The sequence below is a fragment of the Glandiceps talaboti genome, chromosome 3 (assembly GCF_964340395.1).
Source record: "Glandiceps talaboti chromosome 3, keGlaTala1.1, whole genome shotgun sequence".
Lineage (NCBI taxonomy): Eukaryota > Metazoa > Hemichordata > Enteropneusta > Spengelidae > Glandiceps > Glandiceps talaboti.
In genome coordinates this window covers 14,656,819-14,716,415 of record NC_135551.1, presented here as the reverse complement: position 1 = coordinate 14,716,415, position 59,597 = coordinate 14,656,819, and the positions used below count along the sequence as shown (strand labels likewise).

The 59,597-nt window shown below is 36.0% G+C and overlaps 2 protein-coding genes across 5 annotated transcripts; both read left to right on the top strand.

The window, feature by feature from the left end:
- Positions 1–6,388: 6,388 nt before the first annotated feature.
- Positions 6,389–33,435, top strand: LOC144454037 (cubilin-like). 4 transcript variants are annotated; one of them, XM_078145445.1, is made up of 18 exons: positions 6,389–6,526; positions 7,421–7,460; positions 12,949–13,386; positions 14,609–14,962; positions 16,674–16,997; positions 18,525–18,863; positions 19,609–19,959; positions 20,840–21,178; positions 22,273–22,611; positions 23,685–24,038; positions 25,302–25,652; positions 26,907–27,257; positions 27,888–28,238; positions 28,890–29,240; positions 30,859–31,188; positions 32,294–32,359; positions 32,714–32,872; positions 33,278–33,435. In XM_078145445.1, the coding sequence occupies exons 1-18, from the start codon at positions 6,434–6,436 to the stop codon at positions 33,358–33,360; spliced, it is 5,013 nt and encodes a 1,670-aa protein (XP_078001571.1). In that variant the 5' UTR covers positions 6,389–6,433; the 3' UTR covers positions 33,361–33,435. The 4 variants fall into 4 exon arrangements, with proteins under 4 accessions (XP_078001571.1, XP_078001570.1, XP_078001573.1 ...); XM_078145444.1 differs by having other exon boundaries at positions 30,856–31,188; XM_078145447.1 differs by lacking the exon at positions 26,907–27,257 and having other exon boundaries at positions 30,856–31,188.
- A 4,994-nt stretch (positions 33,436–38,429) lies between these two features.
- LOC144432846 (protein sax-3-like) lies at positions 38,430–49,550 on the top strand. The gene is made up of 12 exons (XM_078121141.1): positions 38,430–38,558; positions 40,047–40,077; positions 42,947–43,153; positions 43,699–43,815; positions 44,047–44,331; positions 44,978–45,262; positions 46,283–46,489; positions 46,941–47,057; positions 47,280–47,564; positions 48,522–48,587; positions 48,943–49,101; positions 49,399–49,550. Exons 1-12 carry the CDS (start codon positions 38,466–38,468, stop codon positions 49,482–49,484), a joined length of 1,938 nt encoding a protein of 645 aa, XP_077977267.1. The 5' UTR covers positions 38,430–38,465; the 3' UTR covers positions 49,485–49,550.
- Positions 49,551–59,597: the final 10,047 nt, after the last annotated feature.

The following is a 59,597-nucleotide window of genomic DNA, read 5'->3' as shown; positions in this document are numbered from 1 at the left end:
CCTTCTTGAAAAATCAACATGAAACAACATATGCGCATGCCAAGCAAGTTCTTGTTTGTAACTCAATACGTTGTACGTAGAAACCTAAAACGTGACTTGTGTAACCATAGACAGTGGAGGGCCCCTCCACTGTCTATGGTGTAACAAATATGTTATTGTACGGGCTTTAACACATAGGTTACACGTTTATTAATCTCTCGCAATGTATTGACTCACAAACAAGAACCTGGCATATGTTGTTTCATATTGAATTTTCAAGAAGGAATCCGGCCATGATAAAATTGTTTTATAAATTAAAAATCCAAAATAAATACCCCAATCCAATTATTTGTGTTTACGAGTATACGAACGCAATTATGTCGACAATGTTGTATAAATTCCATTTACAGTATGAAAAGATCTGGGTTCTCTAGAAGCGGTGGGGATTTTTTTAAATGACTAAATTTACTAGTACTTTGGCAAGAGAATTTAAACGACAAAAGAATTAAATTTTCATTATTTTACCTTTTTGAATGTAAAAAATATGTTACGGATCTGCAGCGTTTACTGTGGATGTTTGGGTTATAAGAAACTCGCAGTTGTATTAGGAGTAAATTCAGGATCCAACACTGGAGTTTGGATAAATTTACTTTATCGTTAATTCCTCACAGAGTTCGATTCAGTTAAGACTTAACTCGATGACGTGAGTCACCAAGTCTGAGAGGTCATTGCTATGACGACACTCCATTCATCATGGAGCATTAGGTTGGAAATAAGCAAATGTTTCGACAAATATCTTATTTGGACACAGAAACGAAACATTGATGGTGGTGGGATGCAAAGGCAGCCGGTGACGACTATTGATTTTTTTACTTCACAAAATTTGAAGGAGAACCACTGATGATCAGAGTAACCCCCTCCCCCGTCACCCACCTGAAACTCAAAGCTTTGCCACATTTCACATCATCATCATGTCAACTGTGTATGTATCTCATCTATTATAACTACACCAATATATCAGTGACGTCAATGAGTCATTCTGATGGGTGAGGCAGCAACAAAAAAGCAATAGCAACGAGAATGAATACGTTTAAATATACATTAACTTTATATAATATCTTTGAATGTACCCTTTGTATGACCTCCGACCACGTCCAGAGCAACTACAAATAGCAATAACACGGAAACTGCTTCCATCTTTAGCACAATTTATTCCACACATCACTCTATTTTTCGCAAATTTTAGTTTGTGTTACCAGTCTGCTCTCTCTCTCTCTCTCTCTCTCTCTCTCTCTCTCTCTCTCTCTCTCTCTCTCTCTCTCTCTCTCTCTCTCTCTCTCTCTCTCCAAATATAAATACATATCTTTCAATCTAAATCTCTCCAAATGTTAGACGCATACTATCTTCCCCATTCTGCTTTAAAATGTTGACGAACAAACGAACTGTTTGACATTTAATAAATCTATTCGTCAGTTGTGACCTGCGGCGTATTTAATTATAACTCATTTGACGTCATTATGTACTAAATGTCATTACACGAAGCCATATCAACGGTCGTTAAAGAACACACAGACTGCATTCAGTAAGAACTCTGGTTTATGACTGTGATGTATAGTGATGTATAGTAAGATATTATGATTATGATTTAATATCATGAAATGTTAACTTTAATATGATCCCACGTGTGTGAGATAAAATCTCACTCAAAACGGCAAAACAAAATGTTATATGTTGGAAATAATGATTACATATCATAAGAGAAAACAGATTCTAGCCTTCTTTGAAATACGTGTATAATAATATTGACACGGTAGTAACACCTGCATATTTGGCGGCACCATATATTATTCCATGTCGGGTGCTATTGCTGGCAGAAAGATAGCGTAATGTTCACATTGTATAATACTGAGCTAGACGATTACGATAGGGGCACATTATATCATATAAACCTTTCACTTTGTTTTCAAGCGTTTTCAGGTAGGACTTAGAGAAGCAGAGTGTTACAACTACGTCATTCAATCTGAAATCATGTCTGAATTCGAGCCAGATTGTACAGTCACTGTGATTTCTAGACTGACAGATCAGCCGTTGTGGGCGCCGTCTATTCTGCCTTCCCCCAAACATTTATGGCAGGCTGATAAGTCTATCGATTTATTACGTGGAAATTATGACATTTGTGACAAAGGCTGGGCTGAGTTGAGGTGAGCGGAGCTGAGCTGAGCGGAGTGGAGTGGAGTGGAGTGGAGTAGATCTAGAGTAGAGTAGTGTGGAGCTGAGCCGAGCCGAGCTGTGTTGGAATTAAATCAAAACGAAACGAAACGAAATGCATTGAGATTTATTCCACCAGAAAAAGACATAAGACTATGAAAGCAGCAGGAAAAGTAATTCTGGCGGGAATCATTAAAATAATTCCCTAGGTCCTTAGTACTAAGCAACGTCCATGGACCCGACAAATTAAGACAATTTGGGATGCGAGTTACACAATAGAAACAAAATACATCCTAATACGGTGGTAAAATTATATACGTGTATGGAAGTTCTCTGTACCAAACAGCAAAAAATATAAATTAACTTTGATAAAAACGCATACATGGACAAATAAAATTACAGAGGTAAGTTGAAGGAAACAAGTATTACGTTGAATGTTTACATTTTTACTGGTTGCGGTTGGCATGTCTGTTTATTACAGCTGGTAGTAAATTTTGACCTTCACAAATGTACTTAGTTTTTGAAATGATGTCAGGGGCCTGGTTACTTTTCATATCTTGCCCTACTGGGTGGGCCTGAAATGTTTCAACGGTCTCGAACAAGATTTATAGATGAAATATCATCGTTTAATATAATATTCCGCAAATATGACACTTCCAGTTGAAAGCATATATGAAGTGTGTGTGAGTGGGGGTGGGGGAGTGTGAATTGGGGTTAGATGAAGCCCCTCTTGATCATGAAGAAGTGGAAGTACTTTCCAACTTTGCATTCACGATTGATTGGTCACCTAATGAACGAGCTTTTGGCGTTTGGCATCTGGGTTACAGGTATGTATTTAGTGGAAACTATTGTTCAAATTATAAAAAAAAATGTAGTGCAAATGTTTGATGTACCCAACAAAGAAGGAAATTGCAGGTCTTTCACGAGCCATGTATTCGAAGAACTAATTGAATACTAATGTACCAACCTTTGGCGGCAGTGTGATATTTCAACATCTCGAACAATATATCATATTTTTCATACTTCCATACTTTGCCATACTATACCCCTTTCTTTGCAACCTGTTTTTTTTTAATTGTGAAGCTGTGGAATCAAAGACTTAAATCCTAATACACTCTTTTGTATTTCACAGAAGTCGTGTGAGAATGATCCTTTGGTCATGGTGTTAGTATTGTCTTGAAATATGTCGATGTTTCTCCAGAATCACAAAAAGTAACATTGATTAGAATTACAAGAATTTGTTGTTGTTGTTGTTGTTGTTGTTGTTGCTGTTGTTGTTGTTGTTGCTGCTGTTGCTGTGAACTCATATGAAATAGAGTATTCATCGAATCAATGATACTACCAGTCTTTGACTACGGTGACGTAGTCTGGTCAAATTGTAATTCTACTTTATTATGTAAACTTGAACGTCTTTTAAACAGGGCGGGCAAAACTATTATTAGGTGTCCAATCAGAACGTTATCAACTAAAGTTAGGCAGACATTAGGATGGCCTTCTCTCGTTGAGAGACAGCAATTCCATTTAAGTACGATGGCCTACAATTGTTACCACAGCAATGTCCCCACATATCTACTTAACTGTTTTACCCCTCTTTCAGCCGTCCATAGTCATAACACAAGGCTTAGCAAAGCAAATGGTGTTTTCATTGCTCCAGCAAAAAATAACTATGCCCTACGAAAGTTCACTCACAGGGGTGGAAATACCTGGAACTCCCTACCAGACAACTTGAAAACAGCTGAAAACACTAGTATATTTAAAAGGCTATACAAAACCCACTACTTGGACGCTCAGCCCAAGTAGCCAGGTGCTAAAACGTCACCTGGTTTTTCAGCCAGGTACAAGAAGAGATATCACCAATTGTCTTAGTGTCAGCTGTTTCTGTCCCCTTGTTCAGTCATGTAACTTTGTATTCATTGCATCCGTTTGCGAATTCTTTGTCACTGCTGTTGTGTGTTAGTTCACAATTCGCTCATCGAGTATTTTTTTTCTCACATTAATTTATTGTGCAGTGTTTTGCTTTCGTTCTGTCTGAGCATGTGTGTATGATTTTTTTTTTGTCCAGTGTGAGGGCCTCAACGGAAAGAAGTGTTTCACTTACTTTTGTACTGTAATACTTACTTGAGCTACCCTGAATAAATATATTTTATTATTATTATTATTATCTGAATGACTGAATTTCTGTTTACTAAGTTTCTTAAGCTCTGTTTTGCCTGTGTGTGTATGTATGTATGTACGTACGTGTACGTACGTACGTGTGTGTGTGTGTGTTTGTTTGTTTGTTTGTTTGTTTGTTTGTTTCCGCGTGTGTGGTCAAAGTTCAAGATGTTTGATACGCAAAGTCAAAGACAACCAATATAACTGTTGGTTGTCTTAGGCAATGTGTATGTTAGCTAATCAATGGGCTACAAACATTTCCACAATTGCATGCATTTCTAGTTTGCGTCCATCAAAAATTCACGACCCATACATAATTCATGCAACAAGTACAGCAACATCACCAAGTCAAATGAAAGAACAAGAAATATGGAAAACTAACACTAATTCTGAATACTTGGGCGTGTTAGTATTGATATAGCAATAAAACAGCTCCTTATCTATAATTAAGAGAAATTGCAAGCATAACAGAAAACAAACGAATCCAATTTCCTTCTTTCAAATTAACATTTTAACATCATGCTTTTTACTCACATGATGACCCTAATTATTGTCCTCGCCCAAGCAATGTATATTTGCATAAAAATCATTATTTAGCTGTTTTTTTTTTTAATTTGTACACTGGAATGCCTTATTTTCTAAATTTTAAGTTTCTCAAAGACGTAAAATTTCTTATTATTATTTAAGGGAGTTGATCATGATGCGGACGTTTAAACGATGGCTATCATTGATCAATGGTTAAGTTGACAATGGCACATGTAAGCATTCAGCTTGCGTTATAATTTACAAAGACAACTGGAAATCAAGACTGGGATTTCATATAGACGTTACTTGGAATGATACATTGTCTGTTGCAAGGACTGTCCATTGAACGTGTATTTTAGGCCTAATCTATGCAAACTGCTATCGTGACGACACTGACGTTTCTGTCACTTTTTGGTAGTTTGCACTATTGTTATCCTAACTAGAGCAAGAACTTAACATGCCAAATGGCCACACGTTCTATCTATCGGTTTCATACATTTTCTTGATTTGTTTATTTCTAGAAACTCTGGTTTTGTCGTAACAAATACAAAGAGTGTCAGGGCAAAGAGATTGTGCAGGAAATCCATGAAAATGCCGAATGTGTGTTAATTAAGTGCAATAGGGTTTCTGTACAAGGTTTCAAAATTGAACAATTATGTTACAGAGGGGATGTGCTATTTGTATCATTCTCAAATCATGCTTACGTTGGTAACAGTACACAAGTGCACTAAAGGAGGATATCAGTCTGACTGTCTTTTCCTACTCTGGATACCAACGTGGTATCGATTCATCTCTAACACCGTCTGGTCAACTGGCGCAATCAAGAACCAAAGTTTGTTAATGCAAATGAGTAAACCCCAACTATTAATAATGTCAATAGCGTATAAGTAGGGTCGTGGGTTGACAAATGTACCGTATTTGGAGTGAAGGATATCACTAGACTAGTTTTTTCTTATAAAAAGGATCAAACGTGTTAAACCTTCCATGAGTTTTTAATCCATATCACAACTTGCCGCTTTGATGCAAAAATAATTAGTGATGATGTACAGTAGATGTACATTAATTTATTGTATTCAATGACGATGGAACCTAATCAAAATTTTATAATTAATTTAATCTATTGCCAATATTTCCGCTATAACGATGGACATTATTGTTGACCAATAATTGCCACAGTCGTTTCATAATAGGCTCTGGCCTCTTAACGGAACTGAATTCCCACCTACAGTGGAAATTAATGCCTGGAGTAGGAAATTTAGGCAGATTTTAGTAAATAGAACATCTCGTTACGTGCAATATGAATAACAAGGTTATTTGCACAAGTGATTATGAGTTTAAAGGAAAAATAATTAAACAGTTCTCAAATACCAAATTAAATTAATTTCAATGAAAATTACCGCTTACTCGATGTAAGATGAATTTTAATGCAGGAAATAATTGAGTCAATAATTGATAATCTAGTATTCGACAACAATTGCCTAAATTATATTTGGGTGTTGAACATTTGAACACAGCTTCCATACATACATAGACTTGAGGTGCAATCGGTCAGACTAGAGCGGGAAATATGGGTACTAGCGAAAATGGTTTGGTGACGAAAACCCTTCTCGTCGCTTGGCTTTTTGGTTGCATTTGTATAATCACTGCGTATAACGTAAAGGTAGGTTCGGGTTTGATTTTATTTCATCGTCAGTGGAAAGAAAATTTCAGACTGATTGTGTCTTTTCAACATTTTTTTTCTGTTTATCAAGAGAAACCTCTTTCGTTCCAAGCGTGAACATTCATTGAACTGTGTTTTATATAAATCAACTGTAACAATGTATTATCATTTATTGTAAATTAGAATAGTGGCATATTTTTGAAGAACATGCTTTGTTTCTTGGTACCTCAATCCATATCAAAATCACTACTCAAAGTTTGCTCTTTTGACTCGAAAAGAACTTTACTCTAACAACATCAAAACATTGGCATCCGTGTGGCTGTGACTAGCTGCATTACGTTTAAATGCTTTATTTCATTTACACAAAATGTAGCAAGAAATTACAATCTTGCTATCTTAAACTGTACAATGTACACTTTATTTATTGGTTTCTGTAAGGTTTTATCAAACAGAGATAGTGAACAGTAACATTAAACGGGTAGTAGATAGAGAAATAGTCCAGGTTAGGGAGGGGAGGGAGGTACAATAGGCAAACTGGGATATCGTGTCTTTCACAAGTCGTGAGTAATTTTGTTACGAAACATGGGTCCATTTTCCGTCTTAAGTAATTGATCGATGCCATAATCCATACAGCGCTAGCCAAATCCGATCCATATGTATACCTATAATATTAAAACTGTTCAGATAACGGAAGGGTGTATCATGGGTAAAAATAAGACGGAATTCTTTATCATTGTATGATACATGTTCGTGAATATGTTAATGAGTTATAACGAAACTTGTGTATATTAGAAAATAGAACAGCTAGGCAACACAGTTGCAATAGTGAAGAAAATATGGTTTTTAATGTCCATAACAGCGCATCCAAATCTATTAACGTTTTCCATTTTCCAGGACGAGAATTTGAGAGATGCGAAATCGGGTCTCGGAAAACGTAAGTAAAAGTGACATTTGAAAGCTGACTAAATGTGTGTCTGTATGTAAAGTTGAAATAAATGTCAAATAACTTTGGACTAAGGGGCGACGTCAAAAGATCGATGTTTACAAAAAAACTTAATTGCTTTAGTTTGGGGGTGGGGGGGGGGGGGTTGGCCAAAATAATTTCTCAACCGTCAAAAACGATTTAACGCCATACTTGGCAAATTTAGTACGATTTCAAGGCTGCTTTTACCTAAAACACTGCGTACAGTCGGTCCGATTTATCAGCGGTACGCGGTTCAGCTTTCAAATTTGCTGCAAACTAGGTATTTGGGAACGAGGTGGGTATCCAGAGTGTGCGTACGCACATTTCATCAGTTGGCGTCGTCGAGACACAAAGGGTTCGTACAATTTTCTGGTCCATATATTTTCTCCTCACACAATTTATGAATGCCCTTCGAACGACTTTCAGAAACTAACAAACAAGATTTGGGAGTTAAATATCAAAAACAACAGGGCAAATCCCGGGCCAGTGTACAGGAAAGCGCAACGAAGTTGTGGCATCCCAAATACAAAAATGACCGACGGTCATTAGCCGAGTTCATGTCCCAGGACTCGGAGGTCGAGTCGAAACAATCTATTTTGAAATACGTTAAAACATATGTTTGAAAGTTAACGAAGTCACAGTGGGTACGTGATCAGAGCCGATCGTTCAATCGTAGTGGTAAATTTTAAAGGACCTTCACGATAATTGATTTCAATAGACTATGTGGAGAGGACGTTGCCAAAAATCCACCTACGCGAAGGTTCTAAGTTAGGCCATAAGTTATAACGTGAAACTAATACGAATGTAAATCCGGAAATTACCGATGAGATGTCATGTTTGATGTGACCTCTCAACTTGGACTAAATTGTCGCAGATAGCGTGGTATTGCGAATGTTTATTTCTATACTCGCAACAAGTTGATCGTTCGACTGATGTTGATTAAATCCTTCGTGAAAATCAAAAGTTCGATCGCCTGAAATAATTACTCAGCAATAGTTTAGCAATTTCAAACAGATCTATAGATGTTTGTAGATGATAGTTGGAACATGCATGTGAAAGCCGTGGCCGCCGCGTCAACGTGTTCATCACTGTCGTGATGCGAGGTCACAGTCAAAATCAACGGAAACGTGCGAATATATACGAATATACGACTCGACAGAAACAACTTGAAGGCTAAAAAGCATGAGAGCTGGTAAATACAATTTCTAGTTGAAACTATGTTTTTGCAGAGACAGTTAAATGTTTTACAGTTTGAATTGCAATGTTACTACATATAGTTCTTTACTCCAGTGAAAATGGTTACTTCATCCGATCTAATCTTTGGAATGGCCTTAAATGGGAAGTGGTATCCTGCTGTTTGCAAAACATCTTGTCAAGTTGTATGAATCAAATCTATCTGTACAATCAATTTAGTCGAACTAGTTAACAAAGGCGATCCGGCCCTGTATTTTTCAGGTAAACAAAAATCATCCGATCAAAGTGTTGCTGATGAGCCTACACCCAGTCACGGAATGTCTCCCATTTCAAAAAAGAATGAGCCTACACCCAGTCACGAAATGTCTCCCATTTCAAAAAAGAAATTGAAACCAGACATACCAGTATTAGTAATCAATGTGACTTGACGTGTAAATTCAGTGTTGTTGTGTTCTGTTGGCTTTCAATAAAAGTATTTTTCTGAGTTAAAATGGTTTTCTATTTTATTTATAATTCAGTATTATATTGGTACGTTGTTTGAAAGTTGAAGTATACAGTAGGAGTCTGAAACGATTTTCAATTTTAGGTCAGTTAAGTTAGATGGGGGGGTGGGGGGGTCTGGGACCTAACTTAAGCAATTAAGTTAGATATATTATATTGAACTTTTGATGTTGCCCCTAAGTCTGTGTTTGTTACTCAATAATTTGCATAACTAACTAAAAAATGTTTATTATTGTACGTACAGGTGATTTGTAAACAAAATGTAATAATCACTTCTATCACATGTAAGCAAAATTAATTCAACCATTTGTGTATGGTGACATTTGAAAAAAAATAGACCTGTTGTCCTTCTAGGGGCCATATACAACGCCTTGTATTTTAAACGTGCAAGTGGTGGTGGGGCTGTGGGGTTGTACGCGCTACCTTTATTATTTGGGGGACGGTTGTTACCTGATCGTACCCCGGATTTACCAGTCGATTGAGTGAAATTCTCCATTGTCATTGATGGTGTGTAGTCCTTATCATATCACTCAAAATCTTTACAATTAAACTGTCATTTCAGCTATACTAAATACAAAACAGTAACAGCATGTGAGACGTCGTCTCATCATGCAATGCATCGTGGAACCGAAAACCATGGGTACGCGACAGACGCATGTACAGACTGGTTGTGACGTCATGATTCGTTGTGTCTACCCATTTTGATTACAAATCACTTCCCTCACATACGTCCAGATACATTTTTTTTACAAGTTTTCAGTTATATACATAGTCATAGTCTATCTTGGTCCATACCGACTCCCTAAGTAGGTGAATATAGGATAAAACCCAATTAATATCCATATAACCGCTTAGAATCTATGAATAATGAAGTGCAATTATGATCTTATTAATTTGGCATAATTACAAATACAAAACCTTACTAAAATCCCCAAACATGAACTCATTTCTCATCCATATGGTACGTGACTAACGACGTCCAAGTGAAATCCTAATCTATCCAGAGATGATGTTATTCGTTTTTTTGACGTATTTTCAAACCATAAGTATGTGTTTAAGAAATCAACATTTAAAATTACATGTGATTTTGGAACTTAGTGTTTAGGGTGCTGATATCGAAATTCGAACATTAGTTTTTTGAAATGCAATAAAAATCAAACCACAAACAACGTTTCACGTTTCAAAGTTTTACTTGAAAGTTAGGGGGCACCTTTTACTCGTACTATATACAGTTTCTTGGGGTTTTGCAGTTTGTTTACTAAAAATGATATCAGAGCTAAGATCAAAGGAAAGCAGATACCGTCGGAATATGAACATAACATAACATAACATAACATGGTGGACGTCCTAAATGTACAAATAAATTGTGAATTTGTAATCAATATTCGGAGCGGGACCTCGTTTCTGGCGCATATTGCATGACTAACTGACACCATCCATCCCTCCATCCATCCATCCATCCACTCATACTGTACAGTGACATTTGTTTTGAGCATTAGACAAGAATTGTTTTTAGGCGTTATCGTCGGCGTTATTTATTGTGATGTCATTCCGACGGTGTTGCGTGTATTAGTTTAAATATATTTGTGTTGTGACCTAAACGGGGATGGTGAGGGGCTGGTTGTGCAACTCTGTGTAAAATAAAATCAGGTGACTCTGCTGAGACTTCCAAATCCAAACGGTAATAAACCCAAACTCTTGACATTCCACACACCCAAAAACTTACGGAGTTCGAGACCCTTGATCTATGTAATGCTTGAGTTGAGACGGCAGTTCGTATGATGAAATAGCTAAGACCTGATCAAAACAATTGATTATTCTAAAAATGAAATAATAACAATTGTAAGCATAATTTTGAGAATGCAACGAATATTCTGAGCAAAAATTAAGCAAACTCTACCCCTGAACTTGGACATGTCTTTCAAAAAATATTCCAACCTAGAAAAGAATACCTTTTCTCATACCTAATGAGCACAAAAAACTTTTTCCAGCACATTTTGGCTGAATGGACCTAACGTTACGTTTGTGTTAAACTATATTAACGAACACAAGGTTGCCAATTGGCGTGTCGCTGGACTTCCGTGCGATCGACCCCTGTTAGTACTACACGGGCGAGCTTGGAACACATATGGTAATAGACTTGACACAGTGTAGCGAAAGATCAAATTAATAAGATCTAATAAGCTTAGCGTCATCATGGTTATACATTCTTTCCCCATGCATGCGTCTCAGCTCAGTTTTCGCTCAAATTTGAGGAGTGACTTTCATTTAATGATTCGTGATAAGCTGATGTTTTTATTTGTACACGTCATTCAAACGAGTTACGCCTACCTTGAGTGTAAAGTCTATTATAATACGTTCACCCATTGGTTGAATCTAAGTCATTAGCCATCTAATTAGTATTCGGTTTTTATCCTAACTCGAACACGTATCGGTTTAAAATCAGACAGGTCATGTGGCAGAAGAACGCCATTTCACAAGCATAGAACTTTTACAAGACGGAATACTTATGAAAAATATTATTAAACCAGTATTCTGAAATATTTTATTATACACGAGGTGTGATCATCTCGTACTCAAAGTGGGCAGTTTTCTATCAATTTGTTGTGCCATGTCATGTCATATGATCGACGGGATATTAACGAAGACATTGTCCGGTTCGCTTCCCTGTGATGTCTTTTTGGTTCGAGCCTAGTGACACAGATATTACAATGATGTAGCGATAAAAAGTGCCCCCTAAACAGCTCGTGATTTGATTTTCGATGTTCAAAAACCAGTATCAACATCCAAAAACCAACTTCGAAATTATATGTATTTCTAAATGTCGATTGCTTAAAAACATATTCATGTTTGAAATTACGTCAAAAAACGAATCATGTCATCTCTGGATAGATTAGGATTTCACTTGGACGTCGTTAGTCACGTACCATATGGCCACTTAAATGCTAACAGTTTCGGTTAATTCCACATTGATGTCTAGAATCAAATGTTTCAAATGTTTTTTACATAGCGTACCAAAGGTCAATATTGGATCTAAGCTTCTATGCAATGGTACTGTCACAGATGACATATTCATAATTTTAGTAAATTCAATATTTTAAGTACATCGCATGTCCAATTTTGACTGAAGGGTCAACAGACTCTCTCAAGGATATCGGATTCAGACCACAAGATTCCAAGCATACTCGAGAACATGTCATGAGACAACAGTCTGCATTTCATATATAACTAGGATTGATAGTGATCATTTATCAATGTTTTAAGAGTAGTCTTAAGGGCATGGTAACACCTCCTGCAGACTTTAATATGGTTTGCATTAATTATTTAGCCATACACATGCGTTATGAAAATTAAGACTATAAGGACAATAATAAAGATTATACCTGGAACTAGAGAAGTTGAGTCGGTACATGAGATGTGAGAGTGATTCGAGTGTAGTTGCTTGATCTGCCAGCTGATTGCGAAGAACTAAAAGTAACTGCCATAAGACTCGCATCTTTTGTTCAGAAACTTTGTATCAAATATGGTGGGTAGAGGTAGACCATACTGTTGTATCAGTAAAAGTTTATTCCTTCTAAAAGTTTATGAATATGTTAATTATAGATCATTTGTGCATAATTATGTTTTATGTTTATATAAATGTACATAATTATGTTTTTGATTTGCACACAGTCATGCAAAAATATAGGAAACTGTTCAATCGTCAGATCATGTGTTTTCGTTTATGCTTCCAAATTGCTTCCAAATCTTGCTATCTTGACAGGTTTTAGTGGACAGTGTGTTGACGACTCTTACATCGGTCTGAATGAGGATATAGTTCTGACGTTTCAATACAGCTATGACATCACTCGATGTACCACTATCATCGATAGTGGTCTTGGACAGACACTCGTGGTGGTATTTGAACATTTCTACACGGCAAGTGCATCTCAGTATTTCACCTTTGAACCCGCAATAGAAGCTCTTGGCGACACCGAGTCTAGTGACTCCGACTATTATTATGACTGGTATGGTTCTGGTTCTGGTTCCGGTTCCGGTTACAGTTCCGGTGATGGTTCCGGTGATGGCGACGGCGACAACACACAACGCTACTTTGGAAATTATGGATCTGATTACACACTTGTTTTTAAGACTGACTCTTTGGCTATTCATTACGTTAACGACGGTGCCATGGCTTCGCCTGATGTTGTCTTAAGAGTTTGTAAGTATCAAATTTTAAACGTAAAATATAAAGATGTATTTCTACACAGGAAAAAAAGTAAATTAAAAAAGTAATTAATTAAGTATACAAACGAAAAGAAATGCATACGACTAAGAATATCCACGTGAATTGAGTTGGTTATACAAACGACGAAATAATTGATATGATCAAACTGTCATTTTATCAGTTACATAGTAGACATTTAAACTGGTTTTATAGGTGCCGAAAGGTTGGCTCCTTATCACACTATCAAACAGACACATATTGATACAAAGTAACATTGGCATCTCTGATGTAAGTTCACGACATGCTCTTGTTTATGTCTGGTGAAAGTTAGTCATATATGTCATACCAATCTGTCTAACATCCACAGAGTCTGACATAAACAAACTGATAACAGCATCGCATGCATGTACATCTGAGGCGCCCGCTATTGTTTTTGTATCAATGTTTGTTAGTTTGATAGTGTGATAAGGAGAAGACCTCTCGGCACCTACAGCGCCATATTTAATTGTCCGCCACTGATAAAACAGCCTTCTGATCTAGTGCAAGGGTTTTACTATATATAGTTAATTGTAGTAGTAAGACTAAGTCGTTCGTTAAGTCCCTAATTCTATTTATGACGAAGACTTACTATCCCTACATCTATACTCGCATAGTTTCCGACAGATTCTAACATTTAAATCAATTCGATTCACTTCACTCTACCTAAATTCAAAGCATGGATGTATTAGGAGAGATACATCCATGAATAAAGTAAAAACCTTTCAAATCAAATCAATCTCATATTACTTCACTACACTCTACTTTATTTCATTGCATTTTAGTTTAATTTTAGTTCTATTTAAGTTGATTTAAATTAATTTGAATTGTTCTGTTTTTGCTTTATTTTTTATTCTATTCTATCCCATTCCATTCCATTCAATTCCAATCCATTTTATCAAATATTTCACTTTTGCAATTAAATTTACTTAATTTTAAATGAATAAAATTACTTATTTAAGGACACTTCACTTCACTTCGCTTAGTTTCAAATTAGTGCAAATCAATTCAATGCAATTCAATTCACTTATGATGTTCTTTCAATATCACATTAATATCTAACTCCTCTGTCATGTGGCCTCTTTAACTAGCTACACGTTTCTTTAATTCTTTATAATGTGCTAAATTGATATGCCTCCAATATCCTTAACTATTCTTTTGCCCAACTTTTGTCCAATAGATTCAGTGCAAGCGATTTCATGTGGTGTAGATGTCCCAGATCTTCTTCAAGCTGGTGATCGTGTGATTTTAGAGTCTCCTCACTATCCCCAGTATTATGAGGCCTCCCTACATTGCTCAACAAGAATTGTTGCCGACACAGGACTGTGGTTGCATTTGCAATTCCTAGACTTCGACCTTGAATGTTACTGTTGTGACAGTTTTACCATAGAAAATCCTACGAGTGGCAGTGGCGTCGGATACACCTGTGATACTCTACCGGAATCAAGCACTTTGGAATCAAACGTCGCAACCTTTAGATTTCAGAGTGATGGTGGGCTTGGCGGCAAGGGTTATCGTTTACTTGTGACTGTTGGTATGTATTTGTTAAAGTGTTATTATATTTCAATGCCACCAGCCAACGTGCAAGCCATTACAAAACCATTTAAAAATCATAGTTTACAGATTGTTCTTTATTACTTCATTATCACGACCCTATTCTTTTGTTGTTTGTCATTACGTTTTCATAGCAACTATGGGTCGGTCGGTCGGTCGATCTACTTAAAAAGGGTATACAAATTTGTTCTTCTTCATGTTTCTCCATCTTTCAGTTTACTACTCTCCATCTTTTTTTTTTATGGAATCCTGGTAACAAGCCCTTTCCCAGATATATTACAATTTGGCATGTTCTCAGCACGACTTTAAACGAAGTTTTGAATAACTTCCGTTTTGAAAAAAATAAATGCTCTGTTCGTGAACGAGCGGCATCGCCGCCATCATGACTGTAAATGACGTAGACAGTCAGGACACTTGCTTATTCTTGCTCCGTATAATATTGGAGGCAGATGAAAATGTATTTTTTCATTTGATGTCGGAGCTGAAAATTTGATTCGGCCGGGTAATGAGAAACAGAAGGAAATAGTGTCATCATTATATACAACAGTTGGTTATATGTAATACTGAATATACACAAAGGGCTCTTTTACTCTTTTCATTTTTATCTTTGCCGTGAACAGGTAAACTTCATTCATAAAATGCTCAATTTTGTCTGTATTTTGTATGCATGCTTCTGATACTAGAGTGGCTATAAAGGGTCTCTTTTGGATCTTGTTTTGTTCTAGATAAATCAGACATGTAGTAAATCTTGGTATCCAATCACAATCAGAATGACTTTTTCATGCCACAATGTGAATTAAACCTACGGGTCACATAAATAAAATCACAGAACAAAATGTAAAAATAAATAGTAACACAAATATACATGAGATAATAATATACAGTATGTATGGTCAACAAATTTACACAATGCATTCTAAAGAACACCCGTGAAAAGTTCGACAATCAGATGCGTGTATATTGACTGGAATATAAATTGTATCTTGTTCAGTCGTAATTGGCCTCTCAATTTTACGTGAGGGTCGTCGTCCCTACACGCCATATCCTACAAAATAGCGTTCAAATAAAACTGCATCTAGCAGTGACTAAAACTGTGTTTTTAAACACGTTTGATCAGCTGACAATCGTACTATCATATACCCTAAACAATATTGAATCACCCGTGGGTAAATGTCTTTCAGAAAGTGCAACTGTACAAAACTGAAATATTTCACTTTTCCGTGGGTACGATAAACAAATCAAATCAAGTGTTTATGTCTGAAACATAGAATCACTGCCACCCTCATGCAACCAAGCATTGCTGTTACAAATATTATCGACCACTATTTAACATGTACAGTGTCTAATTATTGGTATTTTAACAAGTTTGAGTTAATCTCTCCTTAAACCCCAAAAAATTGTGTGGTTCCGATTACGCTCAATTTTAGAATTGGTGGGGTAGGTAGATTTTTATTTTCATTTTGTCTGACCAAAAACTAATACTCCAGTTACAGCTAGTGCAGGCTTTTAAAATATTAAATGAAGAAATCCTGTTGAAAGACGCATTTCTTCTTTCAATCTGCGCATAAAATATCAAATTATACTAGTTATGGTACCGGTAAATTTTACAAAGATGTTCTTTTGCCCTTGTGGACAATATTTTACGAGTAATAGTTTTAAATGTAAATGTATTATTCTCTTTTATTTGAAAGTTGATATACCTTCAAATGTTGAGTATGTAGTGCTCGCACCCTGGGAAGAACGAATGATTACGTCACCAAATTATCCACAGACTTACGACAGCGACACTGAAGTCACTACAGTCGTAACGGTAGAGGGCGATGTTACTTTGCACTTTCAAGTCATCGTCTTTAATCTTGAATGTTGCTGTGATCACCTGATAATCAATGGCGAGTTCGTGACTTGCAGTGACATTCCCACTGAAGAAACAATACCAGATTCAAACCAGCTTGAAATCATCTTCACAAGTGATTCTAGTCTTACTCTCGGAGGTTTCAGCATGAGGGTCTGGACAGGTAGGTTAACAATAACCATATTTAAGTTTATTATATGTAGTGTCGCGTCGTACCTTTACATATCTATCCTCGACAAAAAAAAACTGACGTTCACCCTTGTTTAAATAATGACACTATTCTATTATATTGCAAAATGACATGGACGTGGTTGTTTCATCCTATTTACCTTCCATAAGGGAAGGTCGTCTTTGGGTCTGTGTCTGTGTCTGTGTCTGTGTCTGTGTCTGTGTCTGTCTGTGTGTATCATTTTGTGGTAAAAGAAATTCGGTACAAATGATCATAAAAGGAGTAATTAGTAATGGCTACAACATAAGGGTTTGGTAAACACTGTGAATATTAATGAGATATATGCATAAACAGTGATTTCCGTTAATTAGGCCGTTTTAATAGTGCATGCTTACGCTTTAACTTTCACTTCAGTTTTGTCAATACAATAGTGTTAACAGGACGCGTGTAATTTGCCCTATTGATGATTTGTTTCAATAATTCCACTGTATCTTAAAAATACACACTATAATTCGGTAGATACCACAATCATAACAAAAACGCACATGTTCTTTAAAGTCACATTTCTTAGGAATGTAAGCTTCAAATTTCATACAATTTGGTACTGTGTGATACATGACAAAAACTCGCAAGTGTTTGAATTTTATTTGTAATAAGTCGTTTTCATAACAATTACATATGTCATTCTTATATTAATTATACATTATCTCGACAGTACAAGCTTCAAATTTCATATAGTTTGGCACACACGGTGATAATAACGATGTGCATGTGTTATACATAAATTGTTGATAAAGCCAGTTTAATGATTAATTCGCACCATTAATGGTCGTTGGTAAAATTAATTTGCCAAGTATCCATGCGGTGACGTAATCACCAAGTAATTTGCAAAGTAAGGAGTGTATTTTCTATGATAGCTATATAGCTAGGAACCACAATTTAGAGACTTTGCCCTTACAGAAGGCATTCATTTTACACCTGATTTAAGTGTACAGTTTTGTTAATTCTAGCGTATTTTACGAGATATATAGTCGGTGTTTAATTTTAAAATAGCATATTATTTTTTTGTGTGCAATGATATCACGTTGGGTAATCAAAGTGGTATAATCCTACATTTGCTAAAGGTGGAATGTTTTAATACGCTCAAATGTACATTTTATTTCAGCGAAATTGGACCTGTTTTTTCTCGGTCCACAAAGGTTCATTACACTTTCATACCTTGATAAATTACCCTGTTCTCAGATCATACCGACGAATTGTTCTTGATTAGTTCCTCTTTATTTCTATAAAGTATTAAAACAAATATGTGATATTAAAACTTAACAAGTCGGTGATTACAATGTACTATGGGAATCACAATATGGTTTATGTTAATTTTTTTTACATTATTTATATCTACAGTTTACAAATGACACCCAGAGACAATAACGAATTACAATAATCCGTTTCCGTTTCCAACCTTAAGAATCTTACATGTTTGTACTCAATGACAATGCAATTGTTCTACACCTTTTTAAACAGAAGGGGACACTGATGAACCGACCGACGAGTGTATCCTGCTTGGCCTTGGTGATGAAACCACGATTACGTCACCGAACTATCCTTCTGAGTATGATAACAATGTTGACACTACCACCTGTGTGACCATAGAGGGCGGTGTTGAATTAAATCTATATTACCAAATCACTGACATTGAGATGGAATGTTGTTGTGACCACCTGTCAATCAACGGTTTTGCTGTCGAATGTAGTACAATGGCATATGTTGAAACTCAAGTATTTTCTAAAAACGTTACAGCAACATTTGTGAGTGACGGGTCTGTAACAAGTAAAGGATTCAGCATGCGAGTTTGGACAACAGGTAATTATGTATAAATATTTAATGCAAATTTTCACAATGAAATGGAGTACATACGCTATCCGTCAGTCCACTATTTGTTCGCAATGACGAATATATTGTCTTTTGAAATCTGTATCTGCACATGTGACGTCAGTTAAACTTTGGTAATGATTGATATTAGATCACTACATCAACTCAGTTATTGTGTAATTTGAGTTATATTGTTTTTATACATTACTTACGTTGTATATCAGTCTACCTCTAAGCACCAATGATTAATGATTTGTTGTGATGTGATGTGATGTGATTTGATTTGATTTGATATGATTTGATTTCATTTGTTGTTGTTGTTGTTGTTGTTGTTGTTGTTGTTGTTGTTTAGGTACAATAAAACCGATTTTCTGTTGCTTTCCGTCTTTCTTTCCCTGTCACCCGGCTGAATATTCACTCTCTTCATTGACTAAACGAAAGCACCGATATTTCCTCATGCTATCCAAATTCCCTTATCTAGATTAAAATAGCTCTGATCCCATTATTACAAAGGTGTCAGTTAAACTGACAATTTACCTTGCTTCTTAACTTATGGGAGATTATCAGATGGGCGGACGTACGGACGGACATACAGATAAACAGAGACAGATGGATAGATAAACAGACAGACAGACAGACAGACAGACAGACAGACAGACAGACAGACATATCTACATCGTATCGGAAGATAATACATTGGTTTCAAGACTGAATATTTGCCGTTTTTACCTTATAGCAACTACACCTACACCTGGTCCAACGGATACATGTGGTCAACGGATTGTACTTTCTCCCGGTGAAGAACAGACAATTACGTCACCAAACTATCCTGATGATTATGATTCCTATTCTGACATCACAACCTGTGTGGCCGTTGAGGGCGATTTTGACGGAAATCTTCTCTACCAAATCATTGACTTTTCTGTGGAATGTTGCTGTGATCATCTGTCAATTAATGGCAATCCTGTTGTATGTGGTGAAGTATCATATGAAGAAAATGAAGTACCAGCTAACGAAGTTACGGTATCCTTTACGAGTGATGGATCCTTTGCAGATACAGGATTCAGCATGCGAGTGTGGGCTGCAGGTAATAATGTATAACATAGGAGAGACGTTTTTATAAACACACTGAATAAAGACCGTAATTCGTCAGCAGTTGTAATTATGTTAACCATCGAAAGCCAACTCTGTAGATCATACACGTCAAATGACGTCATTGTCATTAAGGGAGAGTTTGGGGCATCAACAAATCAATTCATTTATTTTGTAGTTATTTTGTAGGCAAACAAATTTACAGTAATATAGCCCTCACTCATTTTTCCCTATATGAGGTATCTACTGGATTTAATTACATTGTATGTCCAACCATACCATATGCACCGGTTGATCCAGTTGACCTCACATTTACTTATTCGTTCAAGTTCAAATGTCAAAATAATGTATTACGTGAGTGTCGGACACAATCTTTCCTGTTCAATAGTGTTTTTAACACAGTATACTTTCCAAAGCCTTTGAAGTCCAGTATCGTATATTCTATTCAACCAATTAACTTACCTGATTGCATAATAATTCGGCTATATTTGCATACTCATAACTCCACTAGGCAAGAATTCTTTAGGCTCGCGATAGACGAGACTGCCAATACTAGGCAGTTTTTATATATACACCACCCGTCTCCACAGATACCTTTGTATTATGCTGATAGCCTAATTGTTATGCAATAAGGAAAGTAGACTGATCCTATGTTTCCTTTCGGGGAAACTCTTACTCTCTACCTATATATAGTTTTTTTCTGTTGTATGTGCAATTTGATTATTCCCTACACATGAAGTGAAAGAGCATCCTTTATCCGGCGTAAAAAAGAACTCACTTGGGTATTTCTAAGGATTCTTGTTCTTGTTCTATAGTTTGGTTGCAACGTTAACCCTAAAAAGTATTTGCCCTTTATCTGTATTTTTACTTTACAGCAACCACACCTACTTACAACTGTGATCTACGAATTGTGCTTTCCCCTGGTGAAGAGCAGACAATTACGTCCCCAAACTATCCTGATGATTATGATTCCTATTCTGATGTCACAACCTGTGTGGCCGTTGAGGGCGATTTTGAAGGAAATCTTCTCTACCAAATCATTAACTTTTCTGTGGAATGTTGCTGTGATCATCTGTCAATTAACGGCAATCCTGTGGTATGTGGTGAAGTATCATATGAAGAAAATGAAGTACCAGCTAAGGAATTTACGGTATCCTTTACGAGTGATGGATCCTTTGCAGATACAGGATTCAGCATGCGAGTGTGGGCTGCAGGTAATAATGTATAACATAGGAGAGACGTTTTTATAAACACACTGAGTAAAGACCGTAATTCGTCAGCAATTGTAATTATGTTAACTATCGAAAGCCAACTCTGTAGATCTTACACGTCAAATGACGTCATTGTCATTAAGGGAGAGTTTGGGGCATCAACAAATCAATTCATTTATTTTGTAGTTATTTTGTAGGCAAACAAATTTACAGTAATATAGCCCTCACTCATTTTTTCCCTATACGGGTATCTACTGGATTTAATTACATTGTATGTCCAACCATGCCATATGTACCGGTTGATCCAGTTGACCTCACATTTAATATTCATTCAAGTTCAAATGTCAAACTTATGTATTACCTGAATGTCGGACACAATCTTTCTTGTACAATAGTGTTTAAATACAGTATACCCCGGTAGTTTCTAAAGCCTTTGAAGTCCACTATCGTATATTCTATTCAAGCAATCAACTTCCCTGATTGCATAAGAATTATGCTATATTTGCATACTCAACTCCACTAGGCAAGAATTCTCTATTCTCGCGATAGACGCCGATAATAATACTAGCCAGTTTATATTAATATACCACCCATCTTCACCTTTGTATTATGTTGATAGCCTAATTTTTATGCAATAAGGTAGTCGATTGATTGCAATAGAACACGAGTTTCCCCAAAAAGGAAATGTTTTACTATAAGATCAATCTACTTACCTGATGCAGTAACCACCCTCCTCGCCACTCCTTGGGAACTACAATTAGTTTTAAGGATGGCCTGGCAAATAAAAACTGACTAAAATTAGTAGTATCGGCGAGAGGACCATTTCGTCTATCGCAAGACTAAAACATTCTTGCCTAGTTGAGCTGTGAGTATGCAAAATATAGCCTTATTTTTATGCAAACCGGGAGAGACGATAGATCTTTCGGAAAAATGCTCCCTCTTGGAGAATACTTTCTACGTATATTAGTTGTATATACAAATTGTTTGATCTCTATATATGGAGTGAAAGAGCTCCCATTATCCGACATAAAAAGAACTGGGGTATTTCTAAGATTCTTGTTCTTATTCTAAAATTTGGTTGTATTTGTACCTTACAGCAACTGCACCTACTTCTACCTGTGATCAACAGATTGTACTTTCCCCTGGCGAAGAGCAGACAGTAACATCACCAAACTATCCTGGTAATTATGATTCCTATTCTGACATCACAATCTGTGTGGCCGTTGAGGGTGGTGTTGCAGAAAATCTCTACTATCAAATCAATGACTTTGCAGTGGAATGTTGCTGTGATCATCTGTCAATCAACGGCAATGCTGTTGTATGTGGTGAAGTATCATATGGAGAAACTGAAGTACCGTCCAAAGAAATGACGGTGTCATTTTCAAGTGACGGATCTTTTACCGACAGTGGATTCAGTATGCGAGTTTGGGCAGCAGGTAATTAGGTGTAAATATTTGGTGCACACAAAACTGACTTTTAACAAACAAATGAAGTAAAGACGTTATCCACGAGTCCTCCATTCATAAGCAATGATACATATATTAACTATCGATTTCGGGCCAACTCTGCTGATCATACACGTGACGTCATTTACACCTGGGAAATATTTGGACATCAATTCATTTATATGGTACTTATTTTGTAGGCAAACCAACAATATAGTAATGATCACCTTGCTCTTTTTTCTCCCGCAGGGTTATCACTTTTACTGATTTACCTTGTATGTGCATCCCTTACCATCAACACATGTGCCAGCTAATCCAAGTGACCTCAAATTTTCTTATACATTAAATGTTAAATGTCAAAATCATGTATAGCCTAAATGTTAAGACTGCATTCTGTGCTCAAGTTTTATTAAACAAGTGTATTTTCTAATGCCGTTGAATCACAAAGTGTCCCACATACACACACGCGCACACACACATGCGCATGCACATACACACAATTGCTCGCACGCGCGCGCACGCACACACACACGCGCGCAAGAATGATATTTATGAAACGTATCGTAATATCTGCTGATTATCAGCGGTGTATCTGTCGTCTATTCAAATGAACTGTCAGAGCTACTGTAAACCGATATACTAGTAATCGCCTTTGAACGTAAATGCTGTACTAAGAAAATAATGAAATTAATAGAATAGATCTCGCTTTAATAATTATTCCACATTGTGAGGTCCACATATAGTGCACATCTTCATTGCAATTATTCGCGTGTTCGAAGAAAAACAAAAGATTGCGTTAAAACAGGTTCAAAAAATATAAATATCTTATTTAAAACAAATCACTTCAAGCGCTAACCCTGTGGGATTTGTACAGAGAGAGGCAGCTAGACACAAACAATAACCAGACAGAGCACAGAGGCACACTGACAAACAAACAAACAAACAAACAGACAGACAGACAGACAGACAGACAGACAGACAGACAGACAGACTTCAGATATGCCTCATCGTGACCTAATCATGTTAATTTGAAACATTCAACATTTCTCATTTTAAATTTGCAGGAACACCATCTACTTACATCTGCGACCAACGGATTGTGTTATCCCTGGGTGAGGAGCACACAATTACATCACCAAACTATCCTGATGATTACGATTCCTATTCTGATATCACAACCTGTGTGGCCTTAGAGGACGATGTTGAAGGGAATATCTTCTATCAAATCACTGACTTTGAGGTAGAATGTTGCTGTGATCATCTGTCAATCAACGGCAAAGAACTTGACTGTGATGAAATCACTTATGACCACATGTCTAGTGACGAAATTGAAGCACCTTCTAATGACCTTAGAGTTACCTTTACGAGTGATGCGTCCTATACCTATAAAGGGTTTAATCTAAGAGTTTGGGTACCAGGTAGGTAGGAAATATATAATTTACCTTTGTATTATGTATGTATGTATGTATGTATGTATGCATGCATGCATGCATGCATGTATGCATGTATGTATGCATGTATGTATGTATGTATGTATGTATGTATGTATGTATGTATGTATGTATGTATGTATGCATCCATGTATGTATGTATGTATGTATGTATGTATGTATGTATGTATGTATGTATGTGTGTGTGTATGTATGTATGTATGTATGTATGTATGTATGTATGTATGTATGTATGAATGTATGTATGTGTTTATGTATGTATGTATGTATGTATGTACGTACGTACGTGTATGTATGCATGTATGTATGTATGTATGTATGTATGTATGTATGTATGTATGTATTTATGTATGTACGTACGTGCGTATGTGTATGTATGTATGTATGTATGTATGTATGTACGTACGTACGTACGTACGTACGTATGTACGTACGTGTATGTATGCATGTTTGTATGTATGTATGTATGTATGTATGTATGTATGTATGTATGTATGTATGTATGTATGTATGTATGTATGTATGTATGTATGTACGTACGTACGTATGTACGTACGTACGTATGTATGTATGTATGTATGTATGTATGTATGCATGTATGTATGTATGTATGTATGTATGTATGTATGAATGCATGTGAATGTGAATGAATGTGCATGTGTGTAACTGATAACTATGATGAACACACTGTCCTTTTACCTGTTGAAATAAAATGACTCCTAAACAACCAACTATTATTTCTCAATTCTTCAGCAGGTTAGGAATTACTCCTCCTAAAGACTCCCCTACTTGCATTTTCACGCACTAAGTTCATTATTTGCAAAATGAGAAAGTCACCCATTTCGTATTTGATATATATTTGGACCATTTTTGGGGTTTTGGAGCAGTGGTAGGAGCAATCTGAAAAATACATATTCAAATCCAAAACTCCACCCCCCCTCCCCCCACCCTTGTTAGTTAATTAATTATGACAGGTCTCTAAGCACGAACGAACAGAATTTAAGAATATACAAATTTGCAACTCTTTTTTTTTTCTTCAACTCAACAGGAAACTTAGAAGTCATGACCTCTGTGTGTGTGTGTGTGTGTGTGTGTGTGTGTGTGTGTGTGTGTACTCATGTGTTTGTGTGTGTGTGTGGGTGTTCTGTGATGATGGAAATATATTTTTACATATAAACCTCTGAATTATTGTACAATGCACATTTTCTAAACTGTTGACTTTTTGTACAGTACATGTAACTACACCTGGTCCAATGAATACGTGTGATCAACGGATTGTACTTTCCTCTGGTGAAGAACAAACAATTACGTCACCAAACTATCCTGATAATTACGATTCCCCTTCTGACATCACAATCTGTGTGGCCGTTGAGGGCGATGTTGGAGGAAATCTCTACTACCAAATCATTGACTTTGCAGTGGAATGTTGCTGTGATTATCTGTCAATCAACGGCAATGTAATTGCTTGTGGTGAGACGCCAGATGGCGAAATTGAAGTACCTTCCAACGACCTTACTGTGATCTTTAAGAGTGACGGATCTGTTAGTTATAAAGGTTTCAACTTAAGGGTTTGGCAAGCAGGTAGGTAGGCAAGACAAAATACTTAAACAGCGAAGTAGTGAGATATCTGTGCGGATATCTGTAAAGTTTGCTACCGGATGATATTCAAACACCAAATAAATACAGGAGAATTCGTCTTACCTTGCAAATGCTATTAAATGATGTATCGATCAAGATCAATTACACTGACCACATAGTTTTGTGTAATATGGACACAATGCAGCTAATACACAAAGATTCCTTACACTTTAAAATAGTGTCGGCTTGGTGTTTCACTGTAACATGATATTTATCACACACACTCATGCAACTTCTAATGTAAAAGAAACTATTGCATAGGTGCCGTATACATACAGTGGGATGTAGAAGAAGTAAAGTTGAAATATATTAGTGCTGATTATCAGTTAGAGAATAAATAATTGCAGGCGCATTAAAATCATCAAGTCCGTGTGTAATGTTTCCATCAGAAGCATGTTTCTACTGCACTGTGAAAGAATAGCTGTACTTATCATTGTTCAATGATTGGGCAAAGGATCCTACTGTGTTTATAGTCTCTCTGTTGTTGTTGTTGTTGTTGTTTTTGTTGTTGTTGTTGTTGTTGTTGTTAGTCTACAGTTGAAATGTGTCTATCTTTGTGTCAAAAATGTAATGTCCCATGAGTGAAACATCAAACCTACAGCATTTTAGCTATACGTTTCTGCTCTGACATTTATTAATGATAACAAAACACAATACAGTGTAACGAAATACAGAAATGGCACTATGTAAGAGATATGCGTATGTTATTTTCATTGTGTTTATCTAAACATGAAATCTGGTGATCAGTCTCACTGAACATGATACAATGTGCATCGTTTAATTAGCTAGCATTCGCAAACTAAGATGAAATATCATTTAATTTGTTGTAGAATCACTACATTCGTTATAGCTGCATTAGCTGCAACTGGACCGTTTTTGAAAACATTTTATTGGGTAAAATAACTTACTAGTAATATTGTACAATGTGAACAACATTGCATCACCTTTGGCTTTAAACATATTTGTTATGGGACAGGTATCTAATCGCGAACGAAATAGAATTGAAGAATATACAAATTTGAAACTTTTTTTTCAAATCAACAGCGAACTTTGAAGTCGTGACCTCTGTGCGATTGTGTATGTACGCGCACGCGTGTGTGTGTGTTCTGTGATGACGGAAATATATGTTTACACATTATATAAACCGCTGGATTATTGTACAATGCACATTTTCTAAACTGTTGGCTTTTTGTACAGTACCCGTAACTACACCTGATCCAACGGATACGTGTGATCAACGGATTGTGCTTTCCCCTGGTGAAGTGCAAACAATTACGTCACCAAACTATCCTGATAATTACGATTCCTATTCTGATATCACAACCTGTGTGGCCGTTGAGGGCGATGTTGGAGGAAATCTCCACTACCAAATCATTGACTTTGCAGTGGAATGTTGCTGTGATTTTCTGTCAATTAACGGCAATGCCGTTGCATGTGGTGAGACTCCAGATGGCGAAATTGAAGTACCTTCCAATGAACTTACAGTGACCTTTACGAGTGACTCATCAGTTGTTGAAACTGGTTTCAACTTAAGGGTTTGGCGAGCAGGTAGGTAGGCAAAACAAAATACTAAAACAGTGAAGTAGTGATATATCTGTGCGGATATCTGTAAAGTGTGCTACCGGATGATATTCAAACACCAAATAAATACAGGAGAATTCGTCTTACCTTGCAAATGCTATTAAATGATGTATCAAGATCAATTACACTGACCACATAGTTTTGTGTAATATGGCGTTGTGTTTGATTTTGAAGTGTATAACACTACATAGTCACATTTACCATAAGAATTCATGTTGCTTTCTAACAACATTTGCTAAATTTTTATCGTGGTTATTGGAGCGGTGGTAGGAGCAATCTGAGACAATACATATTCAAATCGAAAACTCTCCTGCCCCCCCCCCCCCCTCCCTCGTTAGATAATTATTACAGGCCTCTCAGCGCGAACAAAATAGAATTGAAGAATATACAAATTTGCAACTTTTTTTTTTCAAATCAACAGCGAACTTTGAAGTCGTGACCTCTTTGTGCGATTGTGTGTACGCGCACGTGTGTGTGTGTGTGTGTGTGTGTGTGTGTGTTCGAATTCTGAGTGTGATGACGAAAATATATTTTTACATTCAAACCACTGAATTATTGTACAATACACATTTTCTAAACTGTTGACTTTTTGTACAGTACCCGTAACTACACCTGGTCCAACGGATACGTGTGATCAACGGATTGTGCTTTCCCCTGGTGAAGTGCAAACAATTACGTCACCAAACTTTCCTGATAATTACGATTCCTATTCTGATATCACAACCTGTGTGGCCGTTGAGGGCGATGTTGGAGGAAATCTCTACTACCAAATCGTGGACTTTGCAGTGGAATGTTGCTGTGATTATCTGTCAATCAACGGCGATGCAATTGTATGTGGTGAGACTCCAGATGGCGAAATTGAAGTACCTTCCAATGAACTTACAGTGACCTTTACGAGTGACTCATCAGTTGTTGAAACAGGTTTCAACTTAAGGGTTTGGCGAGCAGGTAGGTAGGCAAAACAAAATACTAAAACAGTGAAGTAGTGATATATCTGTGCGGATATCTGTAAAGTGTGCTATCGGGTGATATTCAAACACCAAATAAATACAGGAAAATTCGTCTTACCTTGCAAATGCTATTAAATGATGTATCAAGATCAGTTACACTGACCACATAGTTTTGTGTAATATGGCGTTGTGTTTGATTTTGAAGTGTATCACACTATACACAGTCACATTTACCATAAGAATTCATGTTGCTTTCTAACATCATTTGCTAAATTTTTATCATGGTTTTTGGAGCGGTGATAGGAGCAATCTGCCACAATATATATTCAAATCCAAAATTCTTCCCCAAAAGCCCACCCACCCCCTCCCCCTCCCTCGTTAGATAATTATGACAGGTCTCTCAGCGCGAACAAAATAGAATTGAAGAATATACAAATTTGCAACTCTTTTTTTTCAAATCAACAGCGAACTTTGAAGTCGTGACCTCTGTGCGATTGTATGTGTACGCGCACGTGTGTGTGTGTGTGTGTGTGTGTGTGTGTGTGTGTACGTTCGAATTCTGAGTGTGATGACCGAAATATATTTTTACATATAAACCACTGAATTATTGTACAATACACATTTTCTAAACTGTTGACTTTTTGTACAGTACACGTAACTACACCTGGTCCAACGGATACGTGTGATCAACGGATTGTGCTTTCCCCTGGTGAAGAGCAAACAATTACGTCACCAAACTATCCTGATAATTACGATTCCTATTCTGATATCACAACCTGTGTGGCCGTTGAGGGCGATGTTGGAGGAAATCTCTACTATCAAATCACCGATTTTGCAGTGGAATGTTGCTGTGATTATCTGTCAATCAACGGTGATGCCGTTGTATGTGATGAGACTCCAGATGGCGAAATTGAAGTACCTTCCAATGAACTTACAGTGACCTTTACGAGTGACTCATCAGTTGTTGAAACTGGATTCAGCTTAAGGGTTATGCTAGCAGGTAGGTAGGCAAGACAAAACACTTAAACAGTGAAGTAGTGATATATCTATGCGGATATCTGTAAAGTGTGCCACCAGATGATATTCAAACACCAAATAAATACAGGAGAATTCGTCTAACCTTGCAAATGCTATTAAATGATGTATCAAGATCAATTACACTGACCACATAGTTTTGTGTAAATATGGACACAATGCAGCTAATACAAAAAAGATTCCTTACACTTTAAAATGGTGTAGGCTTGGTGTTTCACTGTAACATGATATTTATTACACACACTAACACAACCTCTGATGCAAAAGAAACAATTGCATAGGTGCCGTGTACAGTGGGATGTAGAATAAGTAAAGTTGAAATATAGTAATGTTGATTATCAGTCCAGAGAATACACAATTGCAGGCATTAACATCATCAGGTCCATGTGTAATGTTTCAGAAGCCTGTTTCTACTGCACTGTGAAATAATAGCTGTACTTATCAGTGTTCAATGATTGGACAAAGGATCCTACGGTGTTTATTGTGTCTCTGTTATTGTTAGTCAAGAGTTGAACTATGTCTATCTTTGTGTCAAAAAACATGTCCCATGAGTGAAACACCAAACCTACATCATTTTAGCAATAACTATAGCCATGTCTGCTCTGTAAATGATAACAAAAAGCAATACGACGTAACGAAATACAGAACTGGCACTATGTAAGAGATATTCGAATTTTATTGTCATTGTGTCTGTCTAGACATGAAATCTGGTGACCAGTCTCACTGATCCTGATACATTGCATGGTTTAATAGCATTCGCAAGCTAATCAAGATGAAATATCATGTAATTTGGTGCACTAGCTGCAACTGGACCGTTTTTGAAAACATTTTGTTAAGTAAAATAACTTACTCGTAATATTGTACAATGTGAACAGCATTGCATCACCTTTGGCTAAACATATTTGTAAGCTGTATGATAAAGCAAATCAAATTCATCTTTGCCTCCACACCTATGACTCAGCGCTATCAACGGCTATCACGGTGTGGAGGCAAAGATCAATTTGACTTGATGATCATGTACAATGTCTAATTATTGGTATATAAGCAATTGTCAGTGAGTATATTGTGGTTGTCTAATCGCAAAATGATATTCCAGGTGCTAGTGCAGTTTTAACATGTTGACATATTTTAAAACCCGAACTTTCGCTCAAGATTTAAGCGTCCCACTACACTACCTACGCGGTACGGATAATATTGATCACTAATTATGAGGTACATTGTTTAAAAAAAATAAGTAATCGATTGTTAGTCAATATATCTTCGGTTATTTGATTATTAAAGAAACGCCCCACTTGCATCCAGCTAGTGCAAGTTTAATAATCTAGCTTGCCGTTCTTTTATTGTGCTGCGACTGCATGCACCAATTCATGTCTGTGAACAACGGATTGTGTTTTCCCTCGTCAAAAGCAGAAATTGCATTACCAAATAACAGAAAAATACTTTAACACGGCAATGTTATCACAGATAGTTCGGCAGTACTGATAATCCACATGAAGAATGGTATTGCAGTAAGATGGTATCAGTATAAGTGATGACTAACCACCATATATTGTTCTGCTCTTTTAATTATCCTTTTAAAGAAGCACCCGTTGCAAGTGGTACCTGTGGCCAGGACTACAAATTGGAGGATGGTGAATCTCTGATTATTGGCTCACCAAATTACCCAAGTGACTACACTCCCAACGTCGATTGTATTACAAAGGTTACGACCATGGCGGGAACGGTGATTTCCGTGCAATTTCTTGTTTACGACTTGGAATGTTGTTGTGACTTTGTCACAATAAATAAAGTCCAACAAGCATGTGAAGACTACTACCAGACTAAGACCGAATTATCGAGTAATCGACTTGAACTTTCATTCACCAGCGACTCAACGTATCAAATGAGTGGGTTTTTGCTACAAGTGTGGGCTGGTATGTAGGTCTATATCACCGAGTTACTATTTTCACAGATGCCACTTCACGAATATGTGTTTTCGTTTGCATCATTTGTCAAGTTCAGTGTTATGCTAAAATAAACTATTGGAGTTTGATAACGGTATATACAATTATTTTTAGTACAGCGCCTCCCTGCGGTCAGCACCCCCCCCCCCCACCCCCCTCACTCATCTTAGATCGGAAGGAGGTGCTGCACAGGTAGAGTATGGAATGCGGCAAATTGCCAAATGGGAAATATAACAATCTGTAGTTGTAACATGGGCTATTTTTATTTGATATCACACATATTAAAGCACATACTATTATTATGTTCTATCATTTTATCCTATATCTATTATGCATATATGTGTGTTTATATCTATTCACTCCAATCAAATCATATAGCTGTTATCTACCGTAGTATTTATTAGTATTGAAGTTTGACTTATTTGATTTGAATACATTACTATTTATGGATAGTCACCCACTATGCACATATTTGCATACTGTTATGATTTCTTTATGTGTTCAATTGCTGTCTAGTGTTATTTGTAGAAAAATGCTCAGTTTAACAAACTTTGCTTTCCAGTTCTGATCATTTATGATGTACATCTCCTGAGGTATTTCCAAAAATTGCGTAACGGCTATTTAACATGTTTTGTTTTTTGTACAAAATCAAACCGTAATTAACATTGTTCATAAATTGCCAATGCTTTCTTATTTTATTTCAAATACAAATGGTGCCAACATGAAATAATACATTTATCTGTGTGATGATTTTAATACAAAACCAAAATAAACCCTACTATTATGTGATCGGAGTTACTCCCTAAGGTACATGTAACGCCGAGATGTGCATGTACGGACTCTTCCATTTTAACACGCGGACAGCTACAGACAGACAGACAGACAGACAGACAGACAGACAGACAGACAGGCAGGCAGGCAGGCAGGCAGGCAGGCAGACAGACAGACAGACAGACAGACAGACTATATAACTGCAACAACACCCCCTCCCTCTTTCGGGAGGTAAAAATAACAAAGTAACTTGGAGAATGTGCATGTAACTCAAGTATGACAACAATATCTTTTGTATTTTCAGAGGCTACCGACGAAGTGACAATTGACCAAGCTCTAGCTAGTGCACTAGCACAGTTTGGTCTCACTGGTACGTATACTTGTAGGCATATATCAAACGACTTAAAGTGGCCATATGGATGAGGATTTGATATTTTTGGATGTTTCATGTGCAATTCCATATTAATTGTCATTTAGGAATGTACCACCGATGCAATTACAAGTTGTACAAATGTTTTATTTGAAAATCTGCAACCAAACGTTGACTAAACAACGGTACAACACAAGATTCTTATACAAAAAGAAAATAAAGAAGAAACCCATACCAACTTTACAGTACTTTCTATTTGGGATATTGTGTCAGATGGTTTGATACAGGTATAATTGAAATTCATCACTCAATCTCAAACAAATAAAAAAAAACCTATCTTTCTCTTCCCTTCAGTTTGTCAGGATCATGGCACCATTGGAATCCAGTGCTTGGAATCTCCAAATATGTGTGCTACGTCTGATATGATATGTAACGGTCGACAAGATTGTACTTGGTCCAGACCATTCAATTTCGGTGATGAAGATTCAGAACTTTGTGACGAAGAAGCTCCCAGTAAGTGATCTAGGTAGCAGTTGTCGTCACCGCACACAATTTGTCATATCCTTCTTCTGCGCACTGTGTCCATTAACATCTCCCATTCTTTTAACGAATACAGACATTCGCGTGCGCGCGCACACACACACGTTACAAAAAAAGAAACGATACTGTAACGAACACAAATAGAATATATTATCAATAGTAGGAAAAGGCAACTACACCAATCAATAAATTGGACGTTGAGGCACATTTCTGCACCATAATCCCCCCTCCCCATTTTAATTTATATTTCAATTCCCTGTTATGCTAACGTAACACAATATACCAACACTCAACACCCAGGTGTGTCTCTCTTGTGATTATGTTGCTCGCTTTTTGTCCGAACTTTGCTTAATACAAAAGAAACTTTATATCTTACAGACACCATTTCAAAGAGGTCAGATGATCATGGTGAAGAGGTAGTCTTGAAGGTGTTGACTTTCCTGCAGAATCATACAGAATAGCATGTACTCAAGAATACATTGTTGGTTAATGTTAAGACACTATTGTCATTAAATTAAATACAAAGCTTCCTTGCAACTGACGATTGTGCTTTGTCACTGTCACTTTTGTTATTTTGTGTGTATGTGCATGTGTCTGTGATTGTGTTGTATCTGTGTGTGTGTGTCTGTCAGTCTGTCTGTATGTATGTATGTATGTATGTATGTATGTATGTATGTATGTATGTATGTATGTATGTATGTATGTATGTATGTATGTATGAACTAGAAAGAAATGCATATAGAACTTATAAATCAGTCCGTATAAATAGCTGTTAAATCCGACGTTTCGAATAAATATTCTTTTTCAAAGGAAAAATCGGCGAGATACAGAAATGTTAGGTTAAAACCTGAACATTTCTGAATATAAGCAATATGTATGTATGTATGTATGTATGTATGTATGTATGTATGTATGTATCTATGTATGTATGTATGTATGTATGTATGTATGTATGTATGTATGTATGATAGATAGGTTTTTGAAAAACTTCAAAGCCCATTCTGCATGCATCCCAGTAGGTGTACTTTTCCTCAATGGTCACCCTTGAAAATATTCGTATAAAAGATAAGGAACATTTCCTTGCATATCAATCTATTATACATTTAAGGTATATATACATTGTTTGATTACCACGTGGCCACATGCTCCAGCAAGCCCAACAATACTACCAAATTGGAGAGACTATAGAGATTGAGTGACCGGCTTGGAATCTACAGGTTGCAGATTCGAGCCCCGACGCAGCCTGCCGTTTGTTTCTGAGTGGCTAAAGCCCTTGGGCAAGATTTGAACCACGACTGTCAACCCAGCTGTATAATTGGGGACCTGGTAGGATGTAGGTTGCAATGTGAAGGCTTTAATCCTAGGCACTTAAACGGCTGCAATGGATTGTATGCTCCCCGGGGAGTTGAGGAAGACTAAAGGGCCGTTGTGCCGTTCTGATCATGGGCATCATGGCACAATAAAGCTAAGATTGTGAAAATATAAAATAACAAAATGATAATAGAATTTAAAAACAAAACAAAAAAATTCACGTCTTTTCCTATTGTAGATGAAGATTTATGTGTAATGCATGTGATGCGTGGGTTCGAGAAATATATCGTGTCCAAATGAACGTTGGTGGCTCACTTCTGTAGCGAGAGTGTCGAATGATACATTGTTGCAATTGGCTAAGGGCGAGGACGCGCTCACTCATGCATGGGCATCATGGAACAATAAAGCTAAGATTATGGATATTTATAATCGAATAACAATAGTATTAAGACAAATACGCGTAAACAACGTATGTGCGTGAAATTGAAGTGGGCTGAGCGGACGATTGTGACTGTATATTTTTGCAATAAAGCTTACTGATGATGTGTATTTTCAGTGTTCACCTCCTTCCTGTGATGTAATAATCTTCAGATTCAACGAGAATATCAATACAAACACTTGAAACCCCAGAAAACCTAGTCTTTCTCACTGTAGAACCATGTCCCCGAACCACCGCCGTTACACGGTAGCTTCCTGGTTTACCTTACATCGACGTTGGTGGCGCACTTTTGGCGAGCGCGAGCAGACGATCGATCGATATTTTGTTGCGTTGCTAGGAAGGACGAGGAAGCGCTCTCATATTCATATGAAGTCTATAGTGTGCGGAGAAGGTGACATGAGCGAGCGCGTCCTCGCCCTTAGCAACCAATTGCAACAATGTATCATCCGACACTCGCTACAGAAGTGAGCCACCAACGTTCATTTTGACACGATATATATCTCGAACTCACATATCACATGTATTATTACATCAGAAATCTACCTCTACAATAGGAAAAACTGGGTTTTTTGTTTCGTTTTTTAATTCTATTTTCATTTTCTTATTTTATATATTCACAATCTTAGCTTTATTGTGCCATGATGCCCATGACTCATGTCACCTTCTCCGCACACTATAATATAGACAGGGTATGCAATACAAATTTACACATTTCAACGTTTACACATTCACGACCAAACATGACCTACAAAAATTTCACAATTCATCGACACTGTCTTACAAGTAAATATTCTATAACCAGAATGTCCATATTTTAACGATAACCCATGAAAATATAAAGGAAAAACTACGCCGATTTTCTGGATACCGATTAACGTAACATGGTACTCGCAGAGAGCCCCGCGTGTTGCTGTTTCGTCGCAAAACAGGCATTGCCGTAATGTACGATAGCTGTGTTCACATGTGTGTTTCGATCGATCTCGACTAGATGGTGTACGTCCTTGACCTTGTTGCGATCGGCTTTGTTTATCTTCAAGTTGCGGGTAAGGCCATGGAAGTATAACCCACGGTAACATTGCTTCATCAGTGGCTATATATTACAATGGTCACCGACTCACCATGCGTGATTAGATATGATCAGTTTACTTACAAGGTGATGTTTACAGTGATTTTTTTTACCTGTCTTGTTTCCAGGGTTTGATTACGTCTTGCCGACGCCTAACATGTTGTGGTAGTTGCAGTACATTAGTTTTGAAAATGTTGCTTTCAGTCTAGTCATTGCTTTTAGTTATTTTGTAACCCAGCTTATTTGTTTATGGTCAAGTTTTCCCGAATAATAGTTGTAACATTTGTTTATAAAAAACCGGCGGAACGTAGTGCCGGGACAGTGTCTTTATTATATGCAAGTAAAAGTTCATCGTGAATTTATTACAGGTTCCGGGGCCGTGTGTGAAGCAAGTAACTTTGCACGCTAGACTAAAGCTAAGCCTGTTCAGAAAATGTATCGACTGATATAAATTTACCAATTTAACTTTACACAGACACTTAAGGCCATTCTCATTTTCGCGCCTTTTTGCAAGTTTTCAGTCACGTAAAACACTTTGAAAATACTTGTTAGTATGTGTCAAAAGTATTAACTGTTGCATTTTTGGTGTGCAACAGTACATTCCATATATGAGGTTTATTTTCAGTGCTTCTTTTCTTTGTCATACAATAAACAGCTATAGACTAGTTAGTACTGTTTATCTTTTTATCTTTTTATTTTTATAAAATGCTATTTTCAGTCAATGTTAATTTTACACAAATGTTTATGACCCCCCACCCAAATAAAAAAATAAGAAAAGAAAAATAATAATAAATAAAAACAAATCACATTTGGTGTAAAAATATATAAAAAATAAATCAAGGTTTTCTTGCACCTTGAAAGTCTGAAGTTGTACTAGTGTGAGTGTCAATTAAGCAACATAATCATAGTTTAATCATAAATTGACAGTTTGATTTGCTGTATTTTATTTCATGAAAATAGATTGCGCCAAAATAACCAACTTCTGAGACAATTAAATCCCCATTTCAGCATTCTTCAGGAAACTAAATTTGTCCTGTACTCTTCTAAGGGTTTGGAACCCTGGTAACAAGAAGTAGCAAATCTGGTGAAACTGGCACAGTTTCCCATATACTATTTACAAGGATTGTGGTGGGATGGGGAACCCTGGTAAAATGAAAGGGGAACTCAGGTAGATTTTGCCTACTTACCGCCCTTAACAAAAAACACTGAAACAACACTCCCACAGCTCTGTCTCATTCCTTTTACCTGTGCCAAAGCCTCTACATGTAGGTTATGAAGTATGTAAATGTTACCATTTTTCTTACACATTTACCATATATCTAGCTAAAATACAAGGGCAAGGTTCTATTGGTAAATTATAAATGACTGAGCATGTACAATTGCAGGTCATTCATTGAAATAAATTGAAAATGATTATTTTTTTCTTGTTCTGTGCCTGAAAAAAGGGGGTGGGTGCTATTTCAATGTGTCCAAGGTCTGTCTGTGTAAAGCTATATATCAAACATGCAGTGGCCAATTTTATTCAAAACCTTGATGATTTCACACCCAACATTTGAGACTTTTTATTTACATACCAAAACCAGTCAAATGTCTCTTGTTGAGAAAAATGTGTTGATCACTTTTGCCATTATTTGTAATATGTGATGTAATTTTATTTGAATTGATGATGATATTCTTCAGTGTTAAAAATATTTAATTTAGTGTCATCACTGGCTGCATCAGAAAACTACATTGTGAAATCTTTGTAAATTATAAAGCTGTATGAACAAAAACTGATTGGTGCTGAGCTTCTTACATGCCAGAAAGGAAAAACATTTTTCTTTTGCTGCGTTTTGTTTGGGCGCCACCGGTCTTGCCAGTTTTTGTTTTAACTAAATGACACACAATTAGTCCAGTTTAGACTAATTACAATACGTCTTTAGTAGCATGGGTGTCGGTGTGGAAACCTCCAGTGGAGTGTACTAGTTAGTTATTTTGTGCATCCACGAAGTTGAAATAACTTATCGGCTGAGTGTTACACAGTATATGGACGCCAGCCAACGAAGTCTGTTACAGGCTGTTCTGTCTTCCAGTCACCGGAGTGGTGTATGCAGGTACTGAAATTATTCTTCGTGGTAAAAGACCAACTTTATTCATGGTTAGAAAGTAATGGTAGACTCGAACGAAATTGCGCTGCGATTCCATACCACTGATGCAATACTCACCTGGAAAATCAAAATTAATTATATGAAATTTGGAACTTGCATAGTTAACATATTGCCAAACTATCGAGAAATCATTAAATATGCAAATTAACCATTACAATTATAACCTACATTAAACAAGCTTTAAAAGACACATCATGACATGCATTTCTTTGCCATCAATGCATGAACTAACTTATCCGAAATGAAGGCTTGCATAACATATCCACGAGGTTGGACAGTATAAACCACCTACTGTACTACCCCCCCCCCACCCCCACCCCGCCCAATAGAAGTAAACAATTACGAAAAATAAGTTTTTAATAACCAAGACAAAAACTAATTAAACTATTCTAAAAAAAAACGATTTCAATTACAATTACTGATTACCTGATACATGGCGAATTCTATACTGCAGGAAATTTGTTCAAGTTAATTGGGCCGATAATAGATAATATATTATTCGACAAACAGTTGCCTAAACGGTGGTTTGATGTAGATCATTTCAACACAGCTTTAATGCACTTGTACATTTGAGGTACAATCGACTAGTCAAGAACGTACAGGATGCGTACCAACGAAAATAGTTTGGTGGTGAAAACCCTTATTATCGCTTGGCTTTTGAGTTACATATGTATAATCACTGCGTCTAATGTAAAGGTAGGTTCTAGTTTGATTTAATTACATTTTAGTGAAAAAAATAGTAGAACTGTTGAGTCAACATTTTCAAGACCATTTTCGTTTCGAGTATTTCAGGAATTACTTTAACGTGTTTCCCAATTTTATCGCCATTTATATGTGCATCAATATCTAGTTACTCAGGATATACACTTGTTTATCGATACCTCAAGAACAAATTGACTGCTCAAATATGATGGTGGGGGTAACGAACATCAATACCATCAAGACGAAACCATGCAGTTTTCTTACCAAAAAACTTGCAATATATACTTACTTATTGATTAGTATACTGCTATTCATTGAGTTTATCAAGTGAAAACTGCAAAAAGCTTGAAAACTGATTTACAATACGTAATATCAGTGTCATGCTGTGTGGTTTTGTGAAGACGGAAGTGGTGCAAAAAAGTAAATATCCATTTAGTTTGTATACAAAATTTATAGAACATAGCTATAGGCAAAGCTCTTGTTTCGAGAAGGGTACCCTCATAAGAAGGTAAAATGGATATGCGCCCCCTTGTCTAGCTATAAGTCTTTATATTATAGGAAGATGCACAAATTACATGCGATTAGGAAATCAGCGAGAGATGATGTAGATAAGTCACTGATGACCACAACGGCTTATTATCCGGATAACTGTGTCTAGTTGCCAAATTGCTCTACATATCAACAGTCGATAGTCCTAACGCATGTGGCTCTGGCTTGCTCAGAAACGAGTCTTGTTTGAAACTGAAATTTGGCAGCACACCTTAATCACAAATTACCTATCTCCCCTCTCCAATCCCTGCTCACGTTAATAAAACTAATTCAAAACACTGCAGTAATCACCTCTCATTTAGACGATTAATTCAATACATTTGTAATAGACCAATTTCCGACGAGCATTAGATTTGAAATTGTTCATCGATAGAATGTTTAAAGGATTAATACATGCTATCATTACTGTGTTCGTGTGTCCAATTTACTTCTACAAAAATTAGGCAGGTGGTTTGAGTGTGTTTTCAGCTGATATAAATTGTACATTCAGAATAATTTTCTATATTTATAAATATTATATTGTAAATGATATATGTACGTGTGTGTGTGCGTCTCTGTGTGTTCCCAGTGGAAAAAAACTGGCACCGACTGCTTTGTTGATCGAGATCTGTATAAGTTGACCAGATTATAGATTAATGGGTAAAAAAGAAACCATCTTCTTGATGCTGTGGCACATTTACCAGAATGGTTCATTTATCTCATACCCAATGTTCAAAACGTCAAAGGTATTCTGTGTTTGCTGCTAGACTATTTCAACAGATAGAACATGTTAACTGGATCTCGCATCATACATAGTACAAATACTCGTGTATGTTAGACATTAGAAATACGAACGGACACAAAAGTTACCTCAGTGAACAATAGGGGCTTGAATTACAATAAACAAAGCAACTATTCCAATCTATTTCAAATTATACATTTAATGATTTCCAGGACCGCCCGTTGAGAGAAGACAGATCGGAAGGTAAGTGAAAGTGATATTTTAAAGCCAACCCTAATTGTGTCGTTTGTCTATGTAAAGTAATTCATGCCATAGAAATAAAATCATAATAACGCTCCTTGTTTCATATATTTAAAGTGACCACATAGATGAGAATGGGGTATTTATTTTAGTGTGGTAATCATTAACAATTTCCAATATATTCTTCGTGAAAATCAAAGTGAAACGTGTTTGTAACTCAGGCACGAGTAAAATACGTCGTAGGTTTAATTTGTACAGGAAATGATTTGAAATGAATGTGTTTACTTGTCATTACAAGTGTTTGCTTGTGTTTAACATCAATATTTGCAAATCACATGTACATAATTATAATACTAATAATTCATCTCTAACAAAGGTGACCTTAGAGCTTGTTATTCCACATTATGTTTTTACCTCCCGTAAGGGTACGGGGGTATTAAAATACAAATGTCTGTCTGTGTGTGTGTCTGTCTGTGTCTGTCTGTCTGTCTGCCTGTCTGTCTGTCTGTCTGTCTGCCTGTCTGTCTGTCTGTGTCATCAATTTCTAAAATTCGGCTGGCTCAATTGTAATGAAATATATAATCTCTAGGGTAATAGCTAGACCTGATTAGGTTTTCAGTCAGATCGGTTAATGTTTAATTAGAGAAATTTTCATATTAATGAAATCAAATAATTAATCAATATCTTAAGACTTCATACTTCAATTTCAATATAATTTAGTATATTTGTTATAACAACATACATTTGTCCTATAAAATTTGATGATGTACCTTATAGCGTTAACGAATAATTTGCATAATTATTTATTTTTGGTAATTAGGCTATATCTTAAGAACGCATACTTCATATTCAACATAATTTAGTACATACGTTAACCATAAGAAAACACATGTGTCCTATAAAATTAGTTGATGTACCTTACAGTGTTAATGAATAATTTGCATAATTAATAATTTTCGGTAAGTAGGCTATATCATAAGAATATATACTTCAATTTCAATATAATTCAGTACACACGTTAACAATAACAATTGTACATGTCCTGCAAAGCTTGTTGATGTACCTTTCAGTGTTAATGAATAATTTCCATAATTAATTATTCTTAATTAGGCTATATCTAATGACTGCATACTTCAATTTCAATACAATTCAGTACATACATTAACCATAACAAATTGTGTATGTCCTATAAAGTTAGTTGATGTACCTTACAGCGTTAATGAATGATTTGCATACTTAATGATTTTCGGTAATTAGGCTATATCTTAAGACTGTATACTTCATTTTCAATATAAATTAGTACATAATGTTAACCACAATAAAGCAGGTACGTCCTATAAATTTGGTGCTATAGCATACAGTTTTAATGAAAAATTTGCATAATTAATGATTTTAGGTAACTACGTTGTATCTTAAAAATGCAAGCTTCAAATTTCGTATAATATGATACATACATCAACCATAATAATACGCACCTGTCCTATGAAGTTTGTTGCTACAACTTTTACCTTATATATTCAGTAATTAAGCAGTATCATGCACTCTTCAAATTCCGTATAATTTGGCACATACATTAACTTAAGAAAGCACGCTTGTCCAAAAACAAAGCCTGTTACCATAGTTTTTATTTTATTTTAATGAGTTATTTGCATAATTAGTGATTCCCTTACGGGAGGCATTCAGTTTAAATCTGGTCCAATAGAAAATCATGGTAAATTTGTTTTGTCAATCAAAATTCCTAAAGTAAGTACTCATTGCTCATCCATATGGCCACTTAGGTGCTGACAGTTAGGGTATATTTTTCTTTTCGTTTGTCTAGTATAAATAGTTTAGATATATTGGACACATTCTCATATGCACTGAGTATCACTGCTTTCTATAAACATGGACTTTATTGTTGTACAAAATGGAGGCTGACCTTACACATAGTTAATGTTAGAGGCTTTTTTGTTCCTCCTCAATGATTTTCAGTATGTTATTTATCTAAAAACAGTAAAATGTGCATGTGTGTATTTTTTCTCGACAACATAACAAAAAATCCAATATGACTGTTACTAATAACAGCGTTGCTTAACGGAAATGGGTGCGTTTCCTATCGCCATGCTATATTTCTTTGTATATCTTGTTTGTGTTCGCCTATAAAAGTGTCAACAACCTACTCGGTTTTTGTAACATTTAGTACATGTTCGTGGTCACTGTATATGTTAAAACACTTAGAACAGTCGTTCTATTTAATCATGATCTAAAAGCATTGTTTACGGTCATTGATACCTAGCCCCACTGTACACCTATAAAGTTGTTTACGAAGGGCGCCCTCGGTTGATTGGAGTAGTCATATGACACTTCATCAACTAAAGATATTGCGGTTGATGGATTGGGTTTAATAACTAACAGATATACATTCTCAGAAGTATTTAACCTCAAAAAGTCAAATATTAGTGAGTTCCTCAGTATTTTACCTAAGATTAACACCTGGCTAATAAATTGTGATCAAATGTATACAAATTGTATAGGATTAAATTCTCTGCTGCGGCGGCAGGTAATTGAATTTTTTGAGAAAGACAAAACTGTGTGTGTTTAACAAGTGCATGCGTACTATCGTGCGTGCATGTGTATACATGTCCATGCGTGCGTGCGTCTGTGCATGTGTTTTGCACTGGTGATCTAACTTGGTGTGGTGTACTGATATGTAATAATTCCTGCTAATTATTACTGGTATGCTACCTAGTTTGTGTTTCATATATGATTCATACATATTGCAGTGTAAGGATATTTGTTGTTTAGTATTTGGTACTATAACATCTGAAATCTCTAGAAATATGTATTTACAATTTCTCTGTGTGTTCTACTATTAATGACATGGATGGTCCAGCTGTTACAAGTATCCCGCTACCAGTGTTTAGTCAAGAACCAGAGGATGCCTATATTGTTAGAAACAATCCAGTTATGCTGACCTGTACAGCAGCACCAGCAACACAGATCAATTTCAAATGTAATTCAGACTGGGTCAGACCAGAAGACCTTATTCTCCAAGAAACCTTGGATGAAAAGAGCAATGTACAGATAAATACTTCTATTGGTAAGATATTATTAGTTATAGTGACTCTATAGCTTATAGAATATGAATAGATGACTGTACTATGAAATGATATGCTGATGTAGATAGGGGTGGTGGTGGTGGTGGTGGTGGTGGTGGTAATGATGGTGCTCTCGGTGGTGGTGGTGGTGGTGGTAATGAGGATGAAGAAGATGATGATGATGATGATGATGATGATGATGATGATGATGATGATGATGATGATAGTAATGACAATAATGATGATGGTGGTGATGACGACAACCACAACGATGATGATGATGATGATGATGATGAATGATTATGATGAATGATTATGATTAGGATGAGGATTTAGATGATGATGATGATGATGATGATGATGATGATGATGGTGAGAAGGAGAAGGAGGAGGAGGAGGAGGACGACGACGACAATGATGACGATGTCTATGATGATGACAATGACTAGTACTACAATGACCATTGTGTTGATATTTAAATGTGGCGATAATTACAAAATGATGATATATATCATAATAATTATCAAGATGTTAACACTTTTTCCAGAAATAACTCGTGACAACGTGAATTCATATTTTGGAGTTGAGGAGTATTGGTGTCAATGTGTTGCCTGGAGTGGGGAAGGTTCCATTACAAGTAGAGTCGCTGTTATCAGGCTTGCTTGTAAGTATCAATCCTTTAATTAATACACAATTTCTCTTCTTCCACTTTAGGTTGAGAAAAAGACATGTTTTAAATAAATTATTTGTAGTTCTTGTTCAGAATTAAAGTTTATATGAGAATAAACAGTTGTCTGGTAGAGCTATAGTAAAATGACTCTAAGGTCTATTTCTAGACTATTTCTAGTTCTGCCGATCAATTTGAAACTTACTGATGTGTACTTTTTTTCAACAGATCTTCGTAAACGTTTTCAGAGAGAGCCATTAAGTGGCAATGTCGAAAGAGACAGCTCATTCCAGATGATGTGTTTGCCTCCGCAAGGGAATCCTGAACCGATGGTATACTGGGAAAAAGATGGAAATCCGATAAACGTGGAGGAAGATTCTAATTTCTCGATCACAGCTGATGGAAGTTTAATCATCAGCCAGGCTAGGCTAGCTGATACTGGAAATTATACATGTGTAGCAGTTAATATTGCTAGTATTAGAAGAAGCGATACCGCCGAGTTAAATGTATATTGTAAGTTTAGTTAATTATCAGTAAGGTGATGAAATTTGAGAGTCTGATTAACAGTAGGGTGCCGACTTATTGTTGAAAGTAGCAATTAAGATATTATATTTCATTAACAAAGCCAGCTGAAAGTAAAAACAAATTTGCTAACATGGGGTAGTAAAACGTACCTGCTATTTCCCTTCACCCAGGGTAGAACCTATCTGGTATAAGGATTGCCTATTGTTCGGCACCCATATCAGTCGTATATACAAATAAATCAAAAGTTTCTAATTCCAAACATGCTGAACATATTGGCCTAAAATTTGGTTGGAACGATTTCCAGCAGATTGGTTACATTAAACACCCTTCATAACTCGATGATTGGTGTCAATGTGTTGCCTGGAGTGGGGAAGGTTCCATTACAAATACAATCGCTGTTATCAGGCTTGCTTATAAGTATCTTTATAATCCTTTATAATTCTTCCGCTTTTGGTTGAGAAAAAGACATGTTTTAAATAAATCATTTGTCGTTCTTGTTAAGAATTATAGTTTAAGTGAGAAAAAACAGTTGTCTGGTAGAGCTATAGTAAAATGACTCTTAGGTCTATTTCCAGACTATTTCAAGTTCAGCCTACCAATTTGAAACTTGCTGATGTGTATCTTTCCTCAACAGATCTTGGTAGACATTTTGAGAGAGAGCCATTAAGTGGCAATGTCGAAATAGGAAGCTCATTCCAGATGATGTGTCGGCCTCCGCAAGGGTATCCTGAACCGATGGTATACTGGGATAAAGATGGAAAACTGATAAACGTGGAGGAAGATCCTAATTTTTTGATCACATCTGATGGAAGTTTAATTATCAGCCAGGCTAGGCTAGCCGATACTGGAAATTATACATGTGGAGCAGGTAATATGGCTGGTTTTAGAAGAAGTAATACCGCCGAGTTAAATGTGTATGGTAAGTTTATTGTTAATTATCAGTAATGTAATGGAATTTGAGAGTCTGATTAACAGTAGGATGCTGACGATCTGTTGAAAATATAGCAATTACAACAATGTTTGGCCAACTGTATCTCTTAGTCTGTCTCAAGTTTTGCCAAAACTACCTACTAGCAGCAAGTTTCTCTATTGATCACAGTGTAATCTTTCACTCCCTGATGTTTCGTTGTAAACGAATTGTTGATAAGACCAGGGCCGGTTAGTCACTAACCAGATAATATGACACACATACACTCTCTCACTTCACTCAGACTAATTAAAAACAACTCCAACAACTAAAATCGAATAAATCAATCCCTTACTAATCTCTTAGCAACATTTACTCTTAGGTTGCTGTCACAATTAGAAAAGGCGTTCTCTTTAATCTCGATCTAATGGCTTCTGTTTATGGTCCTTGATATCCAGCCACAGTTGATAGGAGTACTCATAGGACACGTGAACTAAGTGTACTGTGGTTGGGGGATTTGGCTTAATAACTAACAGATAGACATGTATATAAGTATTTAACTGCAGAAAAAGTCAAATATTAGTGAGTTCCTTAGTGTTAGTGTTATACTTGCCTAAGATGTGATCAGGTGTATGCAAATTGTATAAGGATAAATTCCCTTTGGTGGTGGCTGGTTATCGAAACTTTTCAGTAAGACATCCAACACTCTGTGTGTGTACACACTTACATGCGTGCTTGCATGTGTGCACATGTGCGTGCATGTGATTTGTACTGATGTTCTCTCTGTGTGGTGTGATGTGGTGTTGAGTACTGATTTGTAATCATTCCTGCTAATTATATCTGGTATGCTACTCAGTTTGTGTTTCATATAGGATTCATACATATTGCAGTGTAAGGATATCTGTTGTTTAGTATTTGTATGTACATTTGATAATGAATCAGAATATTTTGTACTTTAAGAACTGAAATCTCTACTATTATTTATTTACAACGTCTCTGTGTGTTCTATTGTAAATGACATGGATGGTCCAGCTGTCACAAGTATCATGCTACCAGTGTTTAGTCAAGAACCAGAGGATGCCAATTTTGTTGGAAACAATCCAGTTAGGCTGACCTGTATAGCAGCACCAGCAACACAAATAAATTTCAAATGTAATTCAGACTTTGTCAGACCAGAAGACCATATTGTCCATGAAACCCTGGATGAAGAGGGCAATGTACAGATAAGTACCTCTATTGGTAAGATATCATTAGTTTAAATAGTGACTCTAAGGCTTACAGAATATGAAAAGATGACTTTACTATGAAATGATATGCCGATGTAGATAGGGGTAATGGTGGTGGTGGTTGTGGTGATGATTGTGTACTGGTGTGGTGGTAATGATGATGGACGATGATAATGTTGTTGTTGATGATGATGATGATGATGATGATGATGATGATGATGATGATGATGATGATGATGATGATGATGATGATGATGATGATGATGACGACGACGACGACGGCGGCGGCGGCGGCGGCGACGGTGGTGGTGTAGAGGAAGAGGAGAAGGAAGAGGAGGAGGAGGACGACGACAATGATGACGATGTCTATGATGATGACAATGACTAGTACTACAAGGACCATTGTGTTGATATATGATATGTGTTGATCATAATAATTAACAAGATGTTAACACTTTTTCCAGAAATAACTCGTGACAACTTGGATTTAAATTTTGGAGTTGAAGAGTATTGGTGTCAATGTGTTGCCTGGAATGGGGAAAGTTCCATTACAAGTAGAATCGCTGTTATCAGGCTTGCTTGTAAGTATCTTTATAATCCTTTATAATTCTTCAGCTTTTGGTTGAGAAAAAGACATGTTTTAAATAAATCATTTGTCGTTCTTGTTAAGAATTATAGTTTAAATGAGAAAAAAACAGTTGTCTGGTAGAGCTATAGAAAAATGACTCTTAGGTCTATTTCCAGAGTATTTCAAGTTCAGCCTACCAATTTGAAACTTGCTGATGTGTATTTTTCCTCAACAGATCTTGGTAGACATTTTGAGAGAGAGCCATTAAGTGGCAATGTCGAAATAGGAAGCTCATTCCAGATGATGTGTCGGCCTCCGCAAGGGTATCCTGAACCGATGTTATACTGGGATAAAGATGGAAAACTGATAAACGTGGAGGAAGATCCTAATTTTTTTATCACAACTGATGGAAGTTTAATTATCAGCCAGGCTAGGCTAGCTGATACTGGAAATTATACATGTGGAGCAGGTAATATGGCTGGTATTAGAAGAAGTGATACCGCCGAGTTAAATGTGTATGGTAAGTTTATTGTTAATTATCAGTAATGTAATGGAATTTGAGAGTCTGATTTACAGTAGGGTGCTGACGATCTGTTGAAAGTATAGCAATTACAACAATGTTTGGCCAACTGTATCTCTTAGTCTGTCTCAAGCTGTGCTAAAACTACCTACTAGCAGCAAGTTTCTCTATTGATCACAGTGTAATCTTTTACTCCCTGATGTTTCGTTGTAAACGAATTGTTGATAAGACCAGGGCCGGTTAGTCACTACCCAGATAATATGACACACATACACTCTCTCACTTCACTCAGACTAATTAAAAACAACTCCAACATTTGATGTTAAATCAACAACTAGCTGACAGGAGCAATAACACCCAGGGCAGAACCTATCTGGCAGCTTGCCTATTGTTCGGCAACATCATTAGTTGTATATTCAAATAAATTAAACTATCAAGCAGATTGAGCTGAAATTTAATGTGACGCATCTGAGCTTGTGTAGATGGAGCTGTATACGCATTGTGATTATCCTATCAGCAATATGGGAATTAAGTCTAACAATGTTAATTTGGGGCTAAAAGATATCTTAAAACTGCATGGTGAATGGGATTGAAATTTGGAGGGCATGTTTCTGGAGGAGTTGTTCTGTAATTTATTGTTGAAAACGTTTTGACACAACTAGCCCAATTAACCCTGACCACGTCCTTAGCAACTGCGATATGACGATGCATATTACAAAGATAAAATCAGGGATGGGTAGGTACTAAACGAATACAGATTCGAACAATGTATGCAAATATGCCTCGACCACGCACATAGTAAAAGCTAAATACACTTGTGTTAAAACCCCTTGTTTTGGAGGTAAAACTAAGAAATTCAAAGTACGAATATTGGTATGATGCGTTAAGACTTACACAAAACTTTGTTTCACATATGTTACTAATCTGATAACATGATTTGTATTTATATATATTCAGGGGCTGAAGATAAAATAATAATAAACCAAGCCCTTGCTGATCTATTAGCAAAATTTGGTCTCATTGGTATGTAATGCATCACTATATTAACAACCAGTGTTCACTTACTGCAGTATTGAGCTAAAGTATGAGAAATTGGATTTTTTAATTAATATTTTGTCCATTTTGTTACTTGTAAGAAACGATATAAAACAATACAGACTAGGTCAGTGTTTGGAAAATCAATTCACTTACTGAGAGAATGTGAAGTAGGTTTGTTATGGTAAGTGTGGAAGTGACTTGTGACAAACTAAACAAACACAGTTGCATCAAAATGTCATTATAAAATTTACATTGACGAATGTTAATTTGATTTATATACTGTGACAATGACTACTTTCAAAGTAATACATCTGCCTCCCTAAGTTTATCCTCTCTTCAGTTTGTCAGGACCATGGTACCATTGGAATCCAGTGCTTGGAATCACCGAATACTTGTGTTACGTCGGATATGATATGTAACGGTCGACAGGATTGTACTTGGTCTCGGCCTTTCATTTTCGATGATGAAGATCCTTCATTGTGCGAGGAAGAGGCTTCCTGTAAGTACATTTAGGTTGCTGTCCTCATCGATACCCAAGTCTGATCATCTCATTCACAGAGAGAGAGAGAGAGAGAGAGAGAGAGAGAGAGAGAGAGAGAGAGAGAGAGAGAGAGAGAGAGAGAGAGAGAGAGAGAGAGAGAGAGAGAGAGAGAGAATATATAATGTATAATAATTTTTATTTCATTTCCCCTAGCATGGTATGTCATATTTGATCACTCTTTCCTGTGACTTTTTCGCACTAGTTCTGTTTTCGTCGCAGTTCTGCTTAATACAAAACAAAATTTATATCTTACAGACATCGTTACAAAGAGATCAGATGATCTTGGTGAGGAAGTAGTCCTGATGAAGGTGTTGACTTTCCTGCAGAACCATACACAGTAGCATGATTGTATACAAGAATAAGTTGTTAGTTGATGATAAGATACTGTAAACTCATTGAATGAAATAAAATCCCTTCTTGATGATTGTGATTTGTCACTGTCACTTTTTATGTCTTTCTGTATGTGTATGTGCATATGTATATGTGTATATCTGTCTGCCCGTCCGTCCGTCTGTGTGTTTCTGTATCTGAGTATATGCACAGATTGTCAAAGAAAGAGCAGTATGACACACTTTGTATACCGGTTAGCTACAGGAATTACTGTAACCTTAAACCCTTATATGTTTTCTACTTTGCTTCTATAACCAGATTTAACCTGAATATCTCCTGAAAGGGAAGATAGTACAGATATAACAGTTGCAATACAGAATGCTGAGCTATATGTATAATACATGATGTTCCCCTTAATTGGAATATTAATTATAGTATGCTTTATTACAAATGTTAAGGCCTCAGCCCATCGCGCAAAACATTTTACGTTATAGTAGAGAAGAAAAAGAACAAGGAAGTGAATATCATTCTTCTAATAATTAACGGACATTTATAGCTGGGGAGAATATATACAGCTACAGTACTTCTATGTTTGCTGAACAAAAAAAGTATTCCAAGTTTTAAAAGCTTTATGAACGAAATGATAGTTTGCACTGAACTACTTCATTCTTACATGCCAGTAGAGAAAACATTTTTCTTTCACTGCATTTTATTTGGGCTCTGTCGGTCTTGCCTTTTAACTAAATGGCACAGAATTATCCTAGTTTAGTCTAGACTTATTACAATACGTTAATAGTAGCACAGGTGTAGGAATCGAGAGAGCACTAATTGGTGATTTGCGCATCCAAGAAGTTGGAAGAACGTATATCGACTGAGTAGTACACAGGTTACACATTATAGATGCCAGCCAATGTTACAGGCTGTTCTGTCTGCTGTCTTCTAGTCACTGGAGTGATGTATGTAGGTGCTGCAATCAGTCTTCGTGGTAAAGACCAACTTTATTCTTGGTTAGAAAATAGTGGTAGAATGTCTTTTGAGAACCGTCTTCTAGACGTTCCAGGAAACCATGAAAACAGCTTGAACAAAACTGCCCTATTTTTTCCATACCAGTGATGTAATGCATACTTGGAAAGTCAATATGAAATTGGAGCCTACATACTTAACATTATTGAGATATTATAATGTGCAAATTAACCATGATGATTAAATCCTACATCAACAAGCCTTAAAAGACACATCATAACAAGCACGTTTTTACCATCAATCATGTATATATGTATGTATGTATGTATGTATGTATGTATGTATGTACTTTTCGTTTCCGAAAGCAAAACAATTATATCGAGATCTCGAGATAACGAGATAATATATTTGCGCTTGAGATAATATCTCGAGCACACAACATATTATCTCGAGGGCACGACTTATCTTCTTCAGAGCGTGAGATGTTTTTATTTGTTTGCTTTTGAAGATGGCACTAACGGGCTTTCAAAGAAATTAAAGCACTATGAAATCACCAACATTATTGTTATTGACAGTGTAGTGTCAATTAACATTAAAAGGGACTAATACTGTCACCTTGTTGATTTCACACTAAATGTTGTGTTGAATGTTCGGCTAACTACATACAACATTACTCTTTTACCTGATCACACGAGCACACAGGAATAGTTCAACAGACAAAGATTTATGGTTCGCCAGTTACCTCTCAGAACAACATGGTATGATATTTTTCTAAGTCTTTTCCCTGCACTGGCCTTTATTGTCCAACCTCTTACCTTAGGAAAGTTTACATTTCTATTATTGAACAATGATATCAATGCCATGGTATCTTCCGTGCAGTTGAACGTAGCAAAAGATGAAATAACCAGTGATATCATCAGCGAAATTCTGACTTATCGTACACTAAGACCATTATGCTCTCATTAATCTATTGTCAGAAAAAACAATGAGATTATTTTCACTCTCAACTTATCACACTGCGTCAATGCCTAGTTTTTTCGTCATTCAACCGATGACAGCCAGGGTTAAAACTAATTGTCATATAGCTCAGTTTGAGATGTGAAATTGACATATTTTAGACAAGAGGACGAAATTGCCGAAGTAATAAATATTCAAATGTTGGTCCGTGACATTTTCCCTCCTGCAGGAAAAGATGCCCCGAAAAACTTATTAGGAAAGGAAGAAACGAAAATCAAAGGCGATGACATAATGTATATGACGAAACCAATTTTTTCTTCTGGCATGTAGAAATGTGGGTAGATATTAATAATTATTACTAACAAAATAGTATAACATACAGAATATATAGTAAATTAATAAAACTGTCAAAATCTCTTATCTCAATTCGACCAAAATAACATCGTATATTTTTTTGTCGCGATAAAATGCCTGGAAATACAGACAAACATTCAATAAATTGTTCTTAAACAGCGGTTCTCCAAATTTAAAGTAAAAAGAAAAAAATGTCGCTGTTGTTAAAATACAAGCAAAGTGAAGATACTTAATTTAAAAAAATGAATAGAACAATGTAACTACTAGGAATAAAATCAAATAATTAAAAGAAACTAACTATAACTATAATGCTTAAAATAAATAATAGTGTAAACGAACTAGAATCTTCAATGTATACTAAATAATGTTGATTATATTGATTAAATATTGATTAAATATTGTGGATATATTCAAAAGTGAAAATGCATGTGGAAACTCTTGTCAAAACTAAGTATAAGCTAATGGTGTTTTCAGTAATTACAAGGGGGATTAATGGATCAATTTTTACATTTCGTAAGGGAAGGTTATAATTTAGGGATGAAAAGTCTGTCTGTGTGTCTATCTGTCTGTCTGTCTGTCTGTCTGTCTGTCTGTCTAACTGCATATGGCTGTCTGTCTATCATCGTTTTCTGAAACAAAAGGCTGGCTCAATGCAGGCGAACTTTGGTTAACATGAGATATTTGCATAATTAATGGTTTCTAATTAAGCTATATCCTAATAATGCATACATACATTGATGATAACAATGCACATGTGTAAAATAAAGTTTGAAAGTATAGCCTGTAGTTTTAATGACTCATTTTCATAATTAATGATTTTGCAGTAATTAGGCTCCATATGAAGACTGCAATCTTCAAATTCAATATAATTTGGTACACACATAAGTTTTATTGATGTAACCCTTAGTTTTAATGAGGCTTTGCAAAATTAAAGATTTTTCAGTAATTAGGCTAAATCTTAAGAGTGCGCATAACATAACATAACATAACATTTAGTAGGTACATTGATGATAACAAGATCCATGTGTTGTGAAGGTTGATAAGTTAGCTTTCAGTTGTAATGACTCATTTGCATAATTAATGTTTTTCAGTAATTAGGCTCAATCTTAAGAATACACCTTTCAAATTAAATATAACTTGCTACGTACATCAACAACAATAAGAAATTGCAGAAATTCTTAAGAGCTCTGCTCAGAAATGAAATTTTGTGCCCACTTCAATCACAATATTAAATCAAACTAGCTATATGATATTTATATATATATATATATATATATATATATATATATATATATATATATATATATATATATATATATATATATATATATATATATATATATATATATAATCTACATGACTTACAGAGGTCTAAGCAGTGTAATATTAAGAAGGTTTTAATGGTAACCTTGTATTTTACAGTGTGTTATTTAAGTGTGTTGTGTATCGGGAGTCTTTTAAACTTTGTATTTCGTTAGAAGACAATAAGCCATATATTTCGTTAGAAGACAATAAGCCATGTGCATATTTGTATACTGTATCGTCGACGCGTCACCTGTTTTTCAATATATGTTTAATGCATGGAACAAGTCACCGTACTTTCGCTTACGTGAGATAATGTTTTCTTGTATCATGAATCTTGCATTTATTTACATATATTAGTACGTCATTTACCTTTAATATGTGCGTCATTTGCATCACGTGTGCTTAAATTTATTTTCACATATACATCATTTGCCTTATGTGTGACATTTTAATTTATATTTACTTGTGCGTCATTTGCCTTATGTGTATAAGTTATGTCCATGTGTGCGTCATTCCTTTTGTGTATGATTCACCATATACCTGAATGCGTATGTCATTTATTTGTTATATATGTGCCATTTTCATTTAGGTGTGGCACAATTACTGTCATGCAGGTGTCATTTACCTTTAATGTGTATCACTTACATTATCACGTGTAAATCAATTATTGTACTTTCGGTACCTCATACATGTCATCAAAGGTTAACTTTGTAAATGACAAAAATAAATCCACTATAAATGATAGAAATGAATATTTAATCGTAAATCTAAATTACGTCTGGGTGCATGTTATCTATGACAGAAACCGCGCGGTTTAAATCAGATAGTAAATCCTTGCCCTCACAAAGGAACTATTTCCATTTATGCTCTAAAATTTGCACTTGCGGCAATTAAACGATCATAATAAACTACGAAAATAACGAAATCGACATTCACAAAAGTAGTTGTGTATAATTATAAGCCACATTCATCGTATGCTATAGATTGTATCATGATTAAGGTGGCATCTAGCTCATCAGAAACACCACGAGATCATCACATAGACAGATGCAAAATATAATAAGTGAATAACGAAGGCAAGTAATTGTTACGGCTTATCGCACACACTTCCCATATGAAATTTAAAAGCAATATATGAACGTAGCAGAAAGTAGCACTAACAGTATAAGGAAGTTGATGTGCCCCCCCCCCCCCCACCCACCCCGACCCTGAAAAGGAATGTGATGATAGTGAATTTAGAAAATAGCCTATCATAATTCTAGTCAGTCTACGCAGAAGCCACACCCTAATTTTTAATCAGAAAATGTGTTAGGAGTCGTGGTCAAGTATCCGTTTTATAAGCAGTCATTACATTGAAAACACAAACAAGAAACATGCAAATCTTTTCATGTTTGAAAATGCCCTGATTGGTTATTCACTAAGTACTTTTCAATCATTCAATTATACTACCACGATTGGCCAATCTTATTACATCATCATCACCATATGCTTGTCATTCACACAGACCAAAATGAACAAACGCCTTTAAATTTCACAATGTAAAGCTCATCACAAATTTAAAGGCACTTTTGAAATATCTGCTCAAGGGTCGATATACACAAGGCTGACGTTCGTTTCGTTAGGTAAGAAATATCAATATAATATGTCTCACAGCTTAATTCACTACGAACAGAAAAGTTAATTTTATATGATATCTACTATGCTACTGATGATTATATGATTTCACAGAATTTTTTTAATTAAAAGGTAAAATTTAATATCAAACAATATTTCATGACCACTGCTCATGTCAGGATGACTACTACCACTGGTGTACACTAAATACAATTATATCAAGTACTGTAGATGACAAACAGTAAATGCTAGCTTTGAATATGTAGTTATGTTGAAGCCATGTCAATATTCATGTTAATTCAAAATACATGCTTTAGCTACTGTATAAATATAGTTTATATTAACACATAAAGGAATTCTAATAGAATTAAAATAAAAAATCACATGAAAAATCAACATTGCGTTTCAACTCACTAAATTCAGGTAAAACGTCATTAATAACTTCATTCGTATCTTTCAAAATATACCAATATTTCTGCACTATGAGTGGCAAATATAATGTTATAATAGTCATGAAAAAATTTGAGCTTAAAGCATTAAAGGACCTAGTTATCAGACGAAAAACAAAATGCTGTCACATATTATTTAAACTGAATAGATTAAAGTCAGGTCATCACCTTTGATTAAAAGAGTCTACTATAGTCGTGGTGTCAAAATTGAGCGATATAGAAAGAATCATAAATGATTGATAACAGTTTACCGTATTTCTGTGTCCGTTGTAGGCTTCTATTTAACGGGAACGTTGTTTGAGGAAATCTGCTTCGTTCCTCCTTAGTTCAGAGTTTATTTACTTGTCTTTATGTCGTCCATTCCCTTAGTTCTCTATAGAGTTCATCAACAATATTCGTTACGGCGATGGTTTTAAACGCGTTCAGCACATAGCAAAGTCATTGTCATGGTCGTATTTCCAAGTTTCAATGTTCAATCCATTTTCACGTGATCTGTCTTGAAGAATTATGGCTTGTCTTTCACATGTCTTCCTTTCGTCTGCATACGGGTGGGTCCGTCACTTTGCCTTCAGTACTCACGCATTGGTCTAACTTCTCGGGCATGCCTGTACCCGTTCCCAAAATGTTTCAAGCTATAATGTTCCGTTGTATAAATATCTTTTGTCCAACTCAGATTGTCCAGTCATGTACAAAATAATGTACAAGATCAAAAAATGAGCAAACACGGTGACGTAAAGTGGATACCCAATTCATGTATATTTTCATTGATATCTGAGATATTTGATTATGATAATGATACCAATATCGCCTTCTGTTCTCAAATATGTGAAATTCGCAAATACTTTTATCCGTTCGTTTGCTCGCTTTGTTTAGAAAGGAAAAAATCTTGACACATATGTTGACATTTCAAAATAGTCGACAAGACATTCCTTAGTGACAATCAACTTCTAAATTTACTTCGTCAACAAAGCTTACAGTTTACTCAGACTGACAAAAACCAAAAGTCAATCTAACACTAGATGTACTTGATGTGGCAAATATAAGTGTCCTATAACTATGGTTACATTTAGTTGTGCAGATATAATCATCCTGTGATAAAGACAGTATAAACACTGGACATCCTCATACACAATACAAAGACCAGGGCAGACATCAAATTAGCCATTATACTGTTAATATAATTACACCAATGTCCATTCAATAGTTTCTTATATCAACAAGCCACGGCAACCGTTTTAGCGTATGCCTTTTTCGTTCACAAATAGCTTGCTTTCCGCCGTCGTATATTTTGGCGTAAAGACGAAAAAGATCAAATGACACGCCTTGTTTTACCGTGTACAGCAACCACGGGGAGAGCAGCGACAAGAGTAGGTTAATGCAAACGCCTTCCTGTGATTCCTACTGCCAAAACTATATATGTATGGATTTATAGAAAATGAAACTAAAAAAAGTATGTATATAATGTCATCAGTACACATCAAAGCATGACTAACAGGCACACCCTGTGTATACATGAACATGCCAAAAATTATGTTTGGAAGCGCACCCATTATGAACACTGCAGATACTGTGAAACATAAAACCAGGGCTTGCATCTCATCCTTATCCAACGTTGGAGAAGTTATTCCAAGGTTAACTCTGCGTTTCTTCAGTTTTAGTATCTCTCTGATGATAAGGCTGTATAAAATGGTGACCACAGTAATGGGAAGGAAAACGCACAGAACATTAACAAGGTACATTGCAAGACCATATTGAGCGTCTCCTGTCGACATATAATACATCTTACATGAGGCTGGAATTACGCCTAAGAGCCATGTTATTGAAATCAACACGATTGTTGTCGATCTTCTGTCCATTATCCTACTGGTCAGGAAGGGATGACATACGGCGATGTAACGCTCTATAGCTATGATCATGATAGTGTTCCAGGAGCTATGTATAGCCAGCTTTCCAAGTATGAGAGGTACATCTATGTTTCCATTTCGATTTGAAATGGGAGTGTATGATGGCTTGCCAAACTCAATTATCAGATATGATATTTCAACCAACGTATCAGCAATAGCAAGGTTTATAAAATTACAATTCCTTAAACTCCTCATCGAAGGAACGCGGACAACTACGATGAAGAAAAGAACATTTCCAAGTAATGCGATGAACAGTAATAAATAACTGAGTATGCTTATTGTAAAATAAAATTCATGTGACAAGCAGGGTCCCCAGATAAAGATAAAAAAGTCGATAAGATTATAATCGCCGTAGCTTTCATAACTCTCATTGTATTGTCCATCATTACCAAATGATTTTCGGGATTGACTCTCCTCCATCATCACTTCTTCGAACAGAATGTTATACCAAATTTTACTGATTCAGCATACAAGCAATAATGTCACTCAGCCTTTAGAAGACACAAAACACAGTGTCCTGTCCTGTCCTGACCTGTCCTGTGTGTTCCTCCAAAAAAGGACGGTACTTGGCGAGCTCGCTTCTTCACTGTGTAGTTGAATATGTCCAGTATAATCATGATAACTAACAATATTAATACCTTCCAACGTTGTAGTTATATAGATATATGAGGGAGAGAGATTCCATTGTGACCGAAGGTGTGGCCGACTGTCAATTTCATTATGCAAATTAAGTTTCAAGTATACTTCATTTGATTTCCATGATTTGTTGGGCCTTGACAAACATTATTTTCATTGAGCTAAAATTTGGTAATTTCTGAAAGAGTAACAGTCTAGACAATTAGTGTTGGCATACCTGATCAGCAATGTCAAGGGGCAATTTTCACTGTATTAGCTAGCGTGTATTGTTGGTTTTTGCTTTTTTCACAGTTTCTATAAATCAATAACATGTATTTCTTCAACGCCTATATTCACATATAAATCATGTAGTTGTTTAATGTATGTTAGTCACCATAATTTTCTTCCTTCATTCATTCTTTTTCATGGTTGTTCACTTTGTATTAGATCTGGGACCGGACACGAGAAATACATCCTATGTTTGTAAATACTAAATCTCAATATTTCGATATTTCACATCACAGGGTAAAGGGGAGATCAATGGTCTTCTGAAAATGTATGGTTTATTGGGTGTTTAAAGTTTAAATATATCAAATGAAATGCAACAAATGTGGCAATGCCTTTGATAAATTGCATGTGTATGCTTTCGTTTCGCTTTGCTTATTGTATTTGGTTGGTTTACTTTAGTTTACTTTGGTTTGGTTTGGTTTGGTTTGGTTTGAATTGGGAAGCCCGAGGTAAGGGAATGGAGCGTCAGGGATGGGAAATCCAAGGATTGAAAAGGACATAACTGGGTCATCAGTATTTGATTACTGAAATGTGCTAAAGTTATACCTTTTTCGGCGTGACATCTACTATACGTTGAAGTATGTCTTCTGTAGTCTAATCTATGAAGCATGCTTTAACAATTATTTGCTATTGGTAATTCTCAAACCTTGTATCTAGGAGTGATACATAAACAATTCAATGACCTGTATTATTACACCACAGTGTCAAGGGAACCTCTACTGTGTTATTAAGTGGGCTAAGATGGCAGGATACGATTTAGAAGGAATGCATTAACACTAGCGTTATTAGGCTAGTAAGTTTAATTTTATTCTTATTTTTAGCATGTGTTACACCCCATCGTTGAAACTACCCAATTCTTGAAATATGCTAGCAATGTTTTTTCCAGTTCATGAAATGGTCAACCTTATGCACATTGTAGTATATATTACGATCTAAAGGGCGACATTATTATTATTTTTTATTTTTTTATTTTTTTTATTTTTGGGGGGGATTGGGGTGTCGATTTGACATGACATTCACAAACCATTAGCGGTCCAAGTGCAACAAACCCTCGGGCTTGCCTGGCGAAAACGGGTGTCATAAAAGTTGTTTGCATCTCTAAAGCTGTTTGTAGCGTTACTTATAATAGCCTAATGAATTGATAACAACTGATATAAGACGGAGATAAGGTTTGCCTCAATTGCAGTCCATGCAGACGGCCGAATAGAGGTTTTACAGCTGTTTACTTGTGTTATGTAAGAGCCCATCATCACATGTGTAAATATTAGTACTCATTGATAACATGTAAACTTGCTTGGCTAATGGCTTGTCCCAGTAATGAACAGGGGCTTCGGAACTTTAGAGCAAATCAGTAAAAGGTGATATTCGAACCCGGGACCCTGTAGTCAAGAGATTGACCTCTTAGCCATTACTCCATAGAGTAACTGTTGTGGAAAGGTCGTATTCAAAATGTAGTTTAAAACTACCTGGGGAAACAATTTTTTTTATCCAACTCTTTTATTTTTTCATTCGCCTGTTATGAAGTATCAAAACCAAGTACTAATCAAGCTGAGTTTCACATATTTAATATATTCGTTTTAATGTTACGGTTGCCCCTCACAACCGACATCAGCTCACGGGCACAATACCCGGATGGTTTAGAATGTTACTCGACAATAACACGTCAGCTACTTTG

Bases quoted from the DNA above. Each gene is read 5' to 3' on its own strand.
- LOC144454037 (XM_078145444.1), top strand. From the start codon at position 6,434: ATGGGTACTAGCGAAAATGGTTTGGTGACGAAAACCCTTCTCGTCGCT. The intron at 6,527-7,420 runs GTAGGTTCGGGT...TCCATTTTCCAG, and splicing joins TCACTGCGTATAACGTAAAG to GACGAGAATTTGAGAGATGC. The intron at 18,864-19,608 runs GTAATTATGTAT...TTTACCTTATAG, and splicing joins CATGCGAGTTTGGACAACAG to CAACTACACCTACACCTGGT.
- LOC144432846 (XM_078121141.1), top strand. From the start codon at position 38,466: ATGCGTACCAACGAAAATAGTTTGGTGGTGAAAACCCTTATTATCGCT. The intron at 48,588-48,942 runs GTATGTAATGCA...TCCTCTCTTCAG, and splicing joins AGCAAAATTTGGTCTCATTG to TTTGTCAGGACCATGGTACC. The intron at 49,102-49,398 runs GTAAGTACATTT...TATATCTTACAG, and splicing joins GTGCGAGGAAGAGGCTTCCT to ACATCGTTACAAAGAGATCA.